The sequence below is a fragment of the Lucilia sericata genome, unplaced genomic scaffold (genome assembly GCF_015586225.1).
Source record: "Lucilia sericata isolate MDLA Ls3-8-SP2 unplaced genomic scaffold, ASM1558622v1 Contig000144F_arrow, whole genome shotgun sequence".
Taxonomy (NCBI): domain Eukaryota; kingdom Metazoa; phylum Arthropoda; class Insecta; order Diptera; family Calliphoridae; genus Lucilia; species Lucilia sericata.
Window position 1 is genome coordinate 42,039 of NW_023994176.1, and position 70,501 is coordinate 112,539.

The 70,501-nt window shown below is 27.7% G+C and overlaps 1 protein-coding gene across 1 annotated transcript; it reads right to left on the reverse strand.

Moving 5' to 3' along the window:
• Positions 1-24,663: 24,663 nt before the first annotated feature.
• On the reverse strand, positions 24,664-54,317 carry LOC119601136 (neurogenic locus protein delta). The gene is made up of 6 exons (XM_037951896.1): positions 53,564-54,317; positions 44,640-44,951; positions 39,867-39,933; positions 35,452-35,700; positions 32,086-32,140; positions 24,664-26,492 (listed from the first exon to the last, which is right to left on the reverse strand). Exons 1-6 carry the CDS (start codon positions 53,621-53,623, stop codon positions 24,734-24,736), a joined length of 2,502 nt encoding a protein of 833 aa, XP_037807824.1. The 5' UTR covers positions 53,624-54,317; the 3' UTR covers positions 24,664-24,733.
• Between the last annotated feature and the right edge of the window lie 16,184 nt (positions 54,318-70,501).

Here is a 70,501-nt window from a genome sequence, read left to right on the forward strand (position 1 = left end):
ATAGGAAATTTTTCGAAAATTTATTCTCTTTATAAGAAAAATTTACTTTTTTATGGGAAATTTTTCAAAACCCTACTCTCTTTAGTAAATTCCTTAAAAAACTGTCTCTCTTTTTTAATCATTTTCTAAAAATTTCTGTCTTTAATAAATTTACTGGACATTCTTTTTTATTCAATGGAAACTCATAAGTCTTTTTCCCCTACCTCCTATTTTCATCCCAAAGATTTCAAAACAGTAGTTAGTAACTAATAGTAGTTCTTTAAAATAAAGTCATAAATATTAAATGTAGAGATTAGAACTATAAAAAATCTAAATCTCCTAAAAATACTCATCTGTCCCTCTACTTAAAGGTAAATTCAAAAGACCAGCTTTGTCGTTATTGTTGTTGTTGTAAGCAATTTGAATTTGTTCTAATAAATTTCTTTTTAAAAGGTTGTTAACATTTTTATTTTTTACCATTATTTATCTTAACAATTTTAATTTTTTTGTCTACATTAAAGATTTTGTTGTAGTGGTTGTTGTTTGTAAAAGAATCAACAACAAAAAAATTTTGTTAAGCTTTAATTTAAATCTTTAGTTTGTTGCAGATGCGGCGGCTGCTTCAAGCTGCTGTTGTTGCTGCTGTGGTTGTTACAGATAATTTGTTTATTGTTGTTGCTGTTTTTGTCTTTAGTATAATTTATTAAGACAGCTAGCCCTTATTTGGTTTAAATTTGTTGCGTTTGTCTGTCTGTCTTTGTATTCTTACCTTTTTTTCCCTCAATGAAGTCTGTCTTACGATTTGTTCTTTTTTTTAACCGTGTTACAAATGAGAAGAAACCTCTTTTTTTGTTATTATTATTGTTGTTTGCTGTTTATTATGTTAAAATTGTTGTTGTTGTTTTTGTATTGTATTCAATGCTTAAGCTCTTATTATGCAATTGAGATGACATTTTTTCCCAAATTGTTACTGCTTGAGTTTTTTTTGTAGGTTAGTTACTCTTTTTTGCTGTTGGTGTTATTTTTCTTGGGAAGCAGAGTTGCCAAGGGGTGAAATTTTGGTCGGGTTGTAAAATAGCGGGCAAAACTTATTTCTTATCAATATCTTTTTTATAGAAAAATAGTTTTAGAAAGATCTCTTTTCATAAGGTTTTTCTAAAAAGCTTTTTTCATATGAAAGCTTTTTTTAAAAATATCTTATTAAGAGAACCAATGGTATCTTTATGAGATACCATTAGCTCATGGAAGCTTTTGATAAAGCACATTTTTATTAGAAAATTTTTATGTAAAATGCTGTTTATATGAAAAAGCTTTTTATAAAAATCCATCTTTATAAGGAAATTTGTGAAAAAAAAGCTTTATTTACAGGAATATTGCTTCTTTTATAAAGGAAGTTTTTCAAAAATCTCTTTTTACAGGAAGATTTTTAAAGAAAGCTCTTTTTGTAAGAAATCTTTATATAAAAAACTCTTTTTATACGAAAACTTTTTTAAATTGCTCTTTTTATAAGAAATAATTAAAAATTAAAAAAAGCTACTTTTACAAGAAAAATTTTTTTTAAATCTCTTTTTACAAAAAAGCTTTTCTAAAAGCCCTATTTGGAAAGAAAGCTTTTCTAAAAGCTCATTTCAGAAAAAAATCTTTATCTAAAAGTTGTTTGTGAAAAATTCTTTCTAAAAGCTCTGTATGGAAAAAAGCTTTTTTCAAAGGTCTTTTTAGAAGCTCTTTTTAGGAAAAAAGATTTTCTAAAATCTGTTTCTATAAAACAACTTTGCTAAAAATCTTTTTAAAAAGCTCTTCTCACAAAAAAAAGCTAAAGCTAAATTTATATAAAGTTTTTATAAAACAATGTTTTTATTAGATCGATTTAATAAAAAGTCTCTCTTTTAGATATCTTTTTTTCTAAAAACCTTTTTTGGAAAGAAAGCTTTTCTAAAAGCTATTTTTAGAAAAAAAAGCTTTTCTAAAAGTTCTTTTCAGAAAAAAAGCTTTTTAGAAAATAACTTTTCTAAAAGTTCTTTGTCAAAAAATTCCTTTTTTCTTTATGCAAAAAAGCTTTTTTAAAAAATCTTTTTAGAAGCTCTTTTTAGGAAAAAAAGATTTTCTAAAATCTGTTTCTATAAAACAATTTTTCTAAAATCGTATAATAAAAAGCTTTTATAAAAGCCTTCATAAAAGCTTTTTTTAAATATATCTAAAAGCTTTTTATAACACGCTCTATAAGATAGATTTTATAAAAAGCACCTTCTATTAGATATCTTTTTCATTAACGCTTTTCGTTTTTGGAATTTTTTTTTAAAAAGACAAAAACTTTCTGAAGATTATATTTTCAAAAAGCTTTGAAATTGCCCGTAATGTTTCCCCGTCAAAGTGGCCATCCTTATTGTCACTTTAGAATATATTTTTAAACATAATAATAAACAAATTTTCTTTATTTTATTACAGATTTTTTTCGTATTTTTTGTTCACAATTTTTATATCTTTTATTTAAATCTTGCCATAATTTGTCGTCAACTCGTTAGTTTGTCTTTATGCTGGTAAAATATTCTTGTAGTCACTTAATTTTTATTGTTAAACATTCTGTTCTGTTTTAAGGTTTTTTTTTTGTAGTCCACACTTTTTTTCTCATTTTATAAAGATGAATTAATTTTTGGTTGTTGGAGAACAAAAAAAGGGGGATTGGATTGTTGCGTTTCAATGTAGGCTTAAATAATAAATTGTTTCTTTTTTTTAACAAATTGTATTTATGTAGTTCTTTTAACTTTTGTATTACTTTATCTTTTTTTTTGTTTTGTTTATTAATGATGTGGGAAAATGTTATTTGATTTTGAAAAAAATTTTGTTTAATAAGCTTTTCTCTTTATTTTAAACAGGGTTTACTTAAGTTGTTAACAACTACTACTAGTTGTATTGGTTTTTTCTTTTCTTCTTATTTGTTTATTTAAAATTTGTTAAAGTTATAAATTTACATAATTATATATAGAAAGATAGGGGAGGGAAAGAGCAAACTATTATTTCTTGCGGTTTTTGAACAAAATTTCGTTTCATTTTTTTATAATAATCGATTCAAAATTATAAAGAAACGGAAGTGATTTGGTTTTTATTAATTTTATGTTTTAATCATAAAGTAGCAAAGTTTATGGGCGAAAGTAAATCAAAGTGCAAATAATAGATAAAAAGCTTTTTATTAGGGTTAAGCTCCAACTATAACTTAAAGGCAGGAAATGAGTTATATAATTATAAATATTAAAATAAATTTAATAATCCTCGGATAGTTTTTAAAATTAAAACTTTTGTTAATATTTACAAACATGCCAGCGTTTCAACTGCTGACTTATCATGCTAAAGTTGTTAGAAAAGTATAAAAAAGTCAGCACATATTATTACTTTTCTTATATGTATGTGGTATAAATGTTATTAATATTCATTTTAATAAAATAATTGCTGAATTTCAAAACAAATTCTCACCATTTAGTCTTAATAACAATAATTATATTTTTAATATTTGAAATGACACGAACAAACATCAACTAAAAATATGTTGTATTTTACAACTTTTGTTGTCATTTCTTAACATTTTACAAAGAATTAAACAAAATTTACTTATAATCAGCGTTTTGTTTTTTTTCAAAAAAATTATTGACATTTTCAATCAACTACCATGACTAAATGTTTATGGATTTTAAATATTTTTGTTGCAGTAACAACTTTAGCAGCGTATTCCGTTCTAGTCTTTATTATTCAACATTCATTCCGACACTTATTCATATAATTAGTGGGTATTTAAGTTGTATTAATGTTTTGCTCTTTTGTGAATAAATGTATTTTTTTTTTTGCTTTTAATTTTAATTTAATATTTGCACTTTAAGTCAAATGAATGGCAATTATTTTAACGGGTTTTTTTATTATTGCTCTTTACTCTACGTTTAAGACACGCAAGTGATTCTTTGTTTTTAATTTTCATAGAAGAAGATTACTAAAAAGAGTATTTTTAATAAAGAGTTTTAAAATTTAAATTTTCGGAAAAAATTTTCTAAGAAAATAATTTTTCGGCAAAGAAAACAAATTATCTCAAGTCATAGTCGTAGTGTAGACAAAGTTTAGTCATAGTTTAGTCATAGTGTAGTCATAGTCAAGTAATAGTCTAGTCATAGTCTATTCATAGTCTAGTCATAGTCTAGTCATAGTCTAGTCATAGTCTAGTCATAGTCTAGTCATAGTCTAGTCATAGTCTAGTCATAGTCTAGTCATAGTCTAGTCATAGTCTAGTCATAGTCTAGTCATAGTCTAGTCATAGTCTAGTCATAGTCTAGTCATAGTCTAGTCATAGTCTAGTCATAGTCTAGTCATAGTCTAGTCATAGTCTAGTCATAGTCTAGTCATAGTCTAGTCATAGTCTAGTCATAGTCTAGTCATAGTCTAGTCATAGTCTAGTCATAGTCTAGTCATAGTCTATAGTCTAGTCTATAGTCTAGTCATAGTCTAGTCATAGTCTAGTCATAGTCTAGTCATAGTCTAGTCATAGTCTAGTCATAGTCTAGTCATAGTCTAGTCATAGTCTAGTCATAGTCTAGTCATAGTCTAGTCATAGTCTAGTCATAGTCTAGTCATAGTCTAGTCATAGTCTAGTCATAGTCTAGTCATAGTCTAGTCATAGTCTAGTCATAGTCTAGTCATAGTCTAGTCCTACTCTAGTCATAGTCTAGTCCTACTCTAGTCCTACTCTAGTCCTACTCTAGTCTTAGAAGACGATGTTTAAAAAAATTACTAGAGAGAAAATTTTCTGAAATTTTCACAAAAGAGAGTAAATTTTCCGAAAATTTTCCTAAAAGAGTAAATTTTCCGAAAAATATCCTAAAGAGAGTCAATTTTAAGAAAAATTTCGTAATGAGAGTAAACGTCCTGAAAATTTTTCTAAAGAGATGAAATTTTCCGAAGAATTTTCTAAAGAGAGTGATTTTCTGAAAACATTTCCTAAAGAGAGTCAATTTTTTGAAAAAATTATTAAAAGAGAGTAATCTTTCTAAAAAAATTTTCTAAAGAGATTCAATTTTCTGAAAATTTTCCTAACGAGAATTACTAAAGAGAGTAAATTTTCTGAAAATTTTACTAAAGATTAAATTTTTCTAAAAATTTCCTAAGGAGAGTAAATTTTCGGAAACATTTCCTAAAGAGAGTAAATTTTCAGAAATATTTTATAAAAAAAGTTAATTTTCTGAAATTATTTCGAAAATTTTATTAAAAAGAGTATATTTTTGAAAAAAATACTAAAATAGAGTAAATTTTCGGAAAATGCATTAAAGAAAGTAAGTTTTCGAAAAAAACGACTAAAGAGAGTATACTTTAGAAAAAAATTGATTCTAAAGTAAGTAAATTTTCGAAAAACTTCCCAGCAGGAGAGAAATTTAAAAAACAAATAATAGATTAACGCTATACCTGCTTATTGCTTTATTATTTTCAATATTTTTTATTATATTAATATCGATCTTATCATTTTCATCTTATCACTCGTTTTTTGTTTGTTTTTATCTCCGTCATACTAATTTTAAAGTGTCCGATTTGGGTCAGTTGTAGTTGTATAGTTTACAAATATTCCACAATTTAAATTAAATCTAGTTTAATCTCTTGTTAACGGATGGTCAGCTAATAATACTCGTTTACAACAAACAAAGAAGAAGAAACTTCAACTTTAATAATGGTTTAAATGTACACAATGTACATCGTCAAGATCACAACAATACTCCCTCCCAAGATAATGGAGCAAACTATTGTTGTAAACCCCCACTCGATGGGCAACAATAATAACTACTATAGCAACAATAGCAACAACAGCAAAACTAAGTTACAAGACCGACAACATGAGCAAAACTCACGAACAAAATAAAACCAAAGACGACAACAGAAAAAACGTAGATTTTTAAACTCAGATTAGAAAGAAGAAACATTGCGCAGGGAGACAATGAAAAATCAAAGCACCAACAAGAACTACTACAACAATGAAAATAGCAACAACAAAATAGGCAACAAACACTCTTTGACGATCATGACGACAACATGAGAAGATCGCTAAACAAACTAAATAAAAGAATTGAAGAAATAAAATAAAAACGATTTTTTGTTTATATGAAAAATATAAAAAAAAAATTATAAATTTCAAAAGTTTAAAAAGCGGTAAATATTGAATGAATTTCGGCCAAAAACAACAAGACGAATCTTAAAAGACAATGGATCTTAACAACAACAAAAAATGATGGTGCAAAGAACAACAAACAAAAATATATTAGATATTTTAAAACGATGTTTGTTTTATTTTACGGGCATATTTTTTTCTTCTTCTTCTTAAACCCATCTTTAAACATTTATAAACACATCCTACAGATTTTCGAAAAAAAATGTTATGTTAAGGTGAATATTATTATAAAATAAACAAAAACAACAAGAATTGAAAAAAAAGTATTATAAACAGAGTAGAAATATTGAAATCTATATGAGACAACAAGAAAAAACAATAAACAGTCAAACAACAACAACTAATGGATGATCATTGTTAAATATTGGTTGAGGGGAAAAGGTAATGAAGAGGGAGAAAATTTTCTAACAAATTTACAAAAGAGAGAAAATTTTCTAACAAATTTACTAAAGAGAGTAAATTTTCGGTAAGTTTACTAAGGAGAGAAATTTTTCAAAAAAAATTTTACTAAAGAGAGAAAATTTTCAAAAAAATATACTAAAGAGAGAAAATTTTCGAAACAGTTTTCTAAAGAAGGAAAATTTTCAAAACAGTTTACTACAGAGAGAAAATTTTCTAAAAAAATTTACTAAAGAGAGAAAATTTTTGAAAAAATGTACTAAAGAGAAAAAATTTTCGAAACTGTTTACTAAAGGGACTAAATTTTCGAAACAGTTTACTAAAGAGAGAAATTTTTCAAAACAGTTTACTAAAGAGAGAAAATTTTCTAAAAAAATTTTACTAAGATTGAAAATTTTCGAAAAAATTTAGAAGAGAGAAAATTTTGTATAAAAATTTATTATAAAGAGAAAATTTTCTAAAAAATTTACTAAAGAGAGTAAATTTTCGAAACAGTTCACTAAAGAGAGAAAATTTGCAAAAAGAATTTACAAAAGAGAAACAATTTTCTAAAAAAATTCATTAAAGGGATAATTTTCTAACAAAATTAATAAAGAGACAAATTTTTTTTATTAAATTTTACTAAAGAGAGAATATTTACTAAAAAGAGAAAATTTTCAAAAAAATTGACTAAAAAGAGAAAATTTTCTAAAAAATTTACTAAAGAGAGAAAGTTTAAAAAAAAAATATTAAAGAGAGAAAATTTTCTATAAAAATTGATTAAAGAGAGAAAACTTTTTTAAAAAAATTACTAAAGAGAGTAAATTTTCTAAAAAATTTACTAAAGAGAGTAAATTTTCTAAAAAATTTACTAAAGAGAGTAAATTTTCTAAAAAATTTACTAAAGAGAGTAAATTTTCTAAAAAATTTACTAAAGAGAGTAAATTTTCAAAAAAATTTACTAAAGAGAGTAAATTTTCTAAAAACTTTACTAAAGAGAGTAAATTTTCTAAAAACTTTACTAAAGAGAGTAAATTTTCAAAAAAATTTACTAAAGAGAATAAATTTTCAAAAAAATTTACTAAAGAGAATAAATTTTCAAAAAGTATTTACTAAAGAGAGTAAATTTTCTAAAAAATTTACTAAAACGAGTAAATTTTCTAAAAGTATTTGCTAAAGAGAGTAAATTTTCTAAAAGTATTTACTAAAGAGAGTAAACTTTCTAAAAAATTTACTAAAGAGAGTAAATTTTCGAAAAAACGAATAAAGAGAGAAAATTTTCAAAAAAAAAATTGTAAAGAGAGAAAATTATCAAAAAAATTTATTAAAAAGTGAAAAATATCTAAAAAGTTAAAGAGAGAAATTTTTCTAAAAAATTTCATTATCATATTTTTAACATATGTTTAAAACAATTACTTTTACCCTTCACCAATAAATAAATAGATGTAGTTCAATACTTTGTCATTCTGGTCATTCATACCGAAATGATGAATAAAAAAATATAACGAACAAATAAAAGAGAAAAAAAAACTAGTGTTTGTTTATTATTGTATTAACATAATTGCGTTATGTGAGCGTCCGTCCATGCATCCAGCATCCGTCCGTCCCATTCTTCAACCTAACAATCTGTCAAGTCCATCAATTTTTGTTTATTGTGATTGTTGGTGAATGAGTTAATTATGAAAGCGAGACGAAATTTAGTGGGTTTACTTTTTTTGTTTATTTTATCATTTTTTTTGTAGTATGACAGAGACACATTGGACTAAGTGACTGATTTCATTTGTAGTACACGGGCCACATTCAAATAAAAGTGTGTGTGATGTTAGTGATATGTGTGTGATGCTGTTATTGCGGCAGATATTGGGACACTTGTGGCAACGCCTACATAAACACAATTAAGTATTAAGCATTTCTAAACAAAAATATTTAACTTAAAAGAGGTTCAAATGGACAGACGGCTGCATGGACGGACAGCCATTTAAACCAACAAAATCTTAAGATACGCACTTTTTATAACTCAAAGCCATGACAAATGAAAATGAAAACAGTTTTTTCATCATTGACTATAGTTGTTACTGTATTATAGTCGTTTAACATGATCATCATCATCATGATCATATCTTGTTTGTTTTTGTCGTTAAGTGGTCAGCACCATGACAAACTATGTGTCTTAAAGGTGTAAATAGGTTTAGGTTTGGGATGTTTTTTTTGTATTGTCCCCCCCCTTCACTAAGTGTGCCACTAAACAATATTTTAAGTTATTTCCTTAATAAAAGAACGACTGCCAACGCAAGTGTGTTTTTGTTCAAGATAACATAAATTGAAAATTATTTGATTATAAATGTTTTTTATAAAGTGTTTTTCTATCACAATTAATAAACGGCTTTTTGAAATATTATTTCATCATTTCATGTTCTCAGTGATCAAACATTTTTCAAAAATTACTCATTAGTTTTAGTCAAATATTCCACTAAGATCATATTGATTTTTCTAACACTCCCCTCTTTGCCAGCATACATTTAATTCGACCATTTTATTAGCTAAACATTTTTATAGCCCTTCTCCTTCGTTACAGCACCCGCTTTTTTTCCACCTGATTTACATTTCTTCAACTGCTCCATAAATTTGCCTTGATTAAAAGATTCTAAAAAAACAAAATCTTTAATTTCATAATAACTTAAACATTTTTATGATAACTTTTAACTGAATTTTATTTTTTTCCATGTAAGAAAAAAAACCCACATACAATGTATTTATGACGGAGATGAGGTATATAATTTAAAAAAAAAATCTCTAAAATAATACAGAGATTCGTATGCCGTTCAAAACTAATATATGACGCGTTAGGTTGCACACGTAACAAATATGCGGCACCAACAACAAGTGCATATAGTAAGTATGTAAATAGTTGCATTACATAAACGGCAGCCAAAGCTTCTAAAATAAGTAAAAAACGAAATATTGTAGGAAATACCTTAGAAAACAACACACTACTCAGCTGCAATGTGTGTGTTGTTTTTTTTTGCCATTTAACTCATCTGCACTTAAAACTCATACCCATACACAACAGCATTAAAATCACATAAAATTCCACTACAATGATATTGTACTTTATAGCACTCGCTTGGAATGGGGCTTTAAAAGAATTGATTGAAGTTTTTATTCAGCAATAGTGCAGTACAACATAGTCTACTCACAGGATTCTCATGTCTAGTTATAGTCTAGTCATAGTCTAGTCATAGTCTAGTCATAGTCTAGTCATAGTCTAGTCATAGTCTAGTCATAGTCTAGTCATAGTCTAGTCATAGTCTAGTCATAGTCTAGTCATAGTCTAGTCATAGTCTAGTCATAGTCTAGTCATAGTCTAGTCATAGTCTAGTCATAGTCTAGTCATAGTCTAGTCATAGTCTAGTCATAGTCTAGTCATAGTCTAGTCATAGTCTAGTCATAGTCTAGTCATAGTCTAGTCATAGTCTAGTCATAGCCTAGTCATAGTCTAGTCATAGCCTAGTCATAGTCTAGTCATAGTCTACTCATAGTCTAGTCATAGTCTAGTCATAGTCTAGTCATAGTCTAGTCATAGTCTAGTCATAGTCTAGTCATAGTCTAGTCATAGTCTAGTCATAGTCTAGTCATAGTCTAGTCATAGTCTAGTCATAGTCTAGTCATAGTCTAGTCATAGTCTAGTCATAGTCTAGTCATAGTCTAGTCATATTAGTCTAGTCATAGTCTAGTCATAGTCTAGTCATAGTCTAGTCATAGTCTAGTCATAGTCTAGTCATAGTCTAGTCATAGTCTAGTCATAGTCTAGTCATAGTCTAGTCATAGTCTAGTCATAGTCTAGTCATAGTCTAGTCATAGTCTAGTCATAGTCTAGTCATAGTCTAGTCATAGTCTAGTCATAGTCTAGTCATAGTCTAGTCATAGTCTAGTCATAGTCTAGTCATAGTCTAGTCATAGTCTAGTCAGTCTAGTCTAGTCATAGTCTAGTCATAGTCTAGTCATAGTCTAGTCATAGTCTAGTCATAGTCTAGTCATAGTCTAGTCATAGTCTAGTCATAGGTCTAGTCATAGTCTAGTCATAGTCTAGTCATAGTCTAGTCATAGTCTAGTCATAGTCTAGTCATAGTCTAGTCATAGTCTAGTCCTAGTCTAGTCATATAGTCTAGTCATAGTCTAGTCCTAGTCTAGTCCTAGTCTAGTCCTAGTCTAGTCCTAGTCTAGTCCTAGTCTAGTCCTAGTCTAGTCCTAGTCTAGTCCTAGTCTAGTCCTAGTCTAGTCCTAGTCTAGTCCTAGTCTAGTCCTAGTCCTAGTCTAGTCCTAGTCTAGTCCTAGTCTAGTCCTAGTCTAGTCCTAGTCTAGTCCTAGTCTAGTCCTAGTCTAGTCCTAGTCTAGTCCTAGTCTAGTCCTAGTCTAGTCCTAGTCTAGTCCTAGTCTAGTCCTAGTCTAGTCCTAGTCTAGTCCTAGTCTAGTCCTAGTCTAGTCCTAGTCTAGTCCTAGTCTAGTCCTAGTCTAGTCCTAGTCTAGTCCTAGTCTAGTCCTAGTCTAGTCCTAGTCTAGTCCTAGTCTAGTCCTAGTCTAGTCCTAGTCTAGTCCTAGTCTAGTCTAGTCTAGCCTATCTAGCCTAGTCTAGTCCTAGTCTAGTCCTAGTCTAGTCCTAGTCTAGTCCTAGTCTAGTCCTAGTCTAGTCCTAGTCTAGTCCTAGTCTAGTCCTAGTCTAGTCCTAGTCTAGTCCTAGTCTAGTCCTAGTCCTAGTCCTAGTCTAGTCCTAGTCTAGTCCTAGTCTAGTCCTAGTCTAGTCCTAGTCTAGTCCTAGTCTAGTCCTAGTCTAGTCCTAGTCTAGTCTAGTCTAGTCCTAGTCTAGTCCTATTCTAGTCCTAGTCTAGTCCTAGTCTAGTCCTAGTCTAGTCCTAGTCTAGTCCTAGTCTAGTCCTAGTCTAGTCCTAGTCTAGTCCTAGTCTAGTCCTAGTCTAGTCCTAGTCTAGTCCTAGTCTAGTCCTAGTCTAGTCCTAGTCTAGTCCTAGTCTAGTCTAGTCTAGTCCTAGTCTAGTCCTAGTCTAGTCCTAGTCTAGTCCTAGTCTAGTCCTAGTCTAGTCCTAGTCTAGTCCTAGTCTAGTCCTAGTCTAGTCCTAGTCTAGTCCTAGTCTAGTCCTAGTCTAGTCCTAGTCTAGTCCTAGTCTAGTCCTAGTCTAGTCCTAGTCTAGTCCTAGTCTAGTCCTAGTCTAGTCCTAGTCTAGTCCTAGTCTAGTCCTAGTCTAGTCCTAGTCTAGTCCTAGTCTAGTCCTAGTCTAGTCCTAGTCTAGTCCTAGTCTAGTCCTAGTCTAGTCCTAGTCTAGTCCTAGTCTAGTCCTAGTCTAGTCCTAGTCTAGTCCTAGTCTAGTCCTAGTCTAGTCCTAGTCTAGTCCTAGTCTAGTCCTAGTCTAGTCCTAGTCCAGTCCTAGTCTAGTCTAGTCTAGTCTAGTCTAGTCTAGTCTAGTCCTAGTCTAGTCCTAGTCTAGTCCTAGTCTAGTCCTAGTCTAGTCCTAGTCTAGTCCTAGTCTAGTCCTAGTCTAGTCCTAGTCTAGTCCTAGTCTAGTCCTAGTCTAGTCCTAGTCTAGTCCTAGTCTAGTCCTAGTCTAGTCCTAGTCTAGTCCTAGTCTAGTCCTAGTCTAGTCCTAGTCTAGTCCTAGTCTAGTCCTAGTCTAGTCCTAGTCTAGTCCTAGTCTAGTCCTAGTCTAGTCCTAGTCTAGTCCTAGTCTAGTCCTAGTCTAGTCCTAGTCTAGTCCTAGTCTAGTCCTAGTCTAGTCCTAGTCTAGTCCTAGTCTAGTCCTAGTCTAGTCCTAGTCTAGTCCTAGTCTAGTCCTAGTCTAGTCCTAGTCTAGTCCTAGTCTAGTCCTAGTCTAGTCCTAGTCTAGTCCTAGTCTAGTCCTAGTCTAGTCCTAGTCTAGTCCTAGTCTAGTCCTAGTCTAGTCCTAGTCTAGTCCTAGTCTAGTCCTAGTCTAGTCCTAGTCTAGTCCTAGTCTAGTCCTAGTCTAGTCCTAGTCTAGTCCTAGTCTAGTCCTAGTCTAGTCCTAGTCTAGTCCTAGTCTAGTCCTAGTCTAGTCCTAGTCTAGTCCTAGTCTAGTCCTAGTCTAGTCCTAGTCTAGTCCTAGTCTAGTCCTAGTCTAGTCCTAGTCTAGTCCTAGTCTAGTCCTAGTCTAGTCCTAGTCTAGTCTAGTCCTAGTCTAGTCTAGTCCTAGTCTAGTCCTAGTCTAGTCCTAGTCTAGTCCTAGTCTAGTCCTAGTCTAGTCCTAATCTAGTCCTAGCGTTTTTCTAGTCATAGTTTAGTTATAGATTTGCTGACAGTCTGGGTTTTCCTTTGGCTTATATTTTTACTCTAACTGAAATAAAATTCAGCCTTTTCCATTTCTGTTTAAAGTTCACATTAATGTTGCCTCAGCAAAAGGTATAAAAACTATAAAGAGAAGATGGAAGGAAAATTAATTACAATTTTTAGCATTAAATGAAGTAAAGTGCGTTTTAGCAAATCATAAAATTTACTCAAGTCTACATTTGCATTATTATTGTTGTTTTTTGCTAAATATTACGAGAATGAAGAATATAAGAAGCAGCATTAACTTAATATTAGCAGGTTTCGAGTATTAGATGCAGCAGTTGTAGAAATGGCAACAGAGGCAAGGCAGCACATAATAATGTTGCAGAATTTAATTGTAATATTAGTTAAATGTTTGTTGGTTACTGGCATGAGATGGTAGATGATGATGATGATGTTGGTTGCTTCTAAGCGATACAAAAACATAATTTTAAGATCAAAGGTAAAGAAATACTACAACAAACTATATGTCTACTGCTGCTGCCAACAAATATTTCAAAGCTGTAATCATTGTTGTATTTTTTGGGCAGATAAAATACTGCCACCAACCATCATCATCATCACATACATCTACAATATCAGCTATACCATGATTTTATGGCTCAAATAGAGGCCAAAAAAAAATCTTAACTGAAATTAAAGAATTGGAGGTAATAGAAGAAGAATAGAAGTTAAGGTTGAAGTGGAAGTATAGAAGACGTAACATTAGCATAATATTGTTAAATTCTCACAGTAATAAGAAAAAGAAGTTATGATTAAATTTACAGTTTTCATCGTTTTTTTTTTTTCTTCTTTTTGTATTTTAAAAACTTTTTCATTAAGTTTTTACTTTTTGTTTGCAGTCTCATAAATACGGGGATTGGATTTCAGCCTTTTTATTATTCAGTTAAACAAACTCATAAGTTTTTCTAATAATACTCACGCTTAGCTTTGTTTTTCCTATTTTTTTTTTTTTTTTGGTTTTGTTTTCCTGTGAGAATCATGTGTGATTATTAAAATGTGGGTTATAAAAATAGTTTTTCTTTTCTTTATGACTCAATTTTATTTTAATGTCTTTTAATAATCATACATTGTTAGATAAATGGCTGCATGTGTTTGTTGTATGTACATATGTATATGGGTGTTAAGTAATGTAAATGATTTTCATATAAAAAGTTGTAACTAAAATCATTAGATAGAATGACTGACAGTATAATGAAATTTATGGAGGAAAAATTTTAATATGAAGTTTTTTTTATACAATTTTTAAACTATTATATAATTCTTATAGTATTTAAATTTTAAAGAATTTTTCGTTAAAGAAGTTGAATGATAAATGTTCTTACAACGGTAAAGTAATCTATAATCTAGTCTATAGTCCAGTATATAGTCTACTCTATAGTCCAATCCATAGTCTAGTCTGTAGTCTAGTCTGAAGTCTAGTCTATAGTCTAGCATTTAGTCTGTAGTCTATTCTATAGACTAGTCTACCGTCTAGTTTATAGTCAAGTCTATAGTCTAGTTTATAATCTAGTTTATAGTCTATAGTCTGGACTATGACTAGACTATGACTAGACTATGACTAGACTATGACTAGACTATGACTAGACTATGACTAGACTATGACTAGACTATGACTAGACTATGACTAGACTATGACTAGACTATGACTAGACTATGACTAGACTATGACTAGACTATGACTAGACTATGACTAGACTATGACTAGACTATGACTAGACTATGACTAGACTATGACTAGACTATGACTAGACTATGACTAGACTATGACTAGACTATGACTAGACTATGACTAGACTATGACTAGACTATGACTAGACTATGACTAGACTAGACTAGACTAGACTATGACTAGACTAGACTAGACTATGACTAGACTATGACTAGACTATGACTAGACTATGACTAGACTATGACTAGACTATGACTAGACTATGACTAGACTATGACTAGACTATGACTAGACTATGACTAGACTATTAGACTATGACTAGACTATGATTAGATTATGATTAGACTAATATTAGACTATGATTAGACTATGACTAGACTATGACTACACTTCTACTAGACTATGACTAGACTATTACTGGACTAAAATGTTTCATTTATGTTTAACGAATTTAACATTCTATTAAAAGGTGAATAAAAGTAAATTCTGCAACGTAATTATTTTCAGTTTATGACAAATAAAACTATCTCAAGTTCTCCACGTGCATCTTATTAATTATAAGTAAGTAATTAAAACCTAAACATTTATAATTAAATTTCTTTAAACAAATATTTTAATTGCTTGTGGCTTTTGCATGATTGTGGTTTTTCCCAACCTAAGCAATAAACAGCAAAATATTGTTTCAATTTACATTATTGAATTGTCATAGCTTATACACTAAACTGTCAATTTATTAAATATTTTCCATAAAATCTCAATTTTCATTTAATCGTGTCTAAAGAGAAAAATATAACACTTTAATACGTTTTATATTTGTCACCAAACCTCAATGTCTGTCATCGTTATATGAAAATGCTGGCTGGTAATCGTTTTCAACGTGAGATAGATTTAACAACAAAATATTTAAAACCAATATGGTGGTTTAAAGTCAGAGGTTTAAGATAATTCTTATCAATTCTTACTCTTATAATTCAATCAAATGTAACTGATAGTTTTCATATGTTAGTAAACCAGAGTAAGATTCAAGATATAGAATTTAAAACTTTTATTCAAACCACAATAATTCCCAGCAGGTGAACTGAGTGTATCAAGTGTTTCATTGTCTATTTCAAAAAAAAATTTGTTTTGAATTCAAACCGACTTTGTGTTATAGTTTCTATTTTGGAAGACAAAGTTTTTCTTCTTTTTTGTTTGGTTCATTGTTTCGTTTATTTCATCAGTGGGTGCACTTGAATGTCTATGTAAATGTTTCTGTATCATTTTGATGAAACTTATTTAACTTTATGATATTTTATCATCATTCATCTCTTAGTTTTTTTATTCTTCTTTTCTATACTATAGTTTTTTTCTGGGTTAATTGTATTTAGTAATGCTGCGCCGAAAAAGTGACTTTTAATAATTGTTAATTAGGTGTTAAACCACATGGTGGGTTTCAGACAATAAAACATTTTTATTTGTTAAAAAAAACATAATAATATGAGATATATTTTATATAAAAAATAACTGTAATTCACTTGTGGTTTGTTACAGATTTAATCATTTAATTTACTATTTTGTCTGTTAGAGATACGTAAAATAAAATAACTTTTTTTTGAATTTTATATCTTTGTATACAAAAATTCATTAAAAGTTATTGAAATAATTTGCTTTTTAAATACTTTTTTTTTATTTTGCAATATTTTTAGTAAATTTTAGACGAGACTTTTGACGAAATCATAGATTAGAAAGTGGACTTGACTATAGACTAAACTAACCACTAGAATGTACTATAGACTAAACTATACACTAGAATATACTAAAGACTAGACTAGACTATAGACTAGACTATAAACTAGACTATAGACTAGACTATAGACTAGACCAAAGTATAGACTAGACTATAGACCAGACTATAGACTAGACTATAGACTAGTCTATAGACTAGACTATAGACTAGACTATAGACTAGACTGGATTAGACTATACTATAGACTATACTAGACTAGACTTGACTTGACTAGACTTGACTAGGATAGGCTATAGACTATGGACTATAGACTAGACTATAGACTATGGACTATAGACTAGACTATAGACTAGACTATAGACTCGACTATAGACTCTACTATAGACTCTACTATAGACTAGACTATAGACTAGACTATAGAATAAACTATAGAATAAACTATAGACTAGACTATAGACTAGACTATAGACTAGACTATAGACTAGACTATAGACTAGACTATAGACTAGACTATAGAATAAACTATAGAATAAACTATAGACTAAACTATAGACTAGACTATAGACTAGACTATAGACTAGACTATAGACTAGACTATAGACTAGACTATAGACTAGACTATAGACTAGACTATAGACTAGACTATAGACTAGACTATAGACTAGACTATAGACTAGACTATAGACTAGACTATAGACTAGACTATAGACTAGACTATAGACTAGACTATAGACTAGACTATAGACTAGACTGTAGACTAGACTATAGACTAGACTATAGACTAGACTATAGACTAGACTATAGACTAGACTATAGACTAGACTATAGACTAGACTATAGACTAGACTATAGACTAGACTATAGGCTAGACTATAGACTAGACTATAGACTAGACTATAGACTAGACTATAGACTAGACTATAGAATAAACTATAGAATAAACTATAGACTAGACTATAGACTAGACTATAGACTAGACTATAGACTAGACTATAGACTAGACTATAGAATAAACTATAGAATAAACTATAGACTAGACTATAGACTAGACTATAGACTAGACTATAGACTAGACTATAGACTAGACTATAGACTAGACTATAGACTAGACTATAGACTAGACTATAGACTAGACTATAGACTAGACTATAGACTAGACTATAGACTAGACTATAGACTAGACTATAGACTAGACTATAGACTAGACTATAGACTAGACTATAGACTAGACTATAGACTAGACTATAGACTAGACTATAGACTAGACTATAGACTAGACTATAGACTAGACTATAGACTAGACTATAGACTAGACTATAGACTAGACTATAGACTAGACTATAGACTAGACTATAGACTAGACTATAGACTAGACTATAGACTAGACTATAGACTAGACTATAGACTAGACTATAGACTAGACCATAGACTATACTATAGACTAGACTATAGACTAGACTATAGACTAGACTATAGACTAGACTATAGACTAGACTATAGACTAGACTATAGACTAGACTTTAGACTAGACTTTTGACTAGACTATAGACTAGACTATAGACTAGAATATAGACTCGACTATAGACTCGACTATAGACTAGACTATAGACTAGACTATAGACTAGACTTTAGACTAGACTTTAGACTAGACTATAGACTAGACTATAGACTAGACTATAGACTAGACTATAGAATAAACTATAGAATAAACTATAGACTAGACTATAGACTAGACTATAGACTAGACTATAGAATAAACTATAGAATAAACTATAGACTAGACTATAGACTAGACTATAGACTAGACTATAGAATAAACTATAGAATAAACTATAGACTAGACTATAGACTAGACTATAGACTAGACTATAGACTAGACTATAGACTAGACTATAGACTAGACTATAGACTAGACTACAGACTAGACTATAGACTATACTATAGACTAGACTATAGACTAGACTATAGACTAGACTAGACTAGACTATAGACTATAGACTAGACTAGACTAGACTAGACTTTAGACTAGACTTTTGACTAGACTATAGATTAGACTATAGACTAGACTATAGACTAGACTTTAGACTAGACTTTTGACTAGACTATAGATTAGACTATAGACTAGAATATAGACTCGACTATAGACTAGACTATAGACTAGACTATAGACTAGACTATAGACTAGACTTTAGACTAGACTTTAGACTACACTATAGACTAGACTATAGACTAGACTTTAGACTAGACTCTAGACTAGACTATAGAATGGTCTATAGACTAAACCATAGACTAATAGAATAGTATAATCTATTCTAAACAACATATATTATAATCTTAATAGTTTAGTCATAGTTTAGACATAGTCTAGTCATAGATTTTATTCAATATACATACTAGGTTTGACCGCCTTCTAATTTTGATACTTTTTTCATTCTTTACAGATATTTACGTTACGGAATAGCTTTGATGATAATGCCATTTTGGGAAAACTAACCGGAGCACAAGAATTTATATTTGAAAATCCATCACAACCTTTAAACATTCTGAGATTATCTGTTTCTCAAGCATTTATCCGATGTAGCAGTTAGCAATATAAATATAATATTTTAAGTTTAAGTATTAATTAATGACAAATTTTCAAATAAAATAAAATCAAAAACAAACTTAAATTGTTTTTTTTATTGTTCTACATAATCCAATTATTTTTGTAATAGTTTGGTCAACCCATTACCACGACTACTTAATGTAATAAAGGTGTTTATATTTTACTTTAGTTTTTAGGCGGGAAAGGGTGAGTGGCATAGTAAATATTTTTCAGATCGGAAAGCTGACTTTTTAATCAAGAAGTATGTGAAATTTCATACAAATATCTTTGCAAATAACGGAAATATAACCTTGTTTTCAAAAATGTAATGGAACCATTAATTTGACCATTTACATTGAAACATTTTAGGAAATCTGTCTATATCTTTGTCAATATTGTTGATATAGTTCTGAAATTTGGCACACTTATAGGGTATAAAGTAAGCTTTCCATTGCTGTTCAAATGTATTATCAAAACTTTATTTTGTTGCAAGAAAAACACTTACTAACTATAGAATCTCATTTTTGTAATAGTGGGCGTGTCAGTAGGCGTTAAAAATTATCAGCAAACGAGAGTTCAATTCCAAACCCATCATATGCATTAAAATTCAAGTCAATATCTCTGCTAGTTTTCGAGTTATTCTATTTAAAAGATAAGTATGTAGCGATAAATTACCTGCTACAAGATTCTGTTCACCTATTACTTCTAGAAAATATTAAGAAATTTCAAAATTGATATTTTGCCGTTTTTTGAAGGTTCATTTTAAAACGTTATAACTCAAAACCGGTAAGACATATTGACACAATTTTTGATGTATCTGAGAGTATGGGATATAAGCTATTAATTGGTAATAGTTTGGTCAGCCCATTGCCACGCCCACTTTATGTAATAAAGGAGTTTATATTTTACTTTAGTTTTTAGGCGGGAAAGGAGGCGTGGCATAGTAAATATTTTTGTGGTCGGATAGCTGACTTCTTAATCTATAAGTCTGTCAAATTTCAGACAAATATCTTTGCAAATAACGAAAATATAAACTTGTTTTCTAAAACGTGATTGAACTATTAATTTGACCATTTACCTTGTAATACTTTAGGAAATTAAGCTATATCTTTGTCAATTATAGAGATATTGTTCTGAAATTTGGCAAACTTATAGGGAATGATGTAAGCTTTCCATTGGTGTACAAATGTATCATCTTAGTTTCCTTTTGTGCTAAGAAAAGATGTCAGAAACTATATAATCCTATTTATATGATAGTGGACCTGTCGTTAGGCGTACAAAATTATTATCAAACGAAAGTTTAATTCCAATCCTATTAGATGCATTAAAAATCATGTCAATATCTCTACTAGTTCGAGAAAAATGTTCAACGATAAATCACCTACTACAAGTTTATTTTAAAACGTTATAACTCAAAAATTGTACACGACATATTAACAAAATTTTTGATGTATCCGGGAGTGTGGGATTTAAGCTATTATTTGATATTTATATTAGACTTTTGCCACGCCCACTTTATGTTTAATAAGGCTCTTTGTAAGTTTAGCGCAATGTATTATAATTTTTTAGTTAACTTACGTGTTTTGTTCAGTTTTTCATTATTTTCTTCACTTTTTAAATAAAAAAATTTAAACTTTTTAATTCATTTCATAAAAATTTCTTTGTTTTTTTATTTATATCATTTTTTTTGTTTGTTCTATTTCATTTTTTTGTTTTTTTTTTTCTTCTGTTGTTTTAATTAAAATTACTAATAATAAATTTTAATATAGACTAAAAAAATATGTTTCGTTTTATAATTAAGTACAATTATTTATAATATTTATATTTTATACATTTATAATTTTAAAAAAAGAATACTACATACAATTATGTTTAGCATATGATTTTATACAATTATAAATATGTTTTTTTTTGTTTTTAAGTTAATTTTTTATATAAAAACAATTTTTAGGTTTTAAATTATAAGCAAAAATAACTAATTAAAAATATAATAATTAAAGTAAAAGTTTTTGTTTTAAATTATAATACAAATAATACAAAAAAAGGGAAGGCAAAGTTTGAAATGTAATTAAAAGTAGAATTATAATAAAAACTGGGATTTAAAGGGATGCTAAATAAAATGACAGTTTATATACAAAATCATTAGTTTAAAGGGGTTTTAAGAATGTTTAAAGGATTTTAAAATAAAAAAAGAGGAATTAAAGTATTCGTGATCAATAAAGATCAGTTTAAGGAGTTTTTCTATTTATTAATTAGAAAAGTTCTCTCAATGTTTTTTGTGTACCTAACAGCACAGCAGAGACCAAATTACCGTATCTATGATCAAGTAAAACTGATCATTATATTCCTTTTTAACGTTACATTTAGCATAATTTCGATATCGATAGGTGTTTTCGAAACGAAAGTTAATTCGATCACTTATGTGGTTATTAGGACCTGGAATCTTGAAGTGGTCAACTTTCTGCCTTATTATCTTCCAAGTTGTTTAATTTTGTAGAATTTTATCGAAAAGTAGGAGAAACTATGTCAAAGCTTTTAATGTATTTGTTGGGTCCAGATTGAGCTCTTGTGAGTTAGATAGTTATTAGAGCATATATGCTTCGACTTCCTTAATATTTGTACAAATGTGTGGATAATATAATGGGGATATTTTATTCGTTAAAATATTATAAGTCACGCCCCTTTTACACTCACAAAAACATGTGTTGTGTGATCACGAATATTGTAATTCGTTCGCCATATTGTTTTCCAATTAGAAATCGTTTTTGTTTTTAAAATGTTTAACAGATTTTTCAAAATCTAGCTGAAAACATAATGTGCAACAATCCTTTAGAACTAAACCAAAACTCAAGGACTTTAAAGCTCTACTGGACTACAATACAAATTTCTTTATGTTGGGAAAAACTTTGAAAACTTTTACAAAATTTCCCTTCCCAAAACCATTTGAAATTTTGAAGATTTTTCTAGAAAACTTCTTTTGGAACTAAAGATTTCTTTGAATGAAGATTGTTTGCACAATTTTTAAGTAATTTGTTTAAAAACTTTAAAATTTCATTGAAATCTTTTAAAAATATCTGCTGATAAGCTTAAACAAGGTTTAGTGTGAAATTTGCTAGATACGCTCAAGTAGCCCCAGGGGTTTAGAGACCAATACGTTGCTAAATTGAAGATATTTGAATTGTAATTCGAAATTCCTTTCATTCCAGGAAAATTTATTCGAATTTTCTTCATGTTCCAGATTTGTTGGAGTACCCCCAGGGGTTTACTAACCAATACCATGCCAAATTGCAAATATTTAAATTGTAATGCGAAACTACCTTTCATTCTAAGAAAACTTAAACAAAATTTTAATGAAGTTTTGCAAAAGTATGTTGTGGAAAGCTTTATAGTAATATAAAAAGGAAAATGGTTCCATTGGCTATAGAACCCCCAAGGGTTCAACCAACAACATGTTATTAATTGAAAATTCTTGAATTGTTATTTAAAACTCTTTTCATTTCTCTAAAAATGTAGATGAATTGATGGTTTTAAGCCAATATAAAAGTGGTAGAGGTACCCCTGGGGAGGGAGGACAGTGTTTGCTGCGAAATTCAGGAAAATCTTAATATAAAAAGAAAGCTTTCCTTATGAAATTGTTTTGCAAAGAAATCAGCTTCCCTAGATTTCTTTCAAATATGTTAACATTAAGTTGTTTGGGAACCCCCGGGGGACAAAAAACTATTTTTATTTAAAACAAGAATTTTCCAAAATCCTTTCCTTCTCAACTCATTTAAGTAAATATTAGTATTGTAATGAATTTAAAAGAACACTGTAGAGAACATAAACCCCCGGGGGGGGGGGGTGTGTTCTATAGCCATTTTTTCCAAATTTCGAAAAATCTGTTAAACATTAAAATAAGTCCGTTTGTTTGTTTTTTTTTTTTTAGAAAATAAGTTTTCAATTTTTTATTTTTTTTCTTGTTTTGTGTTTTGTTTTCATAGTTTTTAAATATTTACATTTTATATATAAATTTTTTAAAATTTTTTCATTAATTTTAAAGTTTTTTTTTATAATTTTACACTAATGAGGAACCTTTTGCTTTATATTTATTTTTTTTTTTATTGGTTTTTCTTTAATGAAAATTGTCTTCCCTTTTGTTTTAAATAATTTTTAGTTTTATGTATATGTTTTGTTTTAACCTTGAGATCAAACTAAATAATTTTTTTTTAAGAAAATATGTATAAAAAATAACAACACAATAGATTTTTTTAATTTATATAAATTTTTTTTGTAATAATTTATATATTTTGAGTTTGTTTTTAAGTTTAAATTCCAGTTTTTCTTTTTAATTTAGACTTAAAAATTAATAAATTCAATATACAGCAGTTTAGTTTAAAATGTATATTTATAAAAATTAAAAAAAAAAATATATAAAAGAAAAGTAGAAGTAGAAATAATAATTTTAAAAATATGACTTATTTGGGGGAAAAAAAAATTAAAACAAAAATGGGTGAACAAAAAAGTTTTTTTTGAACAATTTTGTTTAAATAATAATTTTTTGTTTTTTTTTTTCAAACCCTGTTTTGTTTGCCCACTTTTGTTAGGATTTTTTTTTAAATAAAAAGATTTTTAGTTTTTTTTTGTAATTTTTTTTTTAATACATAAAATTTATTGTGTGTTTTTTCAGTTTTTTTTTTTTAATTTTATCAAGGAAAATTTTAAAACAAAATATTTAAAAAATTATAAAAGAAAAAAAAAATAATTTTGTTTTATTAAAAAAATAAATTTATAATAAAAAAATTAGTAAAAAATGTTTTTTATCAATTTTCATTTTTTGTTTAAATATAAATAACTAGTGTCTTCGTTTGTTTTGCAATTTGTTTTTTTTTTTATAAAGAAATTAAATTAAACTATATAAAAAAATTATATAAAAAATAAACTTTTACAAACTAAAAAAAAATAATTAATATTTTGTATACAAATAGTTAATTAAGTCAAGGTTTTTTTACGGTTTTTTTTCCAATTTTTCAAAGATATTATTTTTTTTTAATTAAAAATAAACTTAATATTAAATTATAATAAAATTAAAAACTAATATTTACAGTAAACAGCTCTTTGCATAAAAAAGAGCTTTTATATAAAACTAACTAAGCTAAAAAAAATTAAAGAGGCAGACAGAGAGAGAGAGAGTGAAAAAGAGAATTATTTACAAAACATATTTTAAGATTTTTTTCTTTTTTTTGGAACTAAAACATGCGTCAAGTGGGTAGGGGCAAGGAAAAGATTAAGAAGATTTTGTTAAATTGAAGCTTTGTCTTTTATTTGGCTTTGTTATAACAAAAAGTAAGATTTTTTTACATAAAAAAAAATTATCAGCTTCAATTTGTTAAGAGAAAAGTTAAGAGTAAAGGAATGTGTGTATATTATTATTTTTAGTTAATGTAAATTACTTAATGGTTTTTGTTTTTAAAGAAAATTATGTTTATTTTAATTATACACCATAGTTTTTAGTTTTATTTAGAGAAAAAAAAAAAATTGTTATTAATTTTCATATAAATCAGTCCTTGTTTTTTTTAACTTTAAACTTATATAAAAAATAGTTTTATATTCAAAATACTCTTTAATATTAAAAGCAAAAGTTTAAAAGAGACAGTGAGTAAATAAAAGACAGCAGGAAATGAGCAAAAGTGTTAGCAGAGAGAGAGAGAGAGAGGATGAAAATTAAAATTTAATGAGTAGTTTTGTGTGGTTTATAAAAAAATCTATAAAAATATTCAACAGCGCTTGGTTTCCTTAAATCTTGTTTTTTTCTTTAACTTTACACCTAAAATTTGTTCCTAAAAATGAGTGTTGTTTGCTGCCTTGAGGTTCTTCTATATATGAGGAGTGCCACAAACTATAGATCTTTGAGCTGTAGACGAAACCGCCGCACTGCTAGAGGAACCACAGCCACCGGCCACACCTTGGGCCGCTAACGAAGGCCACCTTTGGGAACAGTAAGCACTTTCGCCCAGCACAGAGATTCGTTTGCTATTCTCTGTATTCGAAGAGCTGGCTCCATAGTCTTTGGTAGGTGCATGTGTAGCGCTGTTGTGTGAACCGCCTGCTACAGCTCCCATCAATTGGGAAGCACGATGCATGAGAGAGGGATCTGTATTAAGTTGTTTTTGTGATTTGGCTCTTTGTAAGGGCTGTATTTGTCCTACACCACAGAATTCGGAATTGGCATTGTTGTCTGCGGCATAATTGGCTAAAGCACCGCCATAGAGTGAAGTATTCATTAAGCATTCATCGGTAGAACCGGAACTGGCAATATTGTTAACCGATTTATCCCAGGTGTTTTTGATAATATTGGGATTGGAATTGTCAAAGGTAAGACCTGAGCTAGAGCCTCGTTTGACACCCAAAGCGCCTACTGCTACACTAGATAAACCGGCTGAATTGTGATGTAAAGTTGCCACCGCATTTTGTTCATTTTGTTTACGAGCCTCAGCATCATCCTTTTCTTGGGCACGCTTGCGTTTACGTTTCATGCAGAAGACTACACAGGCAGCTATTACCGCCACCAAAGGCATGGCTACCGACAGTATGGCTATCAATACCACCTGGCCACTAGTTAAACCATCACTTCTTGCCTGGGTAGTAGCCTCATACTGTCTAGCATCAAAAGTCGCTGAAGAGTAAGATTCTTCATCACATTGTTGTCCCCTAAAACCATTGGCGCACACACAATGGAAGCTATTAACACGATTAACACAAGTACCACCATTATGACAAGGACCCGAACTGCATTCATCTATATCCACCGAACAATCTTTACCAGTAAAACCCGCACGACAGGCACATTGATAATCATTATTGAGATTGGTACAGGTGCCACCATTAGCACAGGGTTTAGTTAAACACAAGTCCACCTTATCGGAGCACAGAGAACCAAAGAAACCGGGTACACATTGACATCTGAATTTATTCACCAAATCTATACAGGTGCCACCATTTTCACAGGGATTACCTTGACAATCATCAATATTTTCCTCACACAAGGCACCGGTAAAACCACTGGGACATTGACATTTAGGCGAACCATTAGAGGAAACCAAACAGGTACCCTTATTCTGGCAGGGATTGGGGGCACAGGTATCAACATGTATTTCACACATATTACCGCTATAGCCATTGGGACACTCACACTGGAAACCCTTAGTAGAATCGCGACAGGAACCATGAATACAGGGTTTATCGGCACAAGTGATAACTTTATCCTCACACAAACGACCCGACCAGCCTTTCTTACACTCACATTTATAACCACGTTTCGAGGAATCTTCAATACAGGTGCCAGAATTTTGACAGGGATTTTCTTCACTGCACGAATTGATTTCGTTTTGACAATCGGGACCATTGAAACCAGGCGGGCACATGCAGGTGTAGAGTCCTTGACCAGTATTGAAACAGGTGCCACCATTTTGACAGGGACGATGATTAGTGCAGTAGTTTAAATCTTGATTACAGAACAAACCACCCCAACCTTCATTGCAAATGCATTCCCAAGGTTTGGAACATGTTCCATGTACACAACCGGGATAGGCTTCACATTCATTGCAGAGAGGACCCTTCCAGCCGGCTTGACAACTAAAAAGAGAGAGAAGGGAATAAAATATAAGTATAAGGTTTGTTTTAAAGAGCAAATAAAATGATTTAAGAGAGTTTAAAGAGAATTTAAAAAGGGTAAGGGCAGAGAGTGTTAAATAAGCTATTTTTAGATATAAAACTTATAAGAGAGTCATTTGCTTAATGTTAATTTAAGCTAAAAAGAGAGAAACTAATTATAATATCATATAATTTAAGTAGAATTTAAAACAGTTAAAGAGAGAGAGAGAGAGAGAGCTTTTGGCCTAACACTGTTTTAAAACAGTTAAGGAGGACAGAGAGCTTTTGGCCTAGCACTGTTTTAAGCTAAAGAGAGTATAAAGAGAATTTAGAGTGGGTAAGAGCAGAGAGTGTTAAATAAGCTCTTTTTAGATATACAACTTAGAAGAGAGTCATTTGCTTAACGTTAATTTAAACTAAAAAGAGAGAAACTAACAAAAATATAAAAAGATTTAAGACGAATTTAAAACAGTTAAAGAGAGAGAGAGAGCTTTTGGCCTAACACTGTTTTAAAACAGTTAAGGAGGAGAAAGAGCTTTTGGTCTAACACTGTTTTAAGCTAAAGAGAGTATTAACAAATAAAAATTTGGTTTTAAGAGCAGAGAACTTTTTTATTGCTTTTGTTTAGTTACAAATGAAAGCAAAGAGAGTTAGATTAAGAAGAGAACCTTCCCCTAATTTAAACTAATTACGTTGCTGATTTCCGCTTAAACATCAAAGCAAATTTTGGGTAGAAATTTTTTAAAAAATTTCACACACTTTAGTTGACCTTATTTGTCTTTTTTTAAACGAAAAATTTATGATAAATTTGATACATTTGACATATTTTGAAAGTATTGCAAATTGATTTCTTTAACAAGATCACTTCATTAACACGAGTTTTTTCCATTCAAACAATTTATAATGCTTCATTTAATTAAATCAAAATATAATACAAAAAAAAAATTATACACACAACCCAAAATAAAAAAAATAATAGCCTCAAGCAATTTTTTGGACAAACAAAAAATTTACACAAAGAAGAAAAAAAAAATCATTGTGGGTACTTAAAGGTGAATGGTTTTTTGAGTTTTTAAGTTTATTAAGCAAAACGAATTGTAGCATCCCAAATGAGAAAAGTCACACACACACACTTGAGCAGCATAATAATCCAAAAGAAATCAATGAAAAATGCAAATAAATCAAAATGTTAAATATTTGAAACCGTTTTAAAAACCCTTAAGCTAAACTATAAATGAAATCTTGAGCAGTGTTAAAGGCCTTGAAGAAGACAAATCACCTGTTTCTGTTGCAAGTTCTTGAAAACTGCTGCATTTGGGGGAAAAAATCCGGCAAACGAAAACAGACAAGCGTAAATTAACATGACAACTTAAAAGTCTGTTACGTTTGTTAAAATAAAAATAATTTCTCAAAAAAAAGGGGGAAACTAACAAACAAATCTTTTAAGTATTTTAATCTTAAAGAATACTTTTAATAAGAAAAAAATAAAGAAAATATTTAAATAGGTTTCTGACTTTAAATTGCAAAGAAATGCACACACTTTTTTTTAAATAAAAAAAAAAAAATTTACTGGAAATGTGGCAGCAGTGGTGGGGGTCTAACAGAGGAAAGCTTTATAGTTAGTGTGTGTGTGTTGTGTGCCCGAGTTTGTATGTGACCATTTTTGCAAATTATTTCTCACGATTAATTTAAAACCATTTCAAAAAGACACTCTTTATATGGGATGGAGGGGGTTTTGTTTTAAAGGAAACCAGTCTCTGTGTCATTTATAACAGATACAACAACTTATTTTTAAATAAGAAATTGAAAAAAAAAAAAAACAAAATAATATTGTTGTAGTTGCTGTAATGTAAGCGTTATGGTATTAAACTGTAGCTTAAGCTTAATTAAAAATTATTATTAAAATTAATTAAGATGTGTAGTGGGTGTTAGAAGAAATTTATTGTGGTTGTTGTTGTTTTTAGCTAAAAAAAAGTAACAAATTTAAATTCAAAATTTAAGCGAGGAATTTGTTGAAAAAAGGTTAAAGGTTAATTGAAATTGAAAAAAAAGCTTAAGAAAAACTTTTAACTTAAGCTTAAAAGCTTACAAAATTATCATTTTTTTTCAAATTTCTTTAAAAATTTTGAAAATTTGTAAAATTTATAAACTTAACATTAAGTTTTTAAGTTTATTTTTAAAATTGAATTGAAAAAAAAAGCTTAAGAAAAACTTTTAACTTTTAAGCTTAAGTTTCAAAATTTTTTAATTTTTTTCAAATTTCTTTAAAAATTTTGAAAATTTGAAGAAATACTAAACATAAAATGGAGTTCTTTATGGTTATTTTTCAATTTCCTTTAGAATTTTGAAAAATATTGTTAAAATAGTTAGAATTTTTAGTAAAAAACGATTGAAATTGCAAAGTTTTGAAACAAATTTTAACCTTGAAATGCAGATTTTTTAAGTTTATATTTGGTTTTGTTTTAGAATTTTGAAAATAAGTTTAGTTTTAGTAAAATTTTGTATAAATATTAAAGAAAACATTTGTATTCAAAAGAATTCTTTAAAATTTTTGAGAAAATTTTGAATATTTTCCAGTTTTGAAAAAAAAATTTAACATAAAAATTTAGTTTTTTGAAGTTATTTTGGATTAAGCTTTAGAATTTTGAAAATAAGTTTAGTTTTACTGAAATTTTTTATAAATATTAAAGAAAACATTTGAATTTAAAAATTTCTTTAAAATTTTTTGAAAAAATTTTGAAAGTTTTGAACAAATTTTATCCTCAAATTTCAGTTTTTTGAGTTTATAATAGATTTAGCTTTAGAATTTTGAAAATTTGAATAAATTTTGTAAAAGAAAACTGAAATAGCAAAATTCTTTTAAAAAAAATTCAAAAATTTTCAAAATTTTTTTTTAAAAAAATCGAATTTTGAAAAAAAAATTGAAAAATTGGGAAAAAAATTTTAAATTTTCTTTCTTTTTAAAGAAATATGTTAAAAACTAATAAAATTTTGACAAAATTTACTCTAAAGTAAAATGTCTTTTTGTTCAGTCTATTTTTGTTGTAATCCAGATCATCATGAAGAGTTTTCTGAGTGTCCGTCTGTCTGTCCATCTTGGCGCTTTAGTTTTACAAAATTGTGTGTGAACTTTTATATGAAAAGAAATAGTTTTGTAAAGTTTTTTTTTTTTTGCATATATCTAAAACACAGTCATAAATAACACTCCTCTCTCATTAGAAATACATACATATAACAACAAAAACAATAAAACTAACAAGACATCGACTTTGAATGCAACTAAAATATTAAAGTTAAAGAAACTGAAAATAAAAAAATGACACACCTAACTAAAGTAGTATTTTTTTTTTAATAAAATAAAATAGTGTTTTAAGTTTCCACTGAAAAGGGCAACAAACACTTTATTAAACAGAATTTAGTTTATAGTAAGAATATAAAATTAATGACAAATGTAAATGGTTTAAATATAATTTGTATCGTTTTTCGTTTTTTTTTATGATTTAAACAAAGGAATGTGTAAAGAAAGAAATTTAAAAAAAAGTTTTTTATTACAAAAAATAATATTCCCATAATTTAAAAAAAAAATTTTAAAACATCTTTATTTAACTGAAAAAATATAAACTACCAGGTGTAAATTAACACTTTGCTTAGCTTAGGAATTCAAAATACTTTGTTGTAGTTTCTCTGTTAAAGCAACAAAGTGGGAAGTTTCTTATTATTTTTATATATTTTTTTTTTTGCTTTTTTTATAAAAGTATTGAAAATTGCTGATTTTAGCAATTTTGTGGTTTTTATTAGAATTTATATCTTCTTAGCCTCTACCTAATATAACAGAGATGAAGTTTAAATTTCAAACGGAAATCACACATTAAGTTTGCAAAATAATTTTCAGGCAATTTATTGGTTAAAAAACACACAAGAAAAAAATTAAGAAATTATTTAAGAAGAAAAAAAAAAACTTTCTTTAATTTGAAATTTAAATCAAAAAGCCTTCACCTATTAATATTTAACAAAAAAATATCTTATTATTATAATTTGTATGCAAATATTGGCTAAATAAAACAGAAAACAAGAATTATTTCCCCTTAAACCAGGCGTAACTTTAAAGACAATTTTAACCAAATAAAGTACTTGTCTCTTAAACATATGACTGACTATTTTAGTTTTCAAAAAAATTGCTTTGTTTAAAACTGTGTCCGTCTTTCCATTTATATGTCTGTCTGTCCGTTTAAATTTGTGTGTGTATGGTACTTTATTATTTGTAAGTAAAGTTGTTTGATTTTATGACATGTTGTGTGTGTAGAATTATTAAAACATTCCCACACTTTGAATACTTTTTTTTTTAACTCAAACACACTTAGTCAATATTAATAAAACAAGAAGAGACTTGGGTAAGCCAGAAATATTGTATGTTTGAAAAAAAAGAAGCCACGGATTCTTGAACGTTTAAACAAATAGACCACATTTCAAAAAAAAAAAAAAAATAAAATAAATTGAAATAAAGGTAGGGTTTGGTTATAAAGAACAAAAACAAAGCAAAGTAATTGATTTTTTAAAGGCCGTTAGTTTTACAAAATTGTAACATTTATTCTTACAAATTCTTAAAAAGAAAGAAAATTTTTAAAAAATTAATATCAAAAATTTGTTAAATTTTTGAAGATTAGCTATAAATTTAGCTTAAAACCAAAAATAATGAACGAAAATAAACAAAATTTTTAATTTAAAAACTTTTATTTTGAAATTTTTTTACTTTTTTTTTTTTTTTTTTTTTTTTTTTTTTTTGAAATAAATTTTTGAGGTTATGTTACATTTTTTGATAGAACTTTGGATTTAAGCTTAGGATTTGCCTTATTTTGGTGTTAAACTAAAGTAAACATGTTTATAAAGCAGTTTTAAAGATTTATGTTTAAAAACTTTCTAAAACTTTTGAGTAAAAACAAAACAAAGATTAAATTTTTTCAGATTTTTTTTTTCAAATTTTTTTTTTTTTAGGTTATGTTATAATTTTGTAAATAACTTTGGAAAAAATTCGAAGTTTAGCCAAATTTTGGTGTTTGTAAATAGTAGAGTTGTTAATTAACCATTTCTAGAGATTTTTGTTTAAAAAATTTCTTTAAATTTTGAGTAAAAACAAAAATAAAATCAAAATTTTTTGGAAATTTTTTTCAAAAATTTTAAAATTATTTTTTTAAGAATTTTAACTAATAGAAAGCTAAGTTTAAGGTATAGTTTTAAACTTTATAAAGAAAACTTGTTATTACATAAAATTTTAAACAAATATAAGCAAAAACTCTTAACAATTTGTTGAAAAAATGAGATAAATCTTAAAATTTACCATAATTTTAGGTTAGGTTTTATATTTTAAAACTTTTAGTAAAAAAAAGCTGGGGATTTTACTTCTTTTTTTTAAGGTTTAAGAAAGTTTTTTAGATAAAATATAAATTTCTATAGAAAAATTGTTAAAAATTTTAAAAGTTTCAACAAAATTTGGGATTTTGAAAAGGGGCAACAGAATTCTCTTGTTCGGAAAAGAAATTTAAGAAAAGTGTTTGATATTTTTTATAAAAATACTTACATGCATTGATTGGGTTTATCACAATGACCATGTTCACAACCTTTGGCACATTTGGCTAAAAAAAAGAGAAAGAAAAAATTTCAATTAAAATAAAATTAAATAATTATTAAAAAATATGCAAAATTTTTTTTAAATAAAGTTAACAAAAGTGTAAAAAAACTAATATTAACAATTTGCTAAAACTATAAAATAAATCTTAACAAACCAAAGAAAAGCTAGCAATCCTGGAGAGGCTAAAGAAAAAAGATCCCATGATCTTCACAGAGGTTTGTAACATTAAACACAAAAATGGCTTAAGAAAGATATTGTAAAGCAAAGAACACGTTTAAAAGCATCTGTTTAAAGCCCTTCTTTAATATTTCTGTTTTTTTTTTTTTTTTTTTGCTTTAAAGCCATAAACAGAAAACGTGCCGTGGAAACAGCAATATGTACGAAATAAAAAAAAAGAATTCTTTACTTCAAACTTCAAATTAAAAAGGACTGGTTTTAAAACATTTTTATAGATTTTCATTCAATAAGTTTTTTTTTTCTTCTTTCTATAGCACTAAAGAAGCCGGCTGATGAGAAGCAGTTTTAGAAAAGAAAATCTTTTTTTAAGCCCAGAAAGAGAGGGGGTTTAGGGAGTAAAGTAAATTGAAAATTCTTAAGAAAATTTCAGGTTTTCTTGAGAGTTTATAAAGGTAAAATGCTTTTTAGCTTTATAATAGTTCAGCATAGAAAGTGAATACTGGTTAAGTGAGTTTTTTGCAAATAGTTGGCAATTTTAAATTATAGCTAAACATATGAAATTTTTAATGGAAGACAAAAAATTTTCACACGCCCTCAAGGAGATGTTTTCTTTTGAACAAAAAAAAAAAAAAAGACTTTCACTAAATTTTTAAAAATTTAAAAAAATGTTTTTTTCTCTAAATTTTAGAAACCTAATTTTTGTTTAGTCATATTTTTTAAACAAAAATTTAAATATTTTGAAAAAAGCAAATCAATTTGAATGATTTAACAAATATTTTGAAAAAATTCCTATAAACAAATTAAATAGTAATTATAGCTAAAGTATAAAATATTCAATAAATTTCTAATGAATTCTTATTATTATTTTTGAAATGTCATTCACATAAGTTTTTCCTGTTTAAAAGAACTGGTTTCAATCAATAATTTGTAAAAGATTCTTGGTTTTGTTATCATAAATTAAACAAAACCTTAAAAAACACACACACAAACAACACAAAAATTGATAACAAACATTTTTAGGTTGTGTGTGAGAAAATTTTATTTTTTCATTAAAACAAAAAAAGAAAACATTTAACCAAAACAACAGAAAAGAAATCAAACAAATATTAGAAATTTTAAACAAAAACAGCATCCGTTTGTGTATTAAACCCCCCTCCAAAAAAAGAACAAAAGCCATGCTTGGGCTACCAAAAAATTAAACTCTAAACACAGAAAAGAACCTTTTTTATAAATTTTTAAAGAGGAATCAAACCAGGTTTGCTTTCAAGGAGAGTGAAAAGATACTCTTTTCTTATAAACAAGCCAGCAGAAAACTCACACACATACACACTAACACCACAAAACAGCTAAACAAAAATTCAAGAAAAAGGCAGTAAAAATCTTCCCACGCCAGCATTAGGGACTGTCAAGGGTATTGGGAGGCTTGTAAGGCAGGTAAAAATCATCATCATCATATACACCAACACCATACAAACTCCAACACCAACACTACTATAACAACTACTGCTGTTTAAACACAGCATTTAAGCCTGAAAATGTTGTTAAGTTTATAGCAAAGAGATCATTGTGTTATGATGATCATTATGATGATGATGAAGATGAGTTTGCTTTTTTTGTAAATGAAAAGAACTCCTTAGGATGGATCCCTTTATTTACCTATACCATGACGGTTTAACGAAAACAAAAAATGCTATAAAAAATACCTGTTTGTTAAAAAGGAAGTGTGTGTTTAACAAACTACTTGAAACTGCTATAGCAACAGCAAACTTATTAATGTAAGCAGCAACAGCAGCAGTAGTAGTAGTAGCAGTAGTTTTAGTAGTGCAAGACCCTTTTTTTAACTAAGAGGATGAGGATTTTTTTGGATAATTTGGTATTTTTTTGATGGCTGGTATTTTGGGGTATTTTGTTTGAGTGTGTGTATTTGTGTTTAAGGGATAAATAATGAAAATTATCTTGAACTGAATGACGGATGTTGATTACACACCTCTTTAGATAGTAAAAAAATTAAGAGAAAACAGGTTTTGTTTAACACACACACACACAAATTAAAAAACTATTAAAAAATACAGCTGCTTTAGTTAAATGACAAAGAAACAAAACCTAAATTTGAAAAAAATAATCAAAATTTGAACAAAACCCAAAAATCTTCAGTTTTAAACAAAAATAAAAAAGTACTTTTTTGGTACTTTTTTTTAGAAAATGCTTAAAAATATAAAAAAATATAACAAAACTGCTTAATATTGCTAAAAACTAATAAAAGCAACAAAATTTGCAAAGAAAACTAAATTTTTTAAAAAATCAAAAAAACTACTTTTTTGGTACTTTTTTAAAAATTAGCTAAAACTCTCAAAAAATGGCTTTAATTCTGTAGAATTCCTAGCAAACAGTTTTAAAAGTTAATATTTTGTAAAAATCTTTAGTTTTAAACAAAAATAAAAAAGTACTTTTATTGGTACTTTTTTAGAAAAGTAAAAAACCTAACAAAACTGCTTAAAACTTAGAAAAACTAATAATAAAGCTAAAATCTAAAAAATTCTCGATTTTAACTAAAAAAACAAAAAAGTACTTTTTTTGGTACTTTTTTAGAAAATGCTTAAATATGTTAAAAAAAAACCTAACAAAACTGCTTAAAACTTAGAAAAACTAATAATAAAGCTATAATTTAAAAAATTCTCGATTTTAACTAAAAAATCAAAAAAGTATTTTTTTAGTACTATTTTGAAAATGAAAAACTGTTTAAAAAACTTAAAACCTAAGAAAAACCTAAAATTTTATGAAAATTTTAACATTTTTAGTATAAAATTGAAAAAGTACTTTTTTGGTACTTTTTAAAAAATGTCCAAAATGTATAAAATTTAACTTAAAAATTTTCAAAATTAAAGAAAATTTAAAATATTAAAAAAATTTTGAGATTTTAAACAAAAATTTAAAAAAGTACTTTTTTGGTACTTTTTGAAAAAGTAACAAAAAAGTACTTTTGTTTTTAAATGAATAAAAATTTGCTTAAAAATCTTCAAATTTAAAGAAAATTTAAAATAAAAGACAAATTTTATGTTTTGAAACAAAAATTTAAAAAAAAAGTACTTTTTTGGAACTTAAATGGCTTAAATTGTTAAAAAAAAAGCAAATACTTACGTTTATCACAATAATCTCCTTGCCAGCCCGACAAGCAAATAATCTCTCCCGTTTCCGAGCAAGTATAATGACCAAATTGATCATCACGAGGCCGGCAGAGATTAGCACAACCCGCACCATAATAATGAGGATCACAAGTAACACGAAAATCATATTCCAACCAAGTGTATTGTGATTCAGATTTATTTGTTTTCCATTCGGGTGATACTTCCAAAACTTGTTGCACCGATAAACGTTGTATCAACAAATCTACAAAAAAAAGAAAGAAGAGAAAAAAAACACATTAGTTTAAACGAAAAATTCCCAGGCTAGAGTGATAATACTTAAAGGTATAAAATAAAGCAGGTTATTATTTAAAAAAGATTAATTATGAAACATTAGTGGGAATGTATAAAGTAAGAAAAAAAAGGCCTGCAACCGAAGAAGAATAACAAAAAAAAAAAAAGGAGGCTGGTCTTTAAAAAACATTAAGCAGTATAACCAATTTTTAACTGCAGTTTTTGGGGAAAAGAATTTAGATAAAAATCTTTTAAAACAGTTTCTTTTTAAATCTTAAGTTAATTTTAATTTTATAAAAATAATTTTGTTAAGAAAAAAAAAAACAACAATTTCTTTGAACGTACTTTAAACACACTCTGAGCACACGAGTTTTCAAAAGAATTAAAGAAAAAACAATAACAACAAAAAACATTAATAAAGAAAAATAACAGAAAAACTAAGAAATAGATAAAAAAAACAGTTTTTGTATGGCTTGCAATTTGCAACAACAATAAAGAAAATGTTTAAATATATAAACAATTTTTTTTTGTTTTTGTTAAACAAACCAACGACAACATTTTAAACAAAACAACAACAATAACAACAACTGATCACAACATACTTGCTGCAAACAACAATATTCAATATTATTCAGGTGTTGTGTTGGTTTTTTTTTTGTACCTCATTTATGTTTTAAGTTAAGCTTAAGTTAGAAGAGAGAGAGAGAGCGAACAAGAGGCAGAGAGTAGAACGAGTTCAATTCTCTATAAGCATATTTGTTATTAACTTAAAGTGTTGTTTGGATGATGTTGCTGTTGTTGGTTTCTTTAGGTTTAATGCTAAAAGTGGCAAGTTGCCTTTTTGCTTGCCATGGTCTATAAAGTAAATTGCAGGTGCATGACTGGTTGAATGGTTGCATGTGGTATATGGCTATATGAATGTATTTTAAACAGCAAAAACCATAAGAGATACAAAATGTAATAAAAACAGTTTGAAAAGAAATATGCTAAAACAACAATAACAACAAAAAGTTATAATAATAATACAAAACAAAAAAAAAAAAAACGTAAGGTCTGGTCTTTAAGCAAAAGTGTAAGAAGAAATATGGAAAAAAAATAACAAAAATCTCCCGCAATGTTAAAGAAGCAATAATAAAATTGTTAAAGTTTTTCTTTGGTTTAAGAAAGGCAAACTTGTTATTTAAATAAAAGATTTAAAGAAATTTGATTTAAAAATTTTAAAAAATTAAGAAAAATTTGAAAAAATTAACAAAAATTAAAAAACAAAATCTAAAAAAATTAAGAAAAATATAAAAAAAATTCCCGTTTTAAAGCTAATTTTAAAGTTGGCTTAGGAGTTGTGTAAAATTTCCTTAAAAATTTTCAATTTTTCTCAAATTTCCCTTAAGGGAAATTTTGGAAAATGTTTGAAATTTCAAAATTTTGTTATTTTATAAAAGCATTATTGTTTAGAAGTTAAAAAATGCCTTTAAAAAAAATTTCCCTAACAATTTCCCAAAAGGGAAATTTTCCAAATTTTAGGGAAATTTTTTTAAAAAAAGCTAGAAATTTATAGAAAATAATTTTAAATTAGATAAAAGCTTTTTTTAGTAAATTTCCTTAAACATTTTCAAGTTTACTTAAATTTCCCTTAAGGGAAATTTTTGAAAATTGTTCAAATTTGAAAATTTTGTTATTTTTTAGAAGCCTTATTGTTCTAAAGCAGAAAAATGCTGTTACAAAAAATTTCCCTAAAAATTTCCCAAAAGGGAAATTTTCAAAAATTTAGGGAAATTTTTTAAAAAAGTCTAAAAATGTATAGAAAATCGATGTAAAGGTTTAAAAAAAAACAAAATTTCTTTGAAATTTTCTTAATTTTAGCTAAATTTCCCTAAAATTATAAATTATCTAATAAAAAGGAATTTTCTGTTTGAAAAAAAAAAACTGGTTGTTGATTTTTTAAAATCTTAAAAAGATTAAACTAATGCCTTTTAAATTAAGCAAATTCTATACTATCCACCTGTTAACAAAAAAAAAGGAGAACTTAAACAACCACATCAGTTGAGTCTAAAAACTTAAGTGACACTTTTAAGCAGAAAAAGAAAAATATTTTTGCGTGGCATTTGCAGCATTATAAAATTGGGTGCTAAGCCAAACACAGTATGTGTATGTGTGTGTGTGCGCCAAATTCATTTGTTTAGGTATTAGTAATATGGTGGTATGACAGGTTATTAGAAAAAAAAAAAAAAGAAAAACTAAAATATGTAAGTTATTTTTTCCAAGCATTTTCATAGACTTAGACTTTTATATTAAAAAAAATTTAACGTTATCTCTTTAAACAATTTTAAAGCTTGACGCTTGAGTGCAAAAATTAACACACATGCTGGTTATTTCTAATGCAAGTTTTACGAACGCACTTTTAACATAGAAACTAGGAAAAATGAGTGTTAGAAATAGCAAAAAAACATAATTATAAAATGTGGTTTAAAATGACAGTTAGACACTTAAACAGATAAAACTATTGCCAGAAAAAATTTAACTAAAATAATTAAAGGAATGTTTTCCCAAACCTAACCCTTATACCAAAACAAATTCTTTTAAATTTAAAATAAAAATTAAAAGATAAACATTTAACACGAACTAATACAAGGCATTTTAAGTCAAACAACTCAAACACTTACCATACACACACATACAAAGAGGGTTTTGTTAACAACATTGGCATTGGCAAAGATTAATTGTTATAATGGTTATACAAAAAAAAAATAACAATAAAAAAATCTTCATCTTTTAAACTCACAGGATATTTAAAGGTTTAACGATTCTTTCCCAAAAAAAACAAAAACAAAATCTTTTTTTGTGGCTTTAAAAAACACAAAACTTGTTGCAGACAAACACAGTTCGACAGGCGTAAACTTGCAAGGCAGCTTTACAAATAAACCGAAAACAACATAAAAAGTCAAAAAAACGAAAGACTTAAGCAACAAACCTGTATGTGTTAAACACTCTGGCTGGCTGGTTTGTCTGTTTGCTATATGCGGGAGATCTAAACATGAAAAACGTTTAAAATAAATGAAATTAATCCTTGACAACACGTTTAACAGGCCAAAAAAGAAGAGATTAACATTTTTTCCTCTTTTTTGTATTACATCAAAGTAACAAACTAACAAATCCAACCAACAACAACAAGCAACAATTTTGTAGATAAAAATCTGTTCAAAAAAAAAAGGATGTAAAAGAAGATTTAAGTTAAAAAAACCAGCAGGATACCAAAGTCTGTTTAAGCCAAAAAGGAAGGTAGTTACTTTTAACAATATTAATTTAAATTAAAATTCTTTTGAAGAATCAAACAAAGTAACAAAAAAGGGAATTTTAAGGAATTTTATAAAACAAGTGAACATTTTTGATAAATTTTCAAAGAAATTTAAAAAAAAAATTGAAATTTTATTAAAAATCACCAAATTTCCCAAAAAAGGGAAATTTTGTTAATTAGGCTAAGAAAAATTTTAAATGCATTAAACTTTAATGAAATCAACATAAATTTGAAATTTTGTAAAAAAAAACAAAATTTCCCTTAAAGAAAAAAATTTCCCAAAAAGGGAAATTTTCTAAATAACATAAAAAATGCTTTTAATGCATTAATTTTCCCAGAAATTAACCAAATTTTTAAATTTAAAAATAATAAAATCCCAAAAAAGGGAAATTTTCTAAATAACATAAAAATGTTTTAAATTGTTTAATTAACTAAGAAAATTAACAAATTTTGAAAATTTCCCTTAAGGCAAAAATTTCCCTAGAACAAAAACTCTAGTTTTATTATCAAAATAACATAAAACCTAAACTTACTTAAAGCTTGCTTTTAGTCTAAAGAAAAAAAGGTTTATCCCTTTAAAAACAGATATTTAAAACCTTACAAAAGGCCGGAAATTTCTATAAAACAAACATTTTAGTTTTTTTTTTTCAAAAGAAAGGGTATACAACAGAAGAGCTAAATAACAACAAAAAACAAGTGTTAACTAAAAAAAAAAAAAACATATTAAATTACAACACTTTAAAAGGAATTTTAAAAAATTCTGGCTTAAAATTTTTAAAAAAAGAAACAGGAAGCAGGATATGGTTTAAAGGATATCAATTAAACAGAAAAAATTGTATACTTACTGCTAGAACGAGCATTTGAATCATTGTTGGTATCATGTAAAGCCTCCACGATTAAAGTAAAAGTACCCTGTTAAAGCAAAAAAAGAAAGAAAATTTATTAATAAATAATTTATGTAAATTTATATTTAACGCCTTAATAGAAAGAAATAAACAAAATTTCAATATTACAAAATAGTCTTCTACAGCAAACGCCCACTATTAATGAACAAATGCTAAATAAACAAGAGTTAATGTAGCGACGGGGTGAACGGCGCTAATCCACTAAAAAATAACCAGTAGTATTAAAAAACGTATGCTTTTTGCTAAAGCCAAACATCATGATTATCATTCATATACAAAGTTTTGTTTTCAATTTTATTGCATTTCATATGCAAATGAAATACTACACAACACAATCTCTATATAACACCAGACAGACAGACACTGCACAACTGCATATAAAAAAAAACTAACTCTCTACTACTACATTTACAAGCAGCGCCCTCAATTCACACTTGCTTACAAGTATGTTTAGTATTTTTACTATACATGTGTGTGTCTAACTATTGTATAAAGATGACACCATAAAAACCAGACTTGTAACAGGCAAAGACAGTTACAAATACTTGTGCATAATGATGAAGAGCTAAAAAATAGCAATAAAATGCAGAGGTGTCTTGTAGCAAGAGTTAGATAAAGTATTTTGTTAAATTGTATAGAAAAAGTTTATATTGAAAAACAATAATGACAAATTAACTACGTTGTTTTTTGGTATATCAAAGAAAAACTTTCGTTTTTCATTTAGTTAAATGACAAAGTGTGGGTTTAGTTATAAAAAAAAACAAAAAACTATTAAAAAATTAAGGCAATAAAATTAAAGATTTTATATTGATATTTTACACAACAAAAAATTTCCTTTTAATAAAACTTGTCTTTTTTTAAAAAAAAGAAGGTGTTTTTAAATGTTAAATTTCCCTTAATTTTTTAGTTATTATGAACGATTTTTTGGGAAAAACTTAAGATTTTTGTTAAAAAATTCAAAATGTTTAATAGTTTTAAAAAGTCTGTAAAAAGTTTTCTTCAAATCCGCTAATAACAAAAATTTCCCTAAAAATTTCCCAAAAGGGAAATTTTTTAAAAACCTTGAAATCTAATAAAAACCTTAATAAAACTCATAGAAAAATCAAAATTTTTTAATTGTTACAACTAAAAAAAATTTCCCTAGAACAAAAACATTTTTTAAACAATTTTTTAAAAATTCAAAAATTTTAGCTTAAATTAAAGAAATTTTTAAAAAAAAAAACTTAATAATTTGTTTTTATTCAAGAAACCCTTTTAAAAGCTTAACAAAAATAGTGTTAAAAAAAATTTCCCTAAAAATTTCCCAAAAGGGAAATTTTCTAAAAACCTTGAAATCTAAAAGAAAACTTGTTTTAGAAACGTCTTTAGTTTATAATTTTTACTACTAAAAAAAATTTCCCTAGAACAAAAACTTTTTTTCAAACAAAATTTCTTAAAAAAATTTTTAAAAATTTAAAAATTTTAGCTTAAATTGATAAAATACTTTAAAAAACTTAAAAATTGTTTTATATTTAATAATTTCACTAAAAAAGCTTAACAAAAATAGTGTTAAAAATTATTTCCCTAAAAATTTCCCAAAAGGGAAATTTTCTAAAAACCTAGAAAATTGTTGTTTTTGTATTTATAAGCAAATAAAAATTTCCCTAGAACAAAAACTATTTTAAAACAACCATTGTCACCTAAAATTATTAAGAATAATAAACAATTTCCTTTCGTTTGGCTTCAGTTGTTTTAAGACAAAAAAACTCCCCTTTTTAAAAAAATACACAAAAACAATTTATAAATTATTTTGTAACAGCACGTGTTGCGAGCAGCTCTTCTTAATTTTAAAGAAAAGAAAAGCCAAGCATAACTTTTTATTTTTTTGTTTCAACATTAACGCTTGAGTGCAAATTGTTTTTAAAAGTCAAGTCTACAAAAATTACAAAAAACATGAAATAGTTCTTTAATAAAAAAACAACAATAACAAATTTTGCCGGTTAAATTTAATAAAACTAGTTGCAAACAACACCTTGCTTCGGCTAAAGAAATGTTAAGATAGTTGAGGATCTTATTAAAGCTACGCGGTAGCCATTAACTTTTTAACCGTTGCACACACATTAAAGATTATAAAATTCACTCAAGCTTAACTTAACTAATGAGTTCTGTTTTTAGTTTAGTTTTTGTGTTTTTCATAACGTATTTTTGTCCGTCTGTCTAGGTATGTTAAGACCTTTAGTTTTATATGGTGGTTGTTGTTAAGGTCATGATGAAAATGCCAAGTCATTTACAAACAAAATAGCCACAATAATTGTATTGTCATCATAATCATATTTAAAGTAAGTAAGAAAGAAAAATAACCCTTAGGGGTTCTTTTTTTGAAGCGCATGTGCAACGACTTGATTATGGAAATAGTAGAGTTTTGTTCGTAGCACGTGTTTAGAAGCAAAATGAGTTAAATTATAATTAAAAGAATTTTTCTTAAAATTTATAATTGTCAGTTTGAACAGTTCTATTTATATATATAAAAAAATGACTTTTAAAATTATTGTTAAAGATTTTGCCATTATGTATTTTAGTTTTAAGGGAGTGTGCAGAGTGTAAGTGAATGAACAGAAGGAGTTTTTTTTTTTTTTTTTGTATGTTTTTGAACTTTAATCTGAAGTGTGGTGTATTTTTAAAAATAATTTACATGGTTGGCATGTTATTTTCTTAAGGAACAACTCGCTCTCTTAGTAAAAACCAACAAGTTATTTTTGGAACATATGATGACTGTCTCTTGGTCTCGGCATGTTGGCAGCCATTATAGATCTTTTTGCTTTTTTTTCGCCTAAAATAATGTAAGGGACTGGGTTGGTTGTGGTGTCTGGTATGTTGGATTGCAGCATTTTTAGTGTCATTGATAATTTAAAGCTCCTGCTGTCTTTTGCTTTTTTTGCTTTTGGTGTCGGTAAAGATGTTGACGCATTGATATAGCATCTTGAAACACGCGATCTTTGTATAAAAAAAAACACTTTTCATTTCAAATGTAAGTAATTTTTTTTGTAATTTATTAAGTGAAAAAATTAGCTAGTCTAAGCTATTTCCTGTCAAGCGTTTTTATAACAAAACAAATAAAATATTCATATTTAATTAAATTTGTTTTTGTTTAAGCTTCAATAAGTTTTTTTTAGCAACAACTAAAAACCTTTCAAAATTATTTTAAAATAACTTAAAATATTGTAAGCGTAAAACTATATAAAGCAATTTTTTTTAATTTATTTCAAAGAATTTCCATAATTTTTTGTAATTACTAAAAATTTAAAGAATTGTTGTAAAAAAAAGTTTTTGTTCTAGGGAAATTTTTGTTTAGGCCTAGAACTTAAAAATTCTTTTAATTTTATTTATTTTACAACAAATTTAATGATTTCTGTTGATTTTTAAAAAATTTCCCTTTTGGGAAATTTTTAGGGAAATTTTTTTTTATTACAAAATTTGTTTATTTTAATCAAGAGCATTAATAATTTATTAAAATTTTGATTTTGGTAACCAAAATAAAAATTTCCCTTAAGGGAAATTTAAGAAAAATGTTAAATTTTGAAATTTTTTTTAAAGAAATGTTAAGATTGTAAGCCTAAAACTAAATCAAGCATTTTTTTAATTTACTTAAAATTTTTTAATAATTTTTGTAATATGTAATAACTAAAAATTTAAAGAATTTAAAAAAAAGTTTTTGTTCTAGGGAAATTTTTGTTTAGGCCTAGAACTTAAAAATTCTTTTAATTTTATTTATTTTACAACAAATTTAATGATTTCTGTTGATTTTTAAAAAATTTCCCTTTTGGGAAATTTTTAGGGAAATTTTTTTTTATTACAAAATTTGTTTATTTTAATCAAGAGCATTAATAATTAATTAAAATTTTGTTTCTGGTAACCAAAATAAAAATTTCCCTTAAGGGAAATTTAAGAAAAATCACAAATTTTAAAAAATGTTTCCAAGAAATTTAACAAGAAATGGTTTTTTAATAAAATTTTATAAAAAAAAATCTTAATTGTAATTGTTTAACCAAGAAAAAAAAGTAACGTATATTTTTTCCTCCTTAAAAAGGGGGATGAAAGTTATATGTATGTGTCACTTTAAATATTTACATTATAAATGCGCGCACGCGCTAATATTACCACCATATAACATACAAAATACGTCGCCGTAAAACTCGTCATTGTCAGCAGCAATATTTTCCGTTTTAAAACTCTAGGTTTGTGGTATATATGTATGTAAGAAGTTAGTTTATGCTTAATAGCTGACAGATGTTTCGAAAAAAAATTCAAGTCAAATTCAACCCTGTTTGTTTTTCAACTCATATTTCCCCCCGGCTTTACACTCAAAAACTATATGCTGGTGCAAATATTATAGAGAATTTCTTTTAACACAGGGCATATGCTTTTTTTCAAGTAATATTTTGTGTTATGAATATTATAAAAAAAAGATACAAGGACACCACCACACACGTTTGGTTTTTTTTTAGTTATTTTTATCAATAAAAAGATAAAAATCATAAAAATATCTAGCAAATATTATAATAATTTTTGTTTTAAAATTTAAAGCAAAGGGGCCTAAAAACTTACTCAAAACTAAGGGAACTCTAAATATAGATTTTAAAATATGAAATTTTTTTAAAAAAGAGGTGTAAAAGACACAGAGAGGCGAAAGTGTGTGGAATAAAATTAGGTTAGTTTTTCTTTAAAAATACTTACCGGCCATGCAAAATTGAAGGCAAATTGTATGGGATTTGAGAAATCTTTATTTTGTAAAGTTTGTGTATCGGTTAAATTAACGGAATTTTCACCCAATATGGGTGTTACAACATCACCATACGTGCACTGTGATGTTGTATCGATTTTCGCTTGATAATGTTTTAAACAGACCCGAAACCGTGTTTTACAACCACCAATACATCTGCCCGTCGCCGTATCCGTTTGGCCACTACAACAGTGACCCTCACTATCGCGACCGTAATCGTTTTTGAAATATTTTAAACGTAATTCAAATAAACCGGATGTATTGACCTGTTGAGAAGAAAAAAGGAAATTTTAATAAATATTTTTTGGGTTTTTTTTTCAAACATAAATTTTAAAATTTTATTTAATTTTGTTAAAAAAAAGAGATTTTGTTTAAATTCTTTTAAATTTTGCTATGGCTGGTGATGTTTGGCTGTTGGGTTAGATCTTTTACTTGTTGGATTTTAAGTTGGTGGTGTGTCTGGTTTGGTTAGCAAGAAGAAAAAAACAAACACACACACCAAAAATACCAACAGCGAAAAAAAATTCCAGCTTCTGCAACAAGACGATAAATCTTTCAATATGGTATTTAACCAAAATATAAAAAAACTGCAACTCTAAAGAACCAGCCAAACAGCCACCACCAAGCAACCAACCATTACCAACAACACCATGAACCAAAAAATACAAAAAAAAAAAAATCTTACAAATACCTCAGACCATTTAACAGACAAAACAGCCACAACAACAACAACATACACAAGATTAAAATTTTCATATAAAATTGAAATAAAATTCCTTAAAAGATTTGTAAATCATTTAATAAAACACAAAAGAAGCTTCTTTTGCGAAAATAAAAACAAAAATGTTTTACATTTTTTATTAAATCAACAAGCTTGTTAAAAATTAATAAATTTTTTTAAAATAAAAATGACAGTTTTATAAACAAAACCATAAACATTTTAAATAAATTAGCAATAATCAGCAAAAAAAAAAAAAAAACCAAAAATATAAATTAAATGTTTATGACAAAAAAACGAAGATTCTTAATTTTAAAAATTAACAAAAAAAGATAAAAATTATTAAATTATGAGTTTAAGTTTCAATAAAGACAAAACAAAACAAATAAAAAAAACAACTTGTTTAAACCATAAAAAAATTTCATAATTTTTTTAAAACAACCACAAAAAAGACCTTAAACTTCAACAAGTATTTAATAATTATATGACACTTTTATAACAACAACAACAAAGAAAATCTGTAAAAAAAAACATTTGTATTTAAATGGTTAATTAAGTTAAAACAAAAATGGTAAGCTCTATTTCATCATGAACAATAATAAAAAAACAACAAGTGTTTTTGTTTAAAAGGCCTCTGTTTTAGACCAAAATTGTTTTAAACAAAAATGTAGTTGAAATACTCTAGTGGTTCACGTTCACCAAGATTTATAACTGTTTACCACACACACACACACTTATAGGAAATAAAAATTATGACAATTTAATTGTTAAAGAAAATTTAAAACCAACATTTAACAGCTTAATTACTTAATTTGTAATTAAAAGTAGAAAAAACAGGAAATTATTTTTACTTTAAAGAAAAGAAATTTGAAAAAATTTCTACAAAGAAATACAAATTTTACACAAATTTTATACAAATTTTACAAAAATTTAACAAAAAAGTAATAAAATTTTTATAAAAATTCTATAATTTCATTAAAATTTTCAAGAAAATTGCTTAAATTTGCATAAAATAACAGAAAAACCAAAAAGTACCAAAAAATTTTGACTTAAGAAAAAAAGTACCAAAAAAGTACTTTTTTCAAAAATGTTGAAATTTTGAAAAAATTTCAAAATTTATCAAAAGAAATGAAAAATATTTATTTAAATATTATTATCTCATTAAAAATTTCAAGAAAACTGCTTAAATTTGCGTCAAAAAACAGAAAAATCAAAAAGTACCAAAAAAGTACTTTTTTAAAAATGTTCAAAAAATCTCAAAATTATATAGAAAATCATGAAAAACTCTTGAAATGATTTGAAAATGGAAAATTTTAAGTTAAGAAAAAAAGTATCTAAAAAGTACTTTTTTCAAAAATGTTGAAATTGTGCTAATTTAACAAAAAAAAATTAACAAATTTCTTTTTAAATTTTATTGTTACATTAAAAATATCAAAAAAAAAACTGCTTAAATTTGTGTAAAATAAAAGAAAAACCAAAAAGTACCTTTTTCAAAATGTTAAAAAATTACAAAATTTTATAGAAAATCATGAAAAACTCTTGAAATTACTTAAAAATTGAAAATTTTGACTTAAGAAAAAGAGTACCGAAAAAAGTACTTTTTTGAAAATGTTAAAAAATCAAAAATTTATATAAATAATAAAGAAAATTTTATAAAAATATGTTAAACGAGCAAATTTAAGCTTTTTTAAAAAAGTATCAAAAAAAGTACTTTTTTGAAAAGACCTACAAAATTAAGAAAAAATCCCTTAAAATTAGTAGAAAAACCAAAGAAAATTTAAAAAAAAATTAAAATTTAAAAGAAAAAATTTTAAATTTTTGTTAATAAGTAAAATTTTTGTTAAAAATTTAACTTTAAAAAAAGCTGGCGCTTAGAAAAGAAACTTAAACAAAAGCCGTTTTAAACCATATAAAAGGCTTAACAACAAGCTATTTGTTAAATTAAACAACAAAAGATAGAAGAAAAAAACATTGAACTAAAGCCAAATGATGATTCATTAAATAAGTTTTAACCAGGCGGTAAAAGGCGCTGGTGGTGGTGGTACAATAAATATGTAGGTATAAAAAATCATAACAAATTATAAATGTTTATAACAAAAACAAACAGCAAAAGAAACTTTTTTGTTTAAAATAAAAAGATCATAGCTAAAAGGCCTTTAAAGAAAAATAAACCATAGCAAAAAGAAGCTACAACTCCCTTTTTTTCTAAAAAAAAAAAAAAAAAAAAAAAAAAACAACAACCTTAAAATATACAAGAACATAGCTTAAAAGCAACAACAACAACAACAACAAACACGTTTAAACATTTAACTTAACAGAAATACAAAAATATGTGTGTAAAACTCCTCGATTTAAGGCTAAAAACGGAGAAAAAAATTTACAAAAAAAAATCTGTAAAAAAAACCAAAACAAAATACGTAAAATAAAACTTAAAAACTATATAGACAGCCAAAGCAGCAACAACAACAACAACCACACAAACAAACATACACACTATGTATCGAAAAAAAGAAGAAAAAAAATATATAAAACTAAAATAAAAATAAAACAGAAAGAAAAAATATCTACACAAACAGCATATTGCTGCTTTTAGCTTAAGCACAACAAAGCTTAAAAGCAACAACAATGAAACACACAGCAATAGCAGCAACAGCAACAACAACAACCAGCTAAATAAAAAAATGTTTCAAGTAAAACCGAATTGTTTCCCACGGCATACGATTTGCCGGTCAACATACATATACACTGACGTTATACGATGACAATGATCATTATGAACAAACAACAATGATGATGATGACGACGTTGATAATAATGATATTAATGATGTTGATGTTTTAGCACAGGCGGCCAGTCAGTCAGTCAAGCCAACTAAATATTAGTTTTTTTGTTTTCTGTTCATTTTCTTAAAGCTGGAGTTAGTAGAGTATAAAAAAAAGAGAAGAGTTTAATTTACAATGTGTATGTACGTATGTTTGTGTGTATTATTTTTTTTGTATAATGAAGATAATGTTAATCATGATCATGAGGTTTGTTGGCTAACGATCATTATATTAGCTTTTTTATTAACAACATCAACAACGTTTTCTATAACTTCTTTTACAGTAAAATAAAGTGATGGTATTATTGTTGCTGTTGTTGTGTAGTACACGAGGAATATGTCGTCCATATATATACTGGTTAAATATATAAATAAAGTAATGTACTCTCCACTGATGGTGCTGATGATATTCTTCACAAGGCACACACACAGCAAACAACAACAACAACGACCAACATCAGCAATGAAAACTTAAAATGAACACAGAAGAAGAAAAACCAACATAAAAAGAAAAACAAGTTTTGAGCAAATACACAAAAAAAGCCGCTCTCTTAGCAAAACAAAACTTTGCGCTCTCTCTCTTTCACTCTTTTTTAAATTGATTTTATTAAGCTCTTTTATATAAAATATTATACTCTTTGTTTATTAAATGATCATGAAAAATCAACAAAACTATAACAACAACAACAACAACGAAACGGTGTTTTTTGTAAAGCCCTTAAGCTAAAATTAAGCAGTTATACAAAAACAACAACCAATACAAAAGAAAAACAAACAGCTGTATTTTGCTTTTTTGATTTCGAAAAGTGAATTGTGTGTGTGTTTTGCTTTAATGAATTGTGGATAAAGTTTTAACTTTATTTAAGGGAAATTAATTTTTGCTTAAACTTTTTGCAAGAAATTTTTAATAATTTTTATTAAATATGAATTATTATTGTTTACATATTTTTGTCTAAAAAGAAAAGAGGAAGAAACAAAACGGAAGTAAACGTATAAATGTTAATGAGTTTGATAAAAATTAGTAAAAAGCAGCAATAATTAATAAGCAGCCAAATATGAAAATTTAAAGCCCTAAACAAGAAAAAAAAGAGTACAATTTTGGAGAAAGACAACAATTAAGCGTTTTTTAGGCTTAAATAGCTACAAACTAGAAAAAACCAAAGAAATATTTGCAAAAATAAGCCAAATTAGAAACAATTTATAAAAATTTTACATTTTTGTAGAAAAATAAAAAGGTAGTAAAAAAGTACTTTTTTGAAAATTATAAAAATTGTTGCAAAAATTAGTTTACATCGTTGAAATTTACTAATAATTAAAGTTTTTTGAAATTTTTAACAAAAATGAAAAAAGTAGTAAAAAAGTACTTTTTTCAAAAACATCACATTTATTGAAAAAAACATAAAATTTACACCAAACTAAGTAAAAAACCAAGAAATTTACAAAAATTTTAAGGTTTTTCAAGAAAATAAAAAAGGTAGTAAAAAACTACTTTTTTCAAAAACAGTGAAGATAAAAATAAGCAAAAAGCATAAAATTTAAGTAAAAATAAGTAGCAAACAAAAAAATTTACAAAAATTTTAAAATTTTTGCCTAAAATAAAATAGTATTAAGAAAAGTACTTTTTTGAAAAACAGGTAAATTAATGCAAACATAAGTAAAGAACAAGAAATTTATGTAAAATTATGTAGAAAACATAGAAATTTAATAAAAATGTTATATATGCTCAAAAATTAAAAAGTAGTAAATAAGTGCTTTTTTGAAAAAATTAAGAAATTTAGAGAAAAATAAGTAAAAACTGGGATTTTAAATAAAATTAAGTAGAAAAAAAAAAAAAAAACATAAGTAAAAACAAGGAATTTAAGTAAAACTAACTAAAATAGAAGGAAATTTATCAAAAATTTGGCCTTTTTTCAAAATTAAAATAGTAGTAGAAAAGTACTTTTTTGAAAAAACATGAAATTTAAGCAAAAATAGTTTAAAAACCAAGTAAAAAACTGAAAAAACGATTCTTTACAAAAATAAAATAGTAGTAGAAAAAGTACTTTTTTACTAAAACTTCAAATTTTCAACAAAATTTTGTAATTTTTCTACTTTTTAAGCCATTTTCTTCAATTTTTAAATAAAAACTATTTAAAATTTCTTTTAATTTATTAGTTATTTTAGCTGTTTTTCTCAGTTTTCTGCACAAGAAAGAAAAAAAAACATGTTTTGTAATTAATATATTTTTTTCGGGCAAATGACACATCAGAATTATAAACAAAAAGCATAAAATAATACAACAACAACAAGAAAAAACCAACATGTAATAAACAACAAAGTTTAATGTTTACGTTTTTTTTCTTTTTTTGCAGGCACATATTTATAACAATTTCTATTACAAAAAACTATAAATAATAAAGGAAAACAGCAAAAAACATACGAATAAAGGTATAGATGGTACAGAAACTGAAACAAAAAACAGTGCAAATCACTCAAGCTCAACGTTACCAGTTCTTAAGCGATGTGTGTAAAAAAAGTAACTGAATTTAAAAAAAAAAACCTGTGACAGGTTGAATAAATACCTTTTTTTGTAAACCAACAAAGAAGGTAGGTACAAATAAGTAGTAAATAAAATAGTAAAAGCAAAGTAAACTACTACATAGCTAGGTTTATATGAATTTTTGTAATTATTAAAGAAAAAGGTAGAGGAAACAAAAACTAAATGAGAGGAGCTAAAACTTGCATTAATAATTTATAACAATAACATTAGCAGCAGCAGCGGCAGCAGCAGCAAAAAAAGTATGATTAAATCAACAGTTATGTGAAATTAAGCCAAAAATGTATGTAAAACATAAATAAGGGAATAATTTAAAGTAGCGTAAAGCAAAAAAAGAGACTTAAAGTAAACAAACTTTAAAAAAAAAAGAGTTAATTAAAATGATAACTCCCTCCCTTTTACAGTCTGTCTTGCTTACATTCATAACAAATGAACATATTTTACATTTGTAATAAATGCTAGAAATGTTAGTTTTAATTAAAATTATGACTGTTTTTTTTTTTAAGAAATTTATTTAAAAAAAAGCTTTACATGTTTATGTAAATTATAAAAAAAACATCTGTTTTAAGTTATTTTGCCAGCCATGAAAAAAAATTATTTTTATATTTAAAATTCCAGCTGCCTGTTTTGTAAGAAAAATTGTGATATAAGACCGCAGGAGATAATTTTTAGGCTGAATGCTACAAAAACAGCAAAAAGAAACTCATAGCACAATTAAGCAGACAGCCAGCCACAGCCAAGTCCTCCTTGTGCTAAAGTTAAAGTAGCAAATAAGCAACAGCAGCACCAGCCTGTGTGAAGTTTAAGCGACACATTGCAACAGGCCTTTTTTTATACTGACAAGTACTACTACTACTTCTTTTTTTTCTCTACTCTGCTGCTTGTTATTATTAGCATTTTTTTAAGGTTAAACTCTTTTTGTTGTTGTTATTAACAGGCTCCATTTCTTAGCTTGTTGTTGTTGCTTTGGAGTTTTAAAAAAACACATGCAAATTTTTTCAAGGAAGGAGCCTTATGTTTTTAAACAAAATTTTTTTTCCTTAAACATGATTAAGACGATGACCTACGCAAAGCTTGAAAAAGTAATAAAAACAACAACAACAGCTTAAAAGAGAAAAGTAAGATCTTTGTAACAAAAAAAACAACAACAAACTAAACTGATATTAAAAGAAATTAAGGAAAGCAGATGTTTTAAAGACACATTGACTCAAATGCAAAAAGTATCAAAAAAGTACTTTTTAAAAAAATGTCAAAATTATTAATAAATAAGTTCAAATTAATAAAATTTATGAAAATTTAACTAAAAATCAAAAATTTTTTATAAAATAAAAAAGTACCCAAAAAAGTACTTTTTGTAAAACAGTGAAATTTTATGAAATTTAGGGAAAAATACAATTAAGTTAATAAAAATAAAAAGAATTTGATAAAATTTCCAAAAATTTAAGACAAATAAAAAAGTACCAAAAAAAGTACTTTTTGTAAAATGATAAAATATAATGAAATTTAGGGAAAAATAGAAACAAGTTAATAAAAATAAAAATAATTTGATAAAATTTCCAAAAAATTAAGACAAATAAAAAAGTACCAAAAAAGTACTTTTTGAAAAAATTCCAAAATTTGAGGGAAAACATAATAAAATTTTAAAAAATTTCATAAATTTTATTATTTAACATAAAAAAAAATATATTAATAAGTTTGAAAATATTACTAATTAGCTTGAAAAATAAAAAAGGTAACAAAAAAGTACTTTTTGAAATATTTAAGAAATAATTAAGGAAAATTTAACAAAATTCGTAAAAATTTGAAAGTTTTAACAAAATTTCATAAAATTTAGGAAAAATGTAACAAAAAATCAGTTTACAACGATGAAGTTCACTAAAAATTTAAGTTTTTTGAAATTTTTATAAAAAATGCAAAAAATAGTAAAAAAGTACTTTTTCAAAAATATGAAATTTATTGGAAAAAAACATAAAATTGATACAAAACTAAGTTAAAAACCAGGAATTTACAAAAATTTTTGAGGTTTTTCAAGAAAGTAAAAAAGGTAGTAAAAAAAGTACTATTTCAAAAACATGAAATGTATTAAAAAAACATAAAATTTAGTCAAAACTAAGTAGAAAACCTACTACTTTTTACAAAAATATGAAATGTACATTAAAATAAGTAAAAAGCATGAAATTTACGATAAAAATAAATAGCAAACAAAGAAATTAATGAAAATTTTTAAATTTTTGTCAAAAATAAAAAAGGAGTAAAAAAAGTACTTTTTTGAAAAACAAGAAAAAACTTTGAAATTTTGTTAAAATTTCGGTTTTTCTAATTCGAGTTGGAAAATATTTCCTCTAAGGGAAAAAAGGGGACTATTTGTACCATTTTGAACTGTTTTCTTACTATTTTGTTTATTTAGTACTTTTAGTAAACAAATTTTAAAGAATTATTAAAGCATGACAAGTTCCAATTTTTGAAATATCTAAAATTTTTGAAATTTTCCAAATTATCTTTTTGACATATTTGTTAATTACAGGTTGTTGTTAGTTTTTTTTCGAAGGGTTTTGAAATCTAAACACATGTGCTTTTTCTAACCAACCTTATTTTAGAAAAATCACCCTAATTCAGCACGATTTTTTCAAAACTAAATGAAGTGAAACCAGTTAAAAATGGTGGTGGATTTTGATAAAAGAGCCCTTGAAAGTAAAATGTGAACAGATCTTGGAAATATGATCTTTCATAAAAACAAATGTTAACAAAATTAAATAAAATTTTGAAATATTTTTTAAAAAAATTTCGGGTTTTGAAAACTTACCTCCTGAATAATTAGAGTTAAAGCAACAAAAGCGCTTAATAATAATTTAATCCAATGCATTTTGGTGTTTTTTTAGAGAGTTTGTTTTTTTTTTTTTTTGTTGGGGGGGAAGGTTAAGGGGATTTTAAGACAATTTTTTTAGGAATTGATGTCACTTGCTGGCGGCTACAAAGCTGGGAAAAACTTTAGTAATCCGTGTTTTTCCAATAAAACTGGCAACTCAGCTGGCAGGGAATTAAAGCCGAAAAGTTTATTTTTGTTTAACAACACGCCGAGTTTTTTAAAAAAGCTACTTTTTTTTGTTAACAAAAAAAGTAGTAAAAAAAAACAGTTTTTTGTTATAAACAATTATTTTGTTTGTAGGTTTTGCTGGTTTCCTCAATAATAAAAGGTTTCTGTTTATATTATTTTTTAATTAATTAGTTAAGATAATTTTTTATAAATTTTGTGTTAATTTGTTAAACATTTTTGTTTTGTTTTTTTTTTTTAAAGTAACGCTATTTTAAGCAGCACATGTTTTTTGACATTTTGTAATTTTTTTTTTTTCACAACTTTTGCATTTTCTTTTGTATTGCTTTTGGCGTTTTAAGTAACGGTATTGCAAAATTACAATTGTCAAATTATTTTTCTTCAACTTTTTGCTCTCTTAAATATTTTCTTCTTTCTTTTTTATTTTGGCAAAAAGCACGTTTTTATTTTTATAAAAAAAGTTTATTTTTTATTTAGCATTTTTTAAAATTAAATTTTCTATAAAACTTTAAATACTTTTTATTGCCAAGGGGAATGCATTTGTTTTATTTTAACAGTTTTTCTTTTATAACAAAAAAAGTTCTTTTTTTTTAACTTTAAATATTTTTCTAAAACCAGCACTTGTTTTAATATTTCTCTTTTAATTTTTCTTCAGAAAAATTCAAATTACAACTTTACATTTATTTCATTAACTTAAAATAAAATGTTTGATATTATTTTTTTTTCTTCTTTTTTCAAGTAATAATTATTTTTGGTGGTTTCACGACCCGACGACGTTTACCACACAAGCTACAATTTAAAACTGCCGCTTTGTAAAGTTCTGTTGACGCTGCTCGGCCACAATAAAATGTTAAAACATGTTTATTTCCCTTAAACACTGTGTAAAAAATGCATTGACGAAAAAGATGCGCTCATTCATAAACTATTAAAACAACAACTACAACCATCCTCTTCAATACGCTCAAATTTAAATGCACTTAAACAAAAAAGAGAGAGAGTTTTCCTTATACTACTATAGCTGTACTGTTTACACTTTTGTGTTTCCATAGCCTAACAAAAAGCAGATGTTTTGTTTTATGCTCTTTAAAATGAGTATTAATTTTTTGATACTCTCTTTTAAACTCTCAAAATTTGTGTTTGTTTTTCTTTACTCTCTCGCTCTTTGTTTTTGCTTGTTCATGTGGATTTTATTCATTTTTCTTTTTCATTGAATAAATATAAAATGAATTGTGTGTTGTTGCTTTTTTTAATTAAAATTTGTGGATGGAATTTAAGTGTGTTTGTTGTTTATTGTTGTTGTTGTTACTTAAGCCGGCTGCTTGTTAGTTATTGTTAGTGTAATTCCTGTTTATCCAAATAATATCTTCTGCTTTTTCCTCTAATAAAAAATGAGTGGAAATAGCTAAATTTCCCCTGTTTACCTTTTCTTAAAATAGCAAAACTCACTCAAGGATTAGTTTAAGCTACAATTTCAAAGAAAGTGGAAACTATTTTTGTAGGAGTTGTAATACCTATCTAGTGAGGGAGGCTTTTCTTTAAAGAAAATGAAGTACAGTAGTTTTTCGATTTAACGAACCTATATGTTGTCAGGCCTGTTCGTTAAATCGAAGAGTTCGTTATATGCAGTACTAACTCGAAAGTGTCTTTTGAGTACATAAATAATTAAAATTACATAAAATCTAATTTATAAAAATATGTTCCAGGAAATATAATTTCTTTAGACAATATTTTATAAGAATTTTATGAAAAACTAGCAATTCATATCACAATGTAAAAATAATAAAGAAATTTGAAAAAACTCTGTTTATTTTGTATAACTAATCTACGTTCTGGAAAAGCACTCGGACGACATAATTCTTAAAGAATTTTAAACCCAATGGCTGGAACTGCGATGAATCTGAACCTGGCCTCAGAATTCCTTAGGAAATAGATTAATGTAAAGTTATTAAAGCGTTTCATTGTTTTCATTCTTTGAGATATCTGAACCCAAAGTTTTTTAAAATATTTTTTCCTTTATTTCACAGCTATTCCTGTAAATATCCTTTTTCCAAAAGAAAAACTATTTATATTGTTTATTCTATAACATGTCGTTTCTTACAATTTCTTAGAATTGATTTTTATTGGAAAAAATTATGGTCACTGTGGGGACTTGTTAGTTTGGCGAAAAATAAAAGCGAAATATTAAGGTATACGATTGGCAAAGTCTTTTTTTGAACACCAATTTCTATGGTTTTAAATTCTGAGGACAAATTCGGGTTGAGCACGAGCTTCTAGAAAAGTATACTTTGGCCTCTCTAAACATTTTTTGTTCCAATTTTCTAATTCGATCAACATTAGTTTTTGCGACATTAAGGATTGTAGATTTGATTATCTTATATTTTTGTATAAATCTTCAATAAAAAAATCTCAGATTATCTAGATTCTTCATTTTACTAAATTAGAAAAAATCAACTCTCGAAATCCATATTCGAAAGCAATGGAAAAGTAAATACCCCTCCTAATAACGTCGAAGCTTTTCTGACATGATTTTTTGTTATTTTTGTTAATTTAACTCTAATTTAAATTATTTTATTTATATTTGTTCGTTAAACTGAGTACCAAAAATTATTTTTTGTTCGTTATGTAAGGTACTCAATGTAAAAATATTGATAGTTCGCTAAATGCGATGTTCGTAGAAACGAATGTTCGTTAAATCGGAAAACTACTGTAATTGTCTCAAAGTAAAAACAAAATTCCTTTAGAAAATTTCCTCAAAACATAAAAACCATGTTGAGGAAGGTTCTCCTAAAAAAACAACGGCTAAATTTTGAGAAATTAAAAAACATCAATCATGATTTTAATGAAAAAGTTAATGTTTTACAATAAAGTTTTTGGAAATTTCTTTTGAAATTATTCACTATCGAAGAAAAAAAAACCTATTTTGGTCGATTTTTTAAGAACCAACAAAAAGTCATTGCAAAAAATTGCATCTGAAAAGATTTTGAATTATTCCAAAATAGGATGCTAATGATATTTTGAAATTGACTAGAGACTAAAAGCACAGGTCCATACAAATGTTTAAGCCAGAGACCAAAGAATACTCTTCTTAAGGATTAAGCTGAGCGATAAATCCGAATCCCAACTAAGAATTATCTAACATCGTTAAGTTTTTGAAATAAACTTAATGTTTGAAACACCCCCCCTTTTTTACCATATTCGAGACGTTTTAATAGAGCGAACGTAACTTTATCTATAAAATTTAATATATCATCTGAAAGCTCTTCTTGTTGGCTTTCAAATGAATGGTTTCACTTCTTTTACATGTAGTTGCTTCTCTAAGATATCTTAATCTAAATATTTAAAACTAAAATGTTGTCAGCCGGTAAAATATCTAAAATTCATAATCGCTATTGTTTCTATATAAGTCATTCCAAAGATAGCATTTTCTATATGCAACATCTGAAAGAAATATCCGTTTTATAAAGAAGTGATCGAGGAATACTCTTTCTAAAAATCAATTTCCTAAAGAACACTATTGTTAAACTTTCTATAAGAAAAATGCCCAAAAAAGTCAAATTTCTATACGAAAAGTGTATAGAAGAAAAGGCGCTTCTATAAAAAAACTGTCTACTTTTCTACATAAAAGTGGTATTAAGAATACACTTTTCTATAGGATCTAAAGATCTAAAGAAGACTCCTTTCTATACGAAAAATGTATAAAGAAGACATCTTTCTATACTAAAGAAGACTTTTCTATACGAAAACTGTATTAATAAAACACTTTTCTATAGAAAAACATCTCATGATATAAAGAATACACTTTTCTATTCGAAAACTGTACAAATAAGACACTTTTTTATATGAAAACTGTCTTAGGAAGGCACTTTTCTATACGGAAACTGTCTAAAGAAGCACTCTCTTCCATATGAAAACTCTTCAATATGAAAACTGTCTAAAGACGACATTATCTATAGGAAAACTGTCTAAAGAAGACACTTTGCTATACGAAAACTGTCTTAAGAAGAAACTTTTCTATAGGAGAACTGTATTAAAAATACCCTTTTTATAAGCAAACTGTCTAAAGGAGACATTATTTTATATGAAAACTTTCTTAAGAAGACATTTTTCTATTCGAAAACTGTCTAAAGAAGACACTTTTCTATACTAAATTGTGTAAAGAAGACACTCTTCTGTTCAAAAACTTTCTAAATATGACACTTTTCTATGGGAGAACTGTCTTAAAAAGACACTTTTCTATACGAAAACTGTCTAAAGAAGACACTTTTCTGTTCAAAAGCATTCTAAAGAAGACACTTTTCTATACGAAACCGTTTAAAGAAGACACTTTTCTATACAAAATTGTGTATAGAAGACACTCTTCTGTGCCTAAACTTTCTAAATATGACACACTTACATACAATAACTGTCTAAAGAAGATACTATTCTATACAGAAACTGTCTAAAGACGACACTATCTATACGAAAACTGTCTAAAGAAGAAACTTTGCTGTACGAAAACTGTCTTAAGAAGACACTTTTCTATACGAAAACTGTCTAAAGGAAACTGTCTAAAGAAGTCACTTTTCTGTTCAAAAGCTTTCTAAAGAAGACACTTTTCTATACAAAATTGTCTAAAGAAGACACACTTCTGTTCAAAAACTTTCTTATATACGATAACTGTCTAAAGAAGTCACTTTTCTATACAGAAACTGTCTAAAGACGACATCTATACGAAAACTGCTTAAAGAAGAAACTTTGCTATACGAAAACTGTCTAAAGGAGATACTCTTTTATATGAAAACTGTCTTAGTTAGACAGTTTTCTTTTTAGGACAGTTCTCTTATGGAAAAGTTTCTTTTCTAGACACTTTTCTATACGAAAATTGTCTAAAGAAGATTTATTATTTAAAATTATATATAAAATTGTCTAAAGAACACACTCTTCTACTCAAAAACTTTCTAAGTACGACATTCTTCTATACGATAACTGTCTAAAGAAGATGCTTTTCTATACGAAAAATGTCTGAAGACAACACTATCTATACGAAAATTGTCTAAAGAAGTAACTTTGCTATACGAAAAAAGTCTTAAGATCAAACTTCTATTGGAGAACTGTCTTAAAATTACATTTCTATTCGAAAACTGTCTAAAGATGACACTTTTCTAGACAAAATTGTCTAAAGAACACACTCTTCTGTTCAAAAACTTTCTAAATATGACATTCTTCTATACGATAACTGTCTAAAGAAGACACTTTTCTATACGAAAACTGTCTAAAGACTTTGCTATACGAAAAAAGTCTTAAGATCAAACTTCTATTGGAGAACTGTCTTAAAATGACACTTTTCTATACGAAAACTGTTTAAAGAAGAGACTTTGCTGTCTTTTAGGATCAAAAATTAAAAAAAAAAAACAATTACAATAAAATTTATATCGAGTAATATCTTTATAAGATACTTCCCGGTAATGTTCATCACTCATAATAAAACTACTTATATTGAAAGCTTTTTTTGATTGTTTTTATACTTAAAATAAAATTTTGCTCATTTTTTCTTCATTTTATCCCCGTAACGAAGTGTTCGTTATTATTTGCATATCACATTCTACACTCTCTTTGTCACCTTCTCCCCCTTACTTTATTCATTCTCTTTTTTTCTTTAGTTTGCTAATAATGTTAAACTAGCATTTATAATCCTTTTATTTCTGTTTTGCATATACTTTACAAATATCCTTTATCCTTTTTTTAAAGGAAAAAAAAAAAACAAAAAAAAAAAAAACAGCAAAGTAAAGCAAGGGTTGTATTTGAACCCTAAACAGGAAATTAAATACAAAAGGATTTGCACATTATTATTGTTATTTGTATTACCTATGGTTGTTGTTGCTATTTCTTTAAACCTTTTAGTGATTTAAATAATTTGTTTGTTGTTGTGTTAAAAAAAGGAAACGTATTTATGAATTAGAATGAAATTTGCATGATTTTGCAAAACGTTTTTGATATTAAAAGTGCGTTTGGAAACAATTTGGCGCCAAAAACAAAATTTGAAATTTGTCATCATATAATCATGTCTTCAAGTGTCTTCTTAGGACAGTTTTCGTATAGAAAAGCATCTTCTTAAGACAGTTTTTGTATAGAAAAGTGTCTTCTTAAGATAGTTTTAGTAGAAAAGTGTCTATTTAAGACAGTTTTTGTATAGAAAAGTATCTTCTTAAGACAGTTTTTGTATAGAAAAGTGTCTTCTTAAGATAGTTTTAGTAGAAAAGTGTCTATTTAAGACAGTTTTTGTATAGAAAAGTATCTTCTTAAGACAGTTTTTATATGGCAAAGAGTCTTCTTAAGACAGTTTTCGTATAGAAAAGTGTCTTTTTAAGACAGTTTTTGTATAGAAAAGTATCTTCTTAAGACAGTTTTTGTATAGCAAAGTGTCTTCTTAAGACAGTTTTTGTATAGAAAAGTATCTTCTAAATACAGTTTTTGTATGGCAAAGAGTCTTCTTAAGACATTTTTCGTATAGAAAAGTGTCTTCTTAAGATAGTTTTAGTAGAAATGTGTCTTTTTAAGACAGTTTTCATATAGAAAAGTGTCTTCTTAAGATAGTTTTCGTATAGAAAAGTGTCTTCTTAAGACAGTTTTCGTATAGAAAAGTGTCTTCTTAACACAGTTTTCGTATAGAAAAGTGTCTTCTTAAGACAGTTTTCGTATAGAAAAGTGTCTTCTTAAGACAGTTTTCGTATAGAATAGTGTCTTTTTAAGACAGTTTTCTTATAGGAAAGTGTCTTTTTAAGACAGTTTTCTTATAGAAAAGTGTCTTCCTAAAACAGTTTTCTTATAGAAAAGTGTCTTCTTAAAACAGTTTTCATATAGAAAAGTCTCTTCTTAAGACAGTTTTCGTAAAGAAAACTGTCTTCTTAAGATATTTTTCGTATAGAAAAGTGTCTTCTTAAGACAGTTTGCGTAGAGAAAAGTGTCTTCTTAAGACAGTTTTCGTATAGAAAAGTGTCTTTTTAAGACAGTTTTCTTATAGAATAAGTGTCTTCCTAAAACAGTTTTCTTATAGAAAAGTGCCTTCTTTAGACAGTTTTCGTATAGAAAAGTGTCTTCTTAAGACAGTTTTCATATAGAAAAGTGTCTTCTTAAGACAGTTTTCATATAGAAAAGTGTCTTCTTAAGACAGTTTTCGTATAGAAAAGTGTCTTCTTAAGACAGTTTTCGTATAGAAAAGTGTCTTATTAAGACAGTCTTCGTATAGAAAATTGTCTACTTAAGACAGTTTTCGTATAGAAAAGTGTCTTCTTAAGACAGTTTTCGTATAGAAAAGTGTCTTCTTAAGACAGTTTGCGTAGAGAAAAGTGTCTTCTTATGACAGTTTTCGTGTAGAAAACTGTATTCTTAGGACAGTTTTTGTTTAGAAGAGTATCTTAGGACATTTTTCGTGTAGAAACATCGTAGTGGTTATAAATTAATCACTTTAAGTTTAAATATTAATTCTACAAAAGACCTTGAAAAATACAATTTGCAGTTTATCCTTTTTCTAAAAAAGTCCTTGAAATTTATTTAGTTTTTTTAAGCATTCACCTATAAAAACATACATTTCCTTCTGACATCCTAATTCTGGGAATTCTATGAACAAAAAGAGAATTTAAATAAATTTCAAATGATTTAAATCAAATTTATATCTTTCCATATGACTGAAAGAAGCAACAGCTTCCGCACTTGTAGTTTAACATTTATTTTATATGAAATGTCCTTTTTTTTCTTAACTTGCTGTTGTTGGTGTGTTCTTTTTTTTGCGATAATTTATGGCCCCGAACAACTGAACTGTTTCATATTTCAAATTGTAATCCATAGTGTTTTAATGCTTTTTTTCTTTACTTTTTTTCTATACAAATCCTTGCGGGTAAAAAATACTTTTTTTAAAAAAGCGGAAATGTCCACAAGACCAGCAAAAAGGAAAGAAAGAATGTTAAAAAAGAAAACAGGAACAAAAAATCATAAAAAAACTGAAATGTTTATACAAGAGTACGTACTACATATGGAAAAAAACAACCTGCTGCATGTTGCAAGCACAAATACTTGCCATAAAACAACATAGACAGACACACACTTAAAAAACACTTGAAATTGAGTAAATCCACCAGGACTCTCGAAGGACATATGAAAACATTAAAACAACATAAACACACACTTATACAAACAGCTTTTGGCAAAAGAGAGACTTTTGAAAAAACAACAACAACAATGAAAACTTATCGTACTTACGTTCCTCATGGACATTCGTTTAGGACTTGTGTAAATGATAAATGTTTGTATGGATGTGTGGAGGTAGCAGATACAAGTGTTTTTTGTAGTGGAAATGTTAGTATTTTGTTGTTTTTGTATTTACTAAGCGTCCGCATGTGAATTTTAAACAAAAACCGGAAGTAGACTCCAAGTGCAAATAAAGGATCTGCTGCTTCTTTTTCTGTTTCTGTTCATTTCTTTCATGATTTTGTTGTTTTGTTTGCAAACGACACTGACGCTTGATGATGCGTAGCCGTGCTTTTTTTTACAGAGAAATTTAAATATTCTGTTTTTTATCTAATATTTCTTTGAATTCATTTCATTTGCTTTAAATCAAGTAAACGGAAGCTGTATACAAGGATTTCCTAGAATTTCCCACGATTTATACGCGCGTTATGCACACGTTTCCGTTTTTAATATTTTTTTTGTTATAAAACGTTTTCATGCGAATAAATACGTAAGATAATACTTTAGTTTGTCTATGCTAAAAAGGATGAATAAATTTATTTTAACAGGATTTTAAGTTTTTGTTTTGAAAATTTCCAAGAATTTTATTTAAGGTATTTTAGGACATGTTCTTGTTGTAAGTTTAAATGAGATCAAATTAAGACATTTTTCTATACGAAACTGTCTTTAGAAGACACTTTCCTATACGAAAACTGTTTTAAGAAGACAGTTCTCTATATGAAAACTGACTTAAGAAGACAATTTTCTATATGAAAACTTTCTTAAGAGGACACTTTTCTATATGAAAACTGTCTTAAGATAATCTGGCACTACGGGTGGCCGGTTGGCCACAGGACTAGGTCAATTGGTCGAGGTTCCTTCGGGATGCACGAAGTGGTTGTGGTTTATACCCAAATTCGCGGGGAGAGAATGTTGTTATGCTGGATTCCCGAACCCGTTGAATATCTCTTACTCTTCGCGTAGTAGGACGCCAGTATATGTTGGGGAATTTTCAGGTTGACACTTGGTAGTTGCCTGTCATTCTGTAGATCGTACTTTATGGTCTGAGAATGGATCTGATGTAGTTGGTGAGCGATCGGGAAATTTATTTATTTAGTAGACCTTTTACTTCGGGGAAGTTCTCGATGCTGTTGCCATCTCAGCAGGATTCATATTGTTTCATGCTATGCGTTGCGTGGTTGTGTGGTCGCGCGGGCTTTAAGAGGTTAAGGAATGCACTGGAATGGGTCATTAGTTGATTGGGATTGCATTTTAAATAATGCAATCTTGCATGACATGATAAGGGTGGTCACCTTCCGGTATACCGGAAGATTGATTTCACCTGATGTTGGGATTTGTCGCCCCTTCTATTGACTTTAGACCAGTGATTGCTTTTTCATTGTCGGGGTTTTGCATTGGGATTGATCGCATGCTGCCTTTCATTCCGCAACGGGGCTACTATGGCAAGAGATTAGATAGCTCGAGTTCTTCAGCAAAGTGCTTGTACATGGACCGTCTCAGCCATGTACAAAAATTGCCACCTGAGTTCTTCATAGAAGGATTCAGGGGCGCGTGGTAGACCGTTTCTAGTCTACCCAATGGATAAAAAAGACCGTCAAGGCAGGTTTTCACGTTAAGCACTCGACATTCGTGTCCTTATTGATGAGCAAGTTGGACTCAATTACAACCCATGAGGAGATGATCCTTCTTCACTTTTAACGCTCGTCTTGAGGAAGTTGTTGTGGTAGATGCAGATCCCGGACTGATTTTGTTGTCTATTACCTTCCTCTTTTTTCGGTTATTTACCTTCCTCAGCCTATTAGCGCTTTCGCTTGTACCTTTCATTTTCGTCATAGATGTGCTGGTGCGGCTTGATAGTTGACACGATCATCTTCATCACTTAGTAATCTTGTTAAGAATGAATATAGATTTGATATATCTGACTTTGACGAAGTCTTTTTGATTCCTTTTTGGCCTTTTTTCCCTCAATTGATCGCCAGCCTTGGCGTCGTATTGGGGTGGAATTGTCAAGCTTCTTGAGGATAGAAGAGTGGTGTGCCTATCACACCCACTACCTAAGAGGCTAAACAACGTCTCATGACAAGAGACGAGAAGGCCCTCTTCATATGAAGATCCAAATTTCTCATGTTGGTCCAACGATTAGTCACGTAAGGGGATGGACGATCTATGAAGAAATTACAACCGCTAGTAATCTTCTGTTACCACTGATGTTCCATTCAGGTTCTCGGCACTGCTAAAAACCCACCTTACCTGTGGGGGATGGAAAAGAAGGAATTTTATGCGGAAAAAGGGGAGAATTAAGAAATGAGACGGATAACCTTTGATCATGAAGGATTTTAAGGACATTGTCTTATAAATAGACAGGAACTTTGGCGGGTGTATTTGCAACACAAATGAACTACTGCCATCACTAAAGGTAGCAAGATCGTTATCCAGGTGGTAGCTATTTAATGAAAGTTTTCTTTATGAAAGCTGCCGTAAGAAAGATTTCTATATGAAATCCGTCTTAAGAAGGCAGTAGAGAGGCTATTTTCAAAAATTTCCCACGTTTCCTACATGATATCTACTTCCGTTTTTCAAAGGGAATCCTCTCACAGGTTTTCACAAAAACCCTAGAAGAAAACACCCACTCCATAAACTATATAAAAATCTAGACTTTTTTGCACTAATACACCTGATCTACTTCCGGAAATTTTCAAAATAAAAATTTTCCCACAGTCAAAGGAAAACACCCTTAATATTATTCATATCTTATATCAAATAAAGGAACATATTCAACCTGTTAGAGATTGAAACAGATTTGAGACAAACAACAACAACAACAAAACATCAAGATGCTCAAACAAACAGATAAATAAACAAAACATATGTAGATATTTATTATTGGCAACAACTTCCGTTCCCAGGATCTTCTTCTCAGCCAGCATTAAAAAAGAGATCCTTAAATATATCTGCTGCTAGTAGTAGAGGGTGTAACCAACTGCTGGCAATTAAAAAGTAGCAAAATCTTTATGAGAAACATTTAAAAATCATGTTTTCAAAAAAAATCTAAATACTATCGTTAAAAAAAGGATAATCAAAGAATGATTGTAAAACAATAATACTTAAAATAACGGCAAACTGTAGACATATGTTAACAAACGAAAAGAGCTGTGAGAAAATTTCTAGGCCAAAAGGAAAAAGAAATTCACACGAAAATGCAAAAATACTCAAACGTACAAGTATTCCCTCTTAGAGCGTTAAGAACAACAAGTCCTTCAAAAACACACAAATATTGAAATTACAATCTTGAATATCTTTTGCTCGAAATAAAATATAATAATCCTTGAAATGAACATTTTGAAATGTTCTAAAGCATCTGTTGGACAAAATATATTGAATCTTAAAATTAACGAAAAAATGCAAGAAACATGCAACAATATTGTTGGTGTTTTTTTACGAGCCTTCAGATAATATGAATGTTTAAAACACCAGCATCTTTATTTTAACACATTTACGAGCATCACCGGCATGAGAAAAATTTCCCTCATGCACCTTTCTTTCTGTCTTTCTTACATTTTATTTCGTTTCATTTTAAAACAAGTAGTTTCTTTTCTTTTAAATTTCAAAAAGTATTTTTCTACAAGGATTTGTTATTTAAAAGATTTAATTTTCATTTCTTTTGTGGCTGGTTTTGTCCATAAACAATCTTCTTCTGTCTTTAAGAACTACAAGAACAAGAAAATTTTCTAGAAGTTCTCATCGTCTAGATTTAACAAGTACAACAGCCAACCAACCAAACAACATTTTGTTGAAAAAGTACCTGCTGGTATTTCTCGCATCCATCTATTCATGCTGCCATTGATTTCAAATCTGTTTCAGTGTGAGTGTAAGGATTTTGCATTTTAACATGTCCTTGTGGGAAAATATATTTTCCCAGTTTTTCTATTTGTTTCAACATTCTTTACTCAACAGATTTTTAGTTATTTCTACAGCAAGTGTCACATAGTTTTTTGCTGCTGCTGCCGTTGTTGTTGTTGTGTGTGTGTGTCTGTGCAACATTTGCATCCTGTTGAAAAGATTTTTCATTTTCCTTTTGCCATTTCAAATATGTGGGAATATTTTCTATTTTGTTTTTCTTTTAGTTATTTTTTTCTTCTTTATGTGTTTCACGTTTTAACATGGGAAAATTTTATAAAATTCACCTGCTACTTTCGTTTAAATCGGAAGAAATTATATGTTTCTTTTAAAAAATGTTGTTTTTTTTTTTTGTAAAAGAGAAAATAGTGAAGGTGAAATGTGCTGTGGCATAATTTTTTTAGTTACAAATCAGTCTAGAGATTAGTGACTAAAATATTAAACAAGTGATATAATAGTCAATACACTCGACTATAATATAGTCGATACCCTCGGCTATATTATAGTCGATACTCTCGACAATATTATAGTCGATACTCTCGACTTTATTATAGTCGATACTTTCAACTATACTATAGTCACGACTGTCGACTATACTATAGTCGAGACTAACTATTCTCAAAAGTATCGACTATACACTCTCGATTATAGCATTGTCGATATTCTCGACTATAGCATTGTCTATACTCTCGAATAAAGTATAGACTATACTTTCGACTATAATACTCGATGCTCTCGACTATAATATAAATGATACTCTCGACTATAGTATAGTCGATACTCTCGACTATAGTATAGTCGATACTCTCGACTATAGTATAGTCGATACTCTCGACTATAGTATAGTCGATACTCTCGACTATAGTATAGTCGATACTCTCGACTATAGTATAGTCGATACTCTCGACTATAGTATAGTCGATACTCTCGACTATAGTATAAGCGATACTCTCGACTATAGTATAAGCGATACTCTCGACTATAGTATAGTCGATACTCTCGACTATAGTATAGTCGATACTCTTGACTATAGTATAGTCGATACTCTCGACTATAGTATAGTCGATACTCTCGACTATAGTATAGTCGATACTCTCGACTATAGTATAGTCGATACTCTCGACTATAGTATAGTCGATACTCTCGACTATAGTATAGTCGATACTCTCGACTATAGTATAGTCAAAACTCTCGACTATAGTATAGTCGATACTCCCGACTATAGTATAGTCGATACTCTCGACTATAGTATAGTCGATACTATCGACTATAGTATATTCGATACTCTCGTGTAGTCGATACTCTCGACTATAGTGTAGTCGATACTCGACTATAGTGTAGTCGATACTCGACTATAGTATAGTCGATACTCGACTATAGTATAGTCGATACTCTCGACTATAGTATAGTCGATACTCTCGACTATAGTATAGTCGATACTCTCGACTATAGTATAGTCGATACTCTCGGCTATAGTATAGTCGATACTCTCGACTATAGTATAGTCGATACTCTCGACTATAGTATAGTCGATACTCTCGACTATAGTATAGTCGATACTCTCGACTATAGTATAGTCGATACTCTCGACTATAGTATAGTCGATACTCTCGACTATAGTATAGTCGATACTCTCGACTATAGTATAGTCGATACTCTCGACTATAGTATAGTCGATACTCTCGACTATAGTATAGTCGATACTCTCGACTATAGTATAGTCGATACTCTCGACTATAGTATAGTCGATACTCTCGACTATAGTATAGTCGATACTCTCGACTATAGTATAGTCGATACTCTCGACTATAGTATAGTCGATACTCTCGACTATAGTATAGTCGATACTCTCGACTATAGTATAGTCGATACTCTCGACTATAGTATAGTCGATACTCTCGACTATAGTATAGTCGATACTCTCGACTATAGTATAGTCAATAATCTCGACTATAGTATAGTCGATATTCTCGACTAAATTATAGTCGATACTCTTGACTATGTTATAGTCGATACTCTCGGCTATTTTATAGTCGATGCTCTTGACTATGTTATAGTCGATACTCTCGACTATAATATAGTCAATACTCTCGACTATAGTATAGCCGATGTTCTCGACTATAGTGTAGTCGTTACTCTGAACTATAGTAATTGAGTAATTAAATGTCATAATTACAATAAAACATTGTTTTTTCATTCTCCATCAAGTCAATGAAACCAATATTTAATTGAAATTTAAAAAGAGCTGATAAAAAGTTTATACCTATAAATTAAAAAAAAAACAAACATCGAAAACATAAGGGTTGGGAAAAACTGTGAAAAAACAAACAAGACTTAAGTTTATAAACAAAATACCACAAATAAACCCGCATATAAAAATTTTTGCACTCTTTAATTTCCATAAAGTTTAAACAAGTAAATTTAACAAATAATGGGAATTTTTTCTAGAAAAATACAACAAAATTTTCCCTAATAATAAAGTCCAAAAATAATAAAACATTTGTAAAGCTCACGTGTGCAGTGTATGGGCTACAACTGATGTTTGGTTGGAGCCTTCAACTGGCAACAGGTTGTGGTCAGCAGCTTAAACTTATAATAATGTTGGTCAGCAAGAAACAACGTCATCAACTCTGGAGTTTCTTAAACAAAATGTTTATACTACAGGAGTAGTATGCAAAGTACTCAAGGTTTAATTTTTATTAATGCTTTTTATATTAAATTTACAAAATATTTTATGTCAAAGACACGCGCCTAAAATGTTTACTATGTCTTTGCGGGCAAAAAGGAAATCAGAATTATTGATCAAGGCAGATGAGGGGGAAGACTAAGAATTTGAAAGATTATGGTAATATGAAAAATATATGTTCAAATAATAAGAAAACATAAAAATAGTCATAAAAAATATTTATGCCAAATACTTCTTGTACAGGAAAAAGGTAAGAAATTTGAAGTTGCTGCAAAAAAAAAGCAGAGTTTTATTTTGGAGTTAAACATGGTTGTCTTTAACGCAAAGCCAGAGTTAACAAGGCCCAACAACTAACAAACAAACTAAACACCAAATGTTGCAAAGTGCAATGGCTTCTTTTACAAGCAGCCGACCGACCAACCGACTCGATTCGATTTGGTTTGTTTTTTTACCAAAAAACAGAACTTCAAATTAACTTGACCATATAGTCAGTTTAAGCCAGGCATAGAGTGAAAGATGTTCTTCGGTTTTTTTCTTAAATTTTTTTTTTGAAGAATTTTTTCCTTAAATTGTTGTTGTTGCTGTGTTTGCACAAAACATATTTCAAATTTATTATACATGTTGTTTTTAATTTTAGTTGTTGTATTTTTTTTTGGTTGGTTTTTACTTATTTTTGGATACTTGTGCAGCCTGTGCTTGTAGTTGGAGTTATGGTTTTTTTTGGTATCATACTTTTTTATTGACTGACTGGCTTGACCGTCTGACTGTGTTGGTTGTTTGGATACACAACACGTACGCAACAGTTTTTAATATTTTTTACGTGCTGCATGCAGCAGGTTTCCCAAAAAAATATAAAAAACTTTAAACATTGTACAACAACAGCAGCAGCTTTAGATTTTTTTGCAGTTTGTTTCAAAAAGTATCCATCCATCCACTTTTAAAACAAAAGAACTTTGTTGGCACGCAAAATGAGTGAAAAAAGTATCAGGAAAAAATCAACAAAACGCATTGCACAGTGGGTTGAGAAGGTATTAGACATTTTTAGATTTCTACTATAGTAGATATAAATAGACTAGACTATAGACTAGGCTATAGACTAGACTATAAACTAGACTATAGACTAGACTATAGACTAGACTATAGACTAGACTATAGACTAGACTATAGACTAGACTATAGACTAGACTATAGACTAGACTATAGACTAGACTATAGACTAGACTATAGACTAGACTACAGACTAGACTATAGACTAGACTATAGACTAGACTATAGACTAGACTATAGACTAGATATAGACTAGACTATAGACTAGACTAGACTAGACTATAGACTAGACTATAGACTAGACTATAGACTAGACTATAGACTAGACTATAGACTAGACTATAGACTAGACTATAGACTAGACTATAGACTAGACTATAGACTAGACTATAGACTAGACTATAGACTAGACTATAGACTAGACTATAGACTAGACTATAGACTAGACTATAGACTAGACTATAGACTAGACTATAGACTAGACTATAGACTAGACTATAGACTAGACTATAGACTAGACTATAGACTAGACTATAGACTAGACTATAGACTAGACTATAGACTAGACTATAGACTAGACTATAGACTAGACTATAGACTAGACTATAGACTAGACTATAGACTAGACTATAGACTAGACTATAGACTAGACTATAGACTAGACTATAGACTAGACTATAGACTAGACTATAGACTAGACTATAGACTAGACTATAGACTAGACTATAGACTAGACTATAGACCAGACTATAGACTAGACTATAGTCTAGACTATAGACTAGAATATAGACTAGACTATAGACTATAGACTAGACTATAGACTAGACTATAGACTA

Bases quoted from the DNA above. Each gene is read 5' to 3' on its own strand.
- LOC119601136 (XM_037951896.1), bottom strand. From the start codon at position 53,623: ATGCATTGGATTAAATTATTATTAAGCGCTTTTGTTGCTTTAACTCTA. The intron at 39,934-44,639 runs GTAAGTATTTTT...TTGCTTTAACAG, and splicing joins CCTTCAATTTTGCATGGCCG to GGTACTTTTACTTTAATCGT. The intron at 26,493-32,085 runs GTAAGTATTTTT...CTCTCTTTTTAG, and splicing joins GATAAACCCAATCAATGCAT to TTGTCAAGCCGGCTGGAAGG.